Consider the following 62127-nt stretch of genomic DNA (forward strand, 5'->3'; position numbering starts at 1 on the left):
CCCCTCAGTTCGGTTTAGAACGGAGTTTCTGGACTGTGTTCAGTAGGGGGCTCCTTCACCCCTCCCGGTTGTGGCCTTATCTCTCTATAAGTTCCCCATTTTCTCTCTTCTTTTCAATTTCTTCCACAATTCGGGACTGCGCTGGGGGGCTCGGTTTCGGCTCAGCTCCTCAGCTTAAATCTGAATGAGTGGATGCACGCCGCCATCTTATATACCCGTATGTACGGGGGAGTGGCTTGGCATGCAAAATCCACTCGCCAATTTTCATTGGCTTTTTCCAGTATAATTTAGAGGTGATTGGCCTCCCAAGGGAGAACCCAAATACGTCAGTTATGACGTAACGTCGCTGTTCCCTCCTTCAGGGAATGAGGGTTACAGATGTAACCGAGACGTTCTGATTACTTTATTTCAAAATGAGTTACATTACACATTACATTACTTTTTTCTGTACATCCACGAAGTTTACGTATAATATTAAGTTTGTGTGTTGCCAACATCCCAGCATAAACGCTCCTGATTAAATATTTGTTATTAAAGCATCAACAGCGGTGAGTGGATTCTCTGATTGTTCATTGCAACGCTGCAAACACATGTTATAAACAGAAACTCTGCCTATGCTTAAAAAAAATCGTTTTTGTTTTATATTAGTTGATCTTGTTGCTTTTGTGTAATACATGAATAGCAATTCATTTGTTTTAGATATTTTATGTTTAGATATTTCTATTTTGCGGGAGCCCCGCAAATCATTTTATTCGTTTGCTTCCCGCACACACGAGTCTCTACTTGCCCACGCCTGCACTCGCCCATCAAGTCTTGTCCTGCGCCGCTCTCTGTTGTGTCGAGTCTAGTGCCAGTGGATTAGAGACGCAACAGAGAGCGGCGCGGGAAAACGTCTCCGGTTACGTATGTAACCTCGGTTCCCTGAAAGGAGGGAACGAGACACTGTGTTAGTATACGCTTGGGGTTATCCCCCTCCTCCCAAGTACTGAAGCCTGATTGCATCGCGCCGGTAAACTTTACCGGCCAATGACGCTCGAGCGCTCGACCTAGGGGCGGAGCCACCCACTATATATACGTCGGGCTGAGCGTCATTAACTCAGAATCTTTCGACTGTTCAAACAGGTACAAGACTCTGATGATTACAATACAGCAGTGCACGCAGTGTCTCATTCCTGTCTTTCAGGGAACCAAGGTTACATACGTAACCGGAGACGTTCCCTATCAAGTTCGGTCTCTCGACACAGCGTTAGCATACGCTTGGGGAACGTGTACAATCCCGCTGTGTTGTAATCCCATACATGGTGAGAAGAGTCTAATGAGCCAGACCCCATAAAGCCAAGCACGTTAACTGCTTCATAGAACACTCAGAGAAGAACAACGCCCTCCAGCTCTAGCCGAGCGGGACTAAGCACAGTAATACAGCATAACACAACACGTGGACTGGCCACAGCGCTGCTGGAGCCACGTACATATACAGTTTATATATACAGGCCTCATTCCTAGAAGCATACGACAACATGATCGCTTCCACAATCCAATGAGACAGCCGTTGTTTAGACACTGTTTAGACACTGTTGTTTAGACACTGGCAGTCCTTGTATGGCCACCGAAACATATAAACAGCTGTTTCGCCTGTCTGAAGTGACTAGTCCTCTCCAGATAAACCCGCAGGGCACGGACTGGGCATAGTGGGTGCGCCTCTCGCTCCGAATCCTGAGGAGCAAACGCCTGAAGCGTGATGACCTGCGCTTTAAACGATGTAGAAAGCACTTTAGGCACATATCCCCGCTTAGGCTGCAGTCTAACCATACAGTCATCCTTACCGAACTCCATACACACATTATTCGCAGACAGTGTGTGTAAGTCACCCACCCTCTTGCCACATGCCAAAGCAAGCAAGAGCGCCATCTTGAATGAGAGCACCTTCAATTCTGCCGAAAGCAGCGGCTCAAAGGGTGGCACGGCAAGTGCACTAAGCACTAAGGACAGATCCCAAACTGGTACCATATTTGGGCGAAGCGGACGCAACCTCCACGCTCCCCTTAAAAAGCTTGTCACCAGATGATGCCTACCGACTGAACGATCACCGGAGAGCTGAAATAGCAGCCACATACACTTTTAGAGTAGATGGCGTGCACCCATCATCCAAGCAGTCCTGCAAAAATGATAGAATGATAGAATCACGGCTGGCTGGGTCCTCATCTTTCGTAATACACCATGAAGAGAAAACTTTCCATTTCAGACTGTACAGACGTCTGGTAGATGGAGCTCTCGCTTCTGCAATTGTATCCAAAACTCGTTGAGATGCGTTTAGCGTCTGCCCTCTGCGCTCACCTGCCAAACATGCAGGTTCGATAACTCCAGTCTGGGGTGCCACACCGAGCCTTTTGCCTGAGATAAGAGATCTCTCCGTAACGGAATCAGCCACGGGGGAGCCGTTAGGAGCTCTACCAACTCCGGAAACCACGGCTGGTTGGGCCAACTCGGCGCTACCGGAAGCACAGTCCCCTTCTCTTCTCTGATTTTCTGCAGCACTAGCGGCATAATCTTCACTGGGGGAAACGCATATTTGCGCTTCTTGGGCCAGCGACTCAAGAGAGCATCCCCCTGCAGAGGCGCGTTTGTCAGTGAGAAGAACAGCTGACAATGCGTGTTTTCCTCTGAGGCAAACAAGTCAATCTCCGCCTCTCCTAACAGGCTCCAAATCATCTGAATGGTCTGTGGGTGCCGCCTCCACTCTCGATGAACCGGACCCCCTTTGGACAGCATGTCCGCGCCACAGTTCTGACTGCCGGGAACATGAACTGCTCGAATTGACAGAAGGTTTCTGTCCGCCCAAAGGAGGAAGTGCTCCGCCAGCCTTTGAAGTGAGCGTGACTGAATACCTCCCTGATGGTTTATGTAGGATACCACCTCGTGTTGTCTGTCCGAACCAGGACGTGTCGATCCTTTATCAGTGGAAGAAAGCCCTGCAATGCTAAAAATACTGCCTTCAGCTCTAGGCAGTTTATATGCCACTTCGCTTGCGCGCTCATCCACGTGCCATAACGCCGGTCTGCCTTCGCAAAGGGCTCCCCAGCCCGTCAAGGAGGCATCCGTAGTAACGATTTTCCTGCTGACCACTCTGCCCATCGAGACTTCCTGCTCGAACATCCTTGTGTTGAACCAGGGGGCCAGCGTTCGCGAGTCACCAAGACATGCAAATGACCATTCTTCCACGCGTTGCTTGGCACTCTGGATTTTAGCCATAGCTGAAGCGATCTCATATGCAGAAGCCCGAGCTGACACACCACAGCCGCTGCTGCCATACGCCCTAACAGTCTCTGAAAGCATTTCAGAACCACCACTCTCCCCAGTTTGAACGAGGTGAGAGAGCTGATCAAAGACTGGATTCGCTCTTGAGAGAGACACGCTCTCATCGATCGCGAATCCAGATCCATTCCTAAGAATGCGATATTCTGCATGGGGTGAAGCTTGCTCTTCTGCACATTGATCGTCAGCCCTAGACGCTTCAGGTGCTCTAGAAGCTGGCATTTGTGGTTTTCCAGTGTATCCCGCGACTGGGCTATAACAAGCCAGTCGTCCAGATAATTCAGGATGTGAATTCCACTCTGTCTGAGAGGGGAAAGTGCTGCATTGATACACTTCGTAAAAGTCCATGGAGCCAAAGCCAAGCCAAACGGGAGAACTTTGAACTGATAAGCTCTGCCCTCGAACGCGAATCTCAGAAAGCGCCTGTGACGAGGGGCTATTTGGATGTGAAAATATGCGTCCTTTAGGTCCACCGAGATAAACCAGTCCCTGGGCTGAATGTGCGCAAGGATCCGCTTTACTGTTATCATTTTGAACTCGCTTTTCAGCAGTCTCAAATCCAGAATAGGGTGCAAACCCCCCGTCCTTTTTGGGGACTAGGAAGTAGCGTCTGTAAAGGCCACACTCCGTATCTCTGGGGGAACAACTTCCATTGCCTGTTTTGCAAGGAGAGAATAAATTTCTGCCCGCAAAACCGGTGCATCTCTTTCCAGCACATCTGACATCATCACGCCCCTGAAGCGGGGTGGTCTGCGTGCAAACTGAAGCGTATACCCGCTCAAGACCGTGTTTAGCACCCATTCTGACACACCTGGAAGCGCGCGCCACGCGTCCAAATAGTGTGAGAGAGGTTGAAGCGCCCCGTGATTCGTCCGAGACGGCTCGTCGTCTGATGACGGGGAACCGCTCACTACTTGAGGGACATCGTTGAAGCCTTCTGCACCGGCTGGGCCCCCGGCATGAAAAAGCAGCAAAATGAACTTTCTTGCAAAGTGGCTCGTCGTTTGTCTCTCCGGGCGGCTGCTTCCCCCTCAGACCACCGCAGCCAGGAATGCTGCTGTGGATCTTGTACCACACTGGAAGGGCGTGGTCCCATCTTCTTTGGGTAGCGGAACTGCCTCACTTTTGTGGCTCTGAGCGCCCTGAGCGCCAAGTCAGTGGCCAAGCGCCGCTTTATTGAAGGCGGCAGAGTCCGGCCCCTCCTCGTCCAGCGTCTGCAGCATTTTGGCTTGGAAAGCCTGCAGAACGGCCATAGTGTGGATCGCGGATGCTGCTTGGCCGGCTGCCATGTAAGCCTTATCCATGATGTGGCTCGTGGTGCGGCACGGCTTCGATAGAAGCGATGGTGCAGATTTCCACCCACGTGCGGACGGACAAAGATGTGCTGCAACTGCTTCTTCGACGGACGGCGGCTTAGTATAACCCCAGCGGTCGGCTCCGTCGACAGAGGAGAGCATACGTGATCCCGCAGCTTGGGCTCGGGCCGAATAGGGGGAGCGCCAAGACCGCGAGATCTCCTCATGCACCTCAGGAAAAAAGGGAGCGGGTCTCTGGGGGGCGGCAACCAGGCAGCCCGACTGCAGACACCACATGTCCAGCCTGTTCTTGGTTGGTTGCTCAGGGGGCGACCAATCAAGACCCAAATTCTGTACAGCCTCAGACAGGATCTTCACCAGCTCCCCGTCAATCAGGGCTGGGGGCTCGCAAACCTCACTGTGGGAAGCCTCCGACTCCAGGCAGGTGGACCAGTCACCTGAAACAGAGGCTGCAGTCGACATGGCGTCGTCGTCATCCAGGTCGTCCTCTGCAGCACCAAACGAGACCAGATCCCGCGCGTCATCCGAGGGGCGGAGGCTGGCCTTCATGAATGAAACAGGTGGCTCTTTCGAGTGATGAGCATGCAGGAACTGAGTCGACATGCATTCATCAGAAGGGCCTTCTGCACGTGGCTGCCTTCCCTCCCGCGGCTCGACGGCGACGGGGTGCGGAGGCAATGGATTGGCCGGCGTGCAGTTCAGGATTACAGAAACCCTGGCCCGGAGGGTTTTGACTGTCATTACTTCACAGAAAACTCCAGATATGGAGTTTTTCATGGTTGAAAAGGGTTTCTTTCCCTCTAATTGACAACGCACAATAATGTTCTTGAGATAAACTCAAAATAATGATTGTATTTCCAGCTACAGAACACGTACTTTCCTCTCTCCATGCTGACTTTGTTTTCATTGGTAGTATCTGTAGTGTATTAAAAAGTGTTAAATGAAGAGCTACAGCGCCCCCCGGAGGAATGTTTATTTTTAGTATGAGCTGACGTGAAGACGAATAGTGTTTTTCTGTTCAGCCTGTTAATAAATATTTTCTTCTTGATATTACGCTGTTTTTGCGAGTCCTTAAAATTGTCTCTTCCTCATTCCATGATGATGCAGCCGCTCGAACACAACAATTTGACGACGAGGATGGGATGAGAGAGGAAGTAGCTCAAAGTGAGTCGGACATGAAGCTGGTATAATACAAGAAGAAGATGGCGGTATTCAGCTCAGATTCGGGGCTGTGTTTCACTTCAGAAAAGGGGTTAAGTGCGAATGAAAATTCAGCAGAGGTACATGAAGTATCTCCAGGTTCTGTTTATACTAGACCTTTCCGTGTCAGAAGGGCTCCACAGAGAATAAATCTGCAAAACACTGTTGGATATGGTGTAAAGGTGTCGATTTTGATTTTTTGTTTTTGGTTGGAGAGGTGAACAAAGTGTATTTTTCTAAATGGTTGGATCTTTTGTGATTTGGGGGAAGTGTTAATTTTCAGGGGAGGAAAATGTAGTGTATTAAAAAGTGTTAAATGAAGGGCTACAGCGCCCCCCGGAGGAATGTTTATTTTTACTATGAGCTGACGTGAAGACGAGAAGTGTTTTTCTGTTCAGTCTGTTAAAAAATATCGTCTTCTTGATATTACGCTGTTTCCGCGGGTCCTTCAAATTGTCTCTTCCTCATTTCATGATGATGCAGCCACTCGAACACAACAGTATCCCCCTCACAGGCACTTACTAGTCAAAGTAGGTCTCAGGTAGAGGACGTCACGTGTGTTTACTCCGTTACTAAAAAAAAAAAAAAAAAAAAACAATTACAGTAACGCGTTACAAAGTTATGCGTTACTGCCCAACACTGGTTGTGATTAACATGAATCCAAATTTCTATGAGGTCAAGGAGTATTGAGAGACCTCACTGACATTCCAAGAAAGGCACATTGAAGTGAACATGGAAATGGACATGAATCTCTCCTTTAATTGCAGTCCTGCAGGTGAGGCCAGAACACTTCTTCAACAGTGAATCCTTCACAGATATTTTGTTTATACAGTTATATCCAAGTTTGCAAGGTTAAGAAGTAAATATACAATAACAGAAAGCAGCAATAAAATGGTCCAAGCAAAGCAGAAAAATTGTACCTTTGCCATTTATTACACAACTGTGGTACAGCCTTCAGTAAAGTGGAGTGCAAATGAACTAATAAAATATAAAATATCCACATCAGTCATGCCATCATTTTCTAGGGCAGTAGTGATCCAGTGACTCATAACACAATATTTGGTAACACTTTCTATGAAGCCCATATTTATAAAACATTATAAGGGTATTCTTAGGGGATTATAATTAATCCATAATGCATCATAAAAAGACCTTATAATGTGTTGTATCATCTCATAAATAATCATGACAACAATTATAATACGGTATTATTGTCACACGTCATGGTGTAGGCAGAATGAGGAGTGTGACGAGAAAGTCCAATGCATAAACATTTATGAAATAATCCACATAAGGGCAGGAACAGAAGGGAACAGCGGGGAAATCACAACCAACCTTATATACATAGAAACAACCAATCAGGGGAGGACAGGTGAGAACAAAGACACAGTGACGTAATAACAAGGAAAGGAAACGGAAAGTCCAAATATGGGCATACACGAGGGAAACACACAAAATAGTCCACACGGGTCTGACAATTATACTTACACATTTGCAGTTATGGCTTTTAAGAGTATGATTATTTATAACACAAAATGAATACCATATTACATCCACTTCATTTACAATAATTTATTTATATCTCATATCTTAAAATTGTTCATTTAAGATCTGCACAGTATCTTGTGCATGACATGTGAGTGGTTAGACATGGTTGAGTGTTTCCTGTATAGTTAATATTAATTGTTTTTGGACATTACATTACATTTCATTTTGATGGTCCTCTTAGTCTATAAGCAACTTTGCAACTACATATTAACTAACTCTCATTAGTAGACTTATGCTGCATTCACTCCATCTCGTAATTCCGAGATGAAAACACGTGACGTTCTACTCTATCTGAATTCTATCTATTCTGCTCCTGAACTCATAATTACAACTTGTAAACTCTTAAAGTAGACATTACCAGTTATAAGATTTTGTATTTGTCATTTTACAATAATAACACTAAAAATAGCTGCAACCAGCAATTGCGGGGCCAAGCACAAAATAGGCAGAATGTGGAGCTAAGCATGGCAAGGAGCAACAGACAGATTACAACGAGTAATTAAAGCCATTTTAGGATGATATGAGTTGAAATGGCTGAAAAATCACAAATACAACCAATAATAATATAATTTAATAGCTTATCATTTTTGACCAATAGGTGGCGCTGTTTTCAAATTGATGTGGCATGTTCAGTGTGAGTTGACAATGACACACACAAAGTTTGGTTTCATTATGTCAAAGTTTACAGAGATACAGCCTCAGAGTCATTTTGGCATCATGCCTCAAATGTGTAATGGTGCTGTACAAAACCGGTTTTGTCTATCGACACGAAATCCATAACTTTGTGTAAGCACAGTCTAAAGATGATTTGAGTCAAATTTGGTGAAAATCGGACCAACGGTCTAAGAGGAGTTCGAACAAATCGGTTTTGTACGTTAATCAAAATGGTGGAAAGGACGTTTGGCCAACTGTGTTATAATTGGTATGCATGGTGTTGGCATGACCCAAGGAATGTTTTGAGACCACTTTCATTACGATAAGCTAATGCAATCAGAAGTTGTTAGCATTTTTGTAAATTTCATTATTAATGTTTCATTAATGGTGTATTACTTCTGACCAATAGGTGGCATTGTTACCAAACTGATGTGGCATGGTCAGTGTGAAGTGACAATGGCACATATAAAATTTGGTGTCAATTTGTCAAAGCTTTAGAGAGATACAGCCTCAGATGTAGTTTGGCATCTTTCTATCAAATTCATTGAAGCGCTAAACGAAAACGGTTTCGTATATTGACACAAAATCCATAACTTTTTGCCAGCAAGCTCTGAAGATGATCTGAGCCAAATTTGGTGAAAATCAGACCAACGGTCTAGGAGGAGTTTGAAAAACTAGGTTTTCAACATTAAACAAAATGCCGGACAGGATGTTTATCCAATTATGGCATAATTGGTATCAGTGTTCATTACAATAGGCTAATATAAGCAGAATTTATTTAGCATTTTAGCATTTCTGTAAATTTCTTTATAACTTTTGGCCACAAGGTGGCGTTGCCCCCAAACTTTTTGAGTACTGTCAGGGCATGGTTCTGATGACACATGCTGAGTTTCGTAATGATACGTCAATACATTCAAAAAATAGAACATTTATAGCAAAATATAGCATTTTTGTAACGGTCTCTGGAAAGAAGTATCCAAAAGCAGAAAAATGCTTAACTTCAATTTATTGAAGCACAATAATAACAACAATACAAGCCTAATGGCTCTAGACCAGTTCTGGACCAGGAGAATAAGTCAAACTTGAATGTCTAAGTTCGGGGCAGTCTACCAGTAACCAAATCCAGTCCTCAAGGGAAAAGACAGAGTCAGGCAGGCGAGAAGGTCAGGCAAGGTGCAGACAAATAAATCCAGAAATTCCAAAACTTACAGTCAAAACAGGCTGGAGATCATAACAGCAAGGCAATCCAAAAGGCGAACAAAACCCCGGGGAAATCCAAACTCCAGTGTAAATAACAGTCCATTAGGTCAGCAACTTGAAACTATGCAGGATCAGTGGGTTCTGAGGATAAACAGATTATTGCAACACAACTAGACAAAAAGAAAATCCGTTAAGTAAAATAAAACTAACTTAAATTCATAACTGAAAGAAAAAGGAAAATAAACTTGACAGCGGCAAAAAAACAGAACACACTGGCAAAAAGGAGAAAAAAATCATGCAATGAATGAGAACAGGTTCGCGTTAATGCGCTAATTAAGAAACACCATTAGCTGTGCACGAAAGCATGTTGAAGAACTCAAAACCAAAACAAAAACAAACAAGAGGAAGATCAAACCTGCGTCCTGACAATTTTTGGACAAAATTCAAGATGGTCGACACCCAAAATGGCTGACATGGGAAAATTGAGTATGGTTTGGACAGGCCCCTTTTCTAAAGACCCTATTATAGCTAAAGTTCAACATTTTTTGATAGTTATTGACATAGAGAGTCCAGAGAATTGCACTACAGTTTTTTTTTTTTCAGTTTGCTAAAGTCCTTACAGCCACTTGTGGCATGTTGGACCAAGACCGTGCATAGCTACTCAGGTACTGTTCCAACTGTACCCGACAGTTGTGGCAAATATGACCAACTTATGGATATTAATAATGATTAATATTTTAGTAGACTCTTACATTACATGAATTTGGTGAAGATATCTCATTCCGTTCAAATGTTATAACCGTTTAGTAAAGACAGCCCTGCCCCTTTTAAACGGCTCTGTATTATATCAGTAAGTATTATAATACATTAAAACTGTTCTTATGATTATTTATAAAATGATGCAACATATTATAAGGTTTTTTATAATGTATTATTCATTCATGATAATGCCTTAAGAATACCCTGTGGCAAGCCAATGTGGGAAGGAGGAACACCAGACCAAAGGGGCAGGCCCCAGCTAGGAAGAGTCATCAACCATGAGTACTTCTACCTGCTCACCATCCAGACATGGAACCACCCTGTAGCCAGTGATGGCCTAATGAAGGTCATCATAAAGCTAGGATTTCTCCTTCAGTTTGGGGTTGGTGGCCCCAGGACAAGTTGCTGAAACTTTGGATGGCTTAGACCTGACCAGCCGAAAAGTAACCAGAGACAACCAGTGGAAGAGCCAAAGGGTGAATCTCGTCAGGTGTTGCTTAATGACCTGCCTTCCTTCTGCTCTGTCTTCCTTCTTAACCCTTTCACACATGAGTTTAAAATATTCTAACTGAGCCCCCAGGGTGAGTTTTTTATGCGACCGTTATTTTAGAACTTATTGCCTTATTGTTTCCATGGCGACGCGTCATGCTTGTCACATGACACAACGCAGCCACAATAGAGTGTTTTCACATTACATCATCAATCTGGAAGTCGGCCATTGCGGCGGCATTGAGTGTAAACAATGCCATTGAATTGAACGGAACTCGCGTATAGGCTTGGCGAAAAAACAATGAAACAAAGGTAATTCATTATGTCAGCATAAGAAATAGAATGAAGAACTATCGGGTCATCAATCCGCGACAACTGGGGCAGATAATATGGATGTTAATCACCTATTACAGGGCTGGACAATATGGACTGCCCTGTGGCCCGTGCAAGTCGTACATTCACTGCACTGCGTTCGTGTTCCAAAATGTCATTTTGTGTGGAAATATTACGTTATTATCATATTTAGTCTGTAAAAGGCTGTTCACAGCTAAAGATGGACATAAAAAGGAGAAAATGCTGTAGCAGGCAGATCTCACTCTCACTGTTCACGGTGCACGAAATATTGGAAGAAACCCGTAATAATGAATTGGGGGTAAGAATGTTTTTATAAATGTGTCTCTGCAGGGAACTGTCTGTTTTCAGAAAAAGTTTACATGGCATTTCCTTTTCATCTAGCATCTGTATAACATGTGTAATAAGGCAGCATGGCGGCGCAGCTTTGTGTACAGCAGGAACCAAGGAAACACTATCGCCGCTTAGCATTGAGCCCTGTATTGACTTTAGTTTGTCGAAATAAAACGACCTTTCCTGCTTACTAAGTCCTTCTCTATATGATTTAGCAGCTTCCACACATTTTCTGTGGTTTACAGAGGTGCGGTGGCACCTATTGTATCCGTTGGCGTTATTATTATTCCGCTTCTTCTTCTTAGGGGCCAAGCACCAGAGGTGCGGTGGCACCTATTGTATCCGTTGGCGTTATTATTATTCCGCTTCTTCTTCTTCTTCTTCTTCTTCTTCTTCTTCTTCTTCTTCTTCCTCTTCCGCCGCAAGTCTATGGCAGCCCATAGAACCGCTTGCGGGAAAGTTGTATAATTTTGCACACTGATAGAGGACAGTCCCAACATTAACCATAGCAAGTTTGGAGTCTCTAACTCAAACTCTCTAGCGCCACCACTTGTCCAAACTTTCAAAAGATTTATGCTAATAACGTTTGAACCGTAAGTCACACAACAAAAATTCTTTTTTCCTCTGATTCCTTGGCTTATGCCGAGTTGAATGGACACCAAAATTCAAAAATCGTAAGGTTTAGTTTTTTCGCTATTCTCAATTGTTCGTAAAACCTACTTTTTCGAACTCGTCCTAGGCCGTTGCACCGATTGTCACAAAAATTGATCCAGATCATCTTCAGACCACGCTGGCAAAAAGTTATGGAATTCAAGTCGATTCGTCCAGCCGTTCACGAATAACACGCGAAAGAATTCTACGAAAAGCTAGCAAAAATCAATGTGAGGCTATATCTCCGTAACAGTTTGGCATATTGACACCAAACTTGGTGTGTGTTATAACAAGCATGACCTGAGCCTACCTGCAGTGTTTCGGTGCAGTGCCCCTAGTGGTCAGGAGATACGAAAAATGGCTATTTTTCTTTATAACGTCTGAATGATTTGTCCAAAAATCACAAAACTGGTCTCTTTAGATTCGGTGTGTCATACCGAGTCGAACCATATCCAATTTTCCCATGTCAGCCATTTTGGGTGTCGGCCATTTTGAATTTAGCTTTAAAATGCTGTATCTTGAGAACCGATTAGCGTATCGTTTCGACATTAATTACAAAAATGTTCGGCACCATGCCCTGAATGTACATAAAAATTTTGGGGCCAGCGCCACCTTGTGGTCAAAAGTTATAACGAAATTTCAAAAATTGCTAATAACTTTTGCGTACATTAGCCTATTGAAATGAAACTGATTTTGATAGATTCCTTCGGTCGTGCTGAGAACACCGATACCCGATACCAATTTTGCCAATTTTGGCTGAACTTCCTGTCCGCCATTTTGATTCATGTTGAAAACCTACTTTTTCGAACTCCTCCTAGACCGTTAGTCCAATTTTCACCAAATTTGACTCAGATCATCTTCAGACCATGCTGACAAAAAGTTATGGATTTTGTGTCGATACACGAAACCGTTTTCGTTTAGCGCATCAACGAATTTACTGGAAAGATGCCAAATTGCATCCGAGTCTGTATCTCTGCAAAGCTTTGACATATTGACACCAAATTTTATATGTGCTATTGTCACCACACTCTGACCAAGCCACATCAATTTGGTAACAGTGCCACCTATGGGTCAGAAGTAATACGCCATTCACTAAACATTAATAATGAAATTTACAAAAATGCTAATAACTTCTGTTTACATTAGCCTATTGGAATGAAACTGATGCCAATAGATTCCTTGGGTCAAGTCGAGAACATTGATACCCATTATGCCGAAATTGGCCAAACTTCCTGTCCGCCATTTTGATTAATGTACAAAACCTACTTTTTCGAACTCCTCCCAGACTGTTAGTCCGATCTTCACCAAATTTGACTCAGATCATCTTCAGACTATGCTGGCAAAAAGTTATGAATTTCGTGTCGATATACGAAACCGTTTTCGTTTAGCGCATCAACAAATTTGCTGGAAAGATGCCAAACTACATCTGAGGCTGTATCTCTGCAAAGCTTTGACATAATGACGGCAAACTTTGTGTGTGTCATTGTCATTTCACACAGAACACGTCACATCAATTTGAAAACAGCACCACCTGTTGGTCAAAAGTGATAAGCCATTAAATTTTATTACGATTGGTTGTATTTATGATTTTTCAGCCATTTCAACTGATATTATCCTAAAATGGCTTAAGTTACTCACTGTTGTAGTCGGTCTGCTGCTCCTTGCCGTGCTTAACTCCTCATTCTGCCTCTTTTGTGCTTGGCCCCGCAATTGCTGCTTGCAGCTATATTTAGGGGCCAAGCACCGAAGGTGCGATGGCACCTATTGTATCCGTTGCCGTTCTTATTATTCTGCTTCTTCTTCTTCTTCTTCTTCTTCTTCTTTCTTCCGCCGCAAGTCTATGGCAGCCCATAGAACCGCTTGCGGGAAAGTTGTATAATTTTGCACACTGATAGAGGACAGTCCCAACATTAACCATAGCAAGTTTGGAGTCTCTAACTCAAACTCTCTAGCGCCACCACTTGTCCAAACTTTCAAAAGATTTATGCTAATAACGTTTGAACCGTAAGTCACACAACAAAAATTCTTTTTTCCTCTGATTCCTTGGCTTATGCCGAGTTGAATGGACACCAAAATTCAAAAATCGTAAGGTTTAGTTTTTTCGCTATTCTCAATTGTTCGTAAAACCTACTTTTTCGAACTCGTCCTAGGCCGTTGCACCGATTGTCACAAAAATTGATCCAGATCATCTTCAGACCACGCTGGCAAAAAGTTATGGAATTCAAGTCGATTCGTCCAGCCGTTCACGAATAACACGCGAAAGAATTCTACGAAAAGCTAGCAAAAATCAATGTGAGGCTATATCTCCGTAACAGTTTGGCATATTGACACCAAACTTGGTGTGTGTTATAACAAGCATGACCTGAGCCTACCTGCAGTGTTTCGGTGCAGTGCCCCCTAGTGGTCAGAAGATACGAAAAATGGCTATTTTTCTTTATAACGTCTGAATGATTTGTCCAAAAATCACAAAACTGGTCTCTTTAGATTCGGTGTGTCATACCGAGTCGAACCATATCCAATTTTCCCATGTCAGCCATTTTGGGTGTCGGCCATTTTGAATTTAGCTTTAAAATGCTGTATCTTGAGAACCGATTAGCGTATCGTTTCGACATTAATTACAAAAATGTTCGGTACCATGCCCTGAATGTACATAAAAATTTTGGGGCCAGCGCCACCTTGTGGTCAAAAGTTATAACGAAATTTCAAAAATTGCTAATAACTTTTGCGTACATTAGCCTATTGAAATGAAACTGATTTTGATAGATTCCTTCGGTCGTGCTGAGAACACCGATACCAATTTTGCCAATTTTGGCTGAACTTCCTGTCCGCCATTTTGATTCATGTTGAAAACCTACTTTTTCGAACTCCTCCTAGACCGTTAGTCCAATTTTCACCAAATTTGACTCAGATCATCTTCAGACCATGCTGACAAAAAGTTATGGATTTTGTGTCGATACACGAAACCGTTTTCGTTTAGCGCATCAACAAATTTACTGGAAAGATGCCAAATTGCATCCGAGTCTGTATCTCTGCAAAGCTTTGACATATTGACACCAAATTTTATATGTGCTATTGTCACCACACTCTGACCAAGCCACATCAATTTGGTAACAGCGCCACCTATGGGTCAGAAGTAATACGCCATTCACTAAACATTAATAATGAAATTTACAAAAATGCTAATAACTTCTGTTTACATTAGCCTATTGGAATGAAACTGACGCCAATAGATTCCTTGGGTCAAGTCGAGAACATTGATACCCATTATGCCGAAATTGGCCAAACTTCCTGTCCGCCATTTTGATTAATGTACAAAACCTACTTTTTCGAACTCCTCCCAGACTGTTAGTCCGATCTTCACCAAATTTGACTCAGATCATCTTCAGACTATGCTGGCAAAAAGTTATGAATTTCGTGTCGATATACGAAACCGTTTTCGTTTAGCGCATCAACAAATTTGCTGGAAAGATGCCAAACTACATCTGAGGCTGTATCTCTGCAAAGCTTTGACATAATGACGGCAAACTTTGTGTGTGTCATTGTCATTTCACACAGAACACGTCACATCAATTTGAAAACAGCACCACCTGTTGGTCAAAAGTGATAAGCCATTAAATTTTATTACGATTGGTTGTATTTATGATTTTTCAGCCATTTCAACTGATATTATCCTAAAATGGCTTAAGTTACTCACTGTTGTAGTCGGTCTGCTGCTCCTTGCCGTGCTTAACTCCTCATTCTGCCTCTTTTGTGCTTGGCCCCGCAATTGCTGCTTGCAGCTATATTTAGGTTTTATTTTTATAACCTAAAAAGAACCTTCCCAGAACGTTCCCTGCAGGTTACTTTTAGTTGTCATGTTTCATGTCTGAAATAAGCGTTTAATAAAGTGTAGACATCAAAGTGGTCAAATTGCATTATAATGATATAGATGGATAGATGGATTTGAATGCTCCTGTATTTGTGGAATTACAGTAGGAATGCGTGGCACGGCCAAAAAGCTGAGAAAGAGGCTTTTTGGAAGCTCCAGGTGGCGGCTGGCTTGACCGCGTGATTACAGATGACGGCTAACTTGACCGCGGTTTACAGAGGTGTGTGTTTGTTACATAACATTTGTTACAAGTGAGATGCCATCTGGACTCCGCTGCATGTCTATTAGGGGAATTACGGTACGGAGACATAAAGGCGAGACTGAGACGCGAGGGTCTGCGTTCGTCTCTGGCTGCTCTTATGGACTTTGCTTTATTGACTGTGGGCTCATTGTTTACCGTGGGTGTCGCAGAGGAGCAACGCGACATCGCAGTAATGCCGGCCGTGCAACCCGCTCGTCAAATGGCGGCTGCACCGGAGTGCACTCACGTAATGGTGGCCACAACGGAGCCCGTTCTTAAGATGGCGGCCGCGCCGGAGCGTGTTTTTACGGCGACAGCAGAGCCCGTGCACAAAATGGCGGCAACGGCGGAGCCCGTTCACAAAACGGCGGCGAAAACGGAGCTCCGTCATGTCACAGCTGCTACCCCTGAGCCAAGCAAAGCTAAAGCTGTGTTTCCCGAGTCAAGTCAAGTTGCAGCTGTGTTTCCTGAGTCAAGCCAAGTAACAGCTGTTTTTCCCGAGTCCAGTCAAGTTACAGCTGTGATTCCCATGTCAAGTCAAGTTAAAGTTGTGTTTCCTGTGTCAAGTCAAGTAAAGTCACAGCTGCTACTCCAATGTCAAGGAAAGCTACAGCTGTTTCTCCCAAGTCAAGTCAAGATACAGTTGTTGTTCCCAAATCCAGTCAAGATACAGCTGTTGTTCCAAAGTCAAGTCAAGTTACAGCTGTGTTTTCCGAGTCAAGTCAAGCCACAGCTGTTCTCTACGAATCAAGTCAAGTCACAGTTGACCCTCATGAGCCAGGTCAAGTCTCTACTGGTCTCCATGAGCCAAGTCAAGTCTCAGCTGGTCTCCACGAACCAAGTCAAGTCACTGCTGATCTTCATGAGTCAAGTCAAGTCACTGCTGATCTCCACGAGCCAAGTCAAGCCTCAGTTGGTCTCCACGAGCCAAGTCAAGTCTCAGTTGATCTCCACGAATCAAGTCACATCCCGTCTGATCACTCAGAGTCAAGTCACGTCCCGTCTGACTGCCCAGAGTCAAGTGTGTGTGGGCTGCACACTGTGCTCCAGAGGTCTCCAGAGGTCTCGTCTGTTCACAAGTCTGTGTCAACTTTTTTGTCTGTTTCAAGTTTCACAAGATTTTAGTGTAGAATTGTAGAGAAAATGAATGGCAAAGTCTGTCACATAGCACTGACCATTCTTTCACATTTATACAGGCATTATTCAAATTCCTTCAGAATTAACAGGAAAATTTCTATTCATACATTTTCAGAATGCCCATTCTTCAGAATGCCCAGAATGACTCTGTCTGTGTCAAAGTTACCATGAACATTTCAATATTTTTTTTTTCTGAACGAGCATGTCTCTATCTGTGTCAACTATCACAAGGTTTTTGTGTAGAATTTTACAGAAAATGAATGCCAGTCTGTCACACTGCATATAAAAATTCCTTCACAGTTAACACAAGATTTTAGCGTAAAATTGTAGAGGAAATGAATGGCAAAATCTGTCACATACTAACCATTATTTCACATTTAAACAGGCATTATTCAAATTCCTTCACAGTTAACAGCAAGATTTCTATTAATACTTCTTCAGAAAGACTTTGTCTGTTTCAAGTTTCACAAGATTTTAGTGTAGAACTGTAGAGAAAATGAATGGCAAAGTCTGTCGCATACTGACTATTCTTTCACATTTATACAGGCATTATTCAAATTTATTACATTACATTTACTCCAAAGTGACTTACAAATGAGGACAATGGAAGCAATCAAAATTAACAAAAGAGCAATGATATGTAAGTGCTATGACAAGTCTCAGTTAGCCTAACACAGTACATGTAACAAGGTTTTTTAAATTATATAAAAAAATAAATTAAAAGAGATAGAATAGAAAAGGAATAGAGCAGGCTAACAGAGGCATTTTTTTACATTGCTTTTTGTTGTATAATAAATACAAAGAAAACAGATAGAATACCAAAAGAATAGAGAAGATAGTGAGCTAGAGTTTTCTGTAAGAAAACAAACAGTTAGTAAATTATATTTATATACAGTGCTGCTTGAACCCTTTAGTATTTTCTATATTTCTGCATAAATATGACCAAAAAATGTATCAAATTTTCACACAAGTTTTGAACATTGACAAAAGAGAACCCAATCAAACAAATGAGATGAAAATATATATGTTGTCATTTATTTATTATGAAAAATGATCCAGTGTTAAATATTTGTGAATTGCAAAAAGTATGTGAATCTTTAGGATTAGCAGTTAATTTGAAGGTGAAATTAGAGTCTATCTGTTCAGAAGTGTTTTGACAATTAGGTGTCAGGTTATGCCCTGTTTTAAAGAACAGGGATCTATTAAAGTCTGATCATGTTTGTGAAGGTGAATCATGGCACAAACAAAGGAGTTCTCTGATGTAGGGTATCAGAGCGAATCAGACAAATTGAAGATCCGATCAGAACATTTTGGTTGAAACCAAAGAGCCAAATTCCACAAAGAGGCCCAAGCTAACCAGACAATGTCATAAATCTGTCCACGATACCCTGGTGCCAGCAAGCCTGAAGTAAGCCTAACCAACCAACTTTGAACAGCTTTGAACAGCTTGCAACATTAGCACAAAATAACACAATTACTGATAATCCCAACTCAGAAAGGAGATTGTCAATTTTGGGGCAAGAAACCCAAGATCAATGGCCAAAGATACAGCACATCAGGACCATCACATGAGGAATCTTCGTTGGGTGGTGCTCCCCCACCCAAGACAAGAACCAGACTGAAATTCCTTCAGAACTCTTTTGTTCCTCAAAACATGTGCCTAGTTCACAGAATGACAGAGAGACTGTCCTTTTTACCTAAATATGCACCAAAATGATGCTTAAAAGGACTTATGAATGAACATCAGACCACTGCATAACTCCCTACCCGGGTGAAAAAAACAGCATATGCTGGTAGGCATGTTTTGATGCTGGGATGCTGGTTCGGTATGTTTTGGTGCTGGTTTAAGCTGGTCCTTTGCTGGTTTATGTTGGTCCTTTGCTGGTTTATGTTGGTCCTTAGCTGGTTTATGCTGGTCCTTTGCTAGTTGATGCTTGTCCTTGACCAGCAACATGACCAGCATAAACCAGCAAAGGACCAGCATAAACCACTACCAAAACATACCTACCAGCATATGCTGTTTTTTTCAGCAAGATTATGTTACCCACACATTTGTCTATTATGTTCTAATCACTCGTTGTGTATGTCCTTTTAATAACTATCAAATAGCTTAAGGGTTTATATTTGTGTTTTGTATGTATGAGTTTGAAAATTCATGCTTTAAACGTTTCTATCATTCAGTCCTTTGTAAAACGCATTATATTCATGTTATAGAAATCATGGCCAAATTGTACTCTGCAAGAGCTGGAAAATTCTGACCATGTGACTAATAAGATAACATGTTGATTTATGTTTTGGGAGGAGAAACATAGCAATATCCCAAGTTAAGACAACATCTAATTGGTCAAGACACCATTTTGGGATGTGTTCAAAGCTGAGTTTAAAACCAAAGGACACCATAAAATTTAGCTTTTTAGCTGTTGCTTTTAGCTATTGGTCCATGTATTGCTCCTAGCCATGCTTTTAGCTATTGGTCCATCCATCTTTCCTAGCCATGCTTTTAGCTATTGGTTTTAACCATTGCTTTTAGTCATGCTTTTTGCCGCTGCTTTTTGCGTTCTTTGAACGCTTTCCGGCTTGCACGCCAGTCACTCCTCTAAAACCAAACCATGAGCAGATCTTCACATTTCTTTCTTTGACTTTAATCTTTTCTTTCCGTTAAGAGTTTCGTGTTCTAAGTTAGGTTTTGCCACTAAGCCGTGTCTCAGACTTCATGCCCGCCTCAAAACTTCAACCAGCATACACGACTCCATCCTCCAGCCAACGCCCAAGACATCACTTCGAACGACTACGAACTTCCAGCCAATCAGCAACCTTGGGAAACCCCTTTTCTGCAACAATGACATCGAAGGGAATCCCTTAACACAAAGGCAATGCAAATACCTCCAGATTCTAGCTGAACTGGTGCATTTAATATAAATTTAATAACCTCACTGAGAAACTCAATGCGAGGCTTAGCTAAATGATTGATGGTTGTTCGGGTCTAAGCAATTGCATATACGTATGTTATAAACTTGGGATTTCATAGGTTCACTCTTCTAAACTCATTCTTTCCTCATCTACTCTCTTTTTGCAACTCGTATGAATGTGTGAATGTGTGCTATGTGTTAGATTAGCTATGTCTTAGGTTTTTCCAATAAATTCCTATTCATATTGAAAAGAGAAGTATCTTGTGTTTTGTGCTTATAAATTAATGTCTTAAACTGCCGACCTTGTTACCGTGCTAATAAATAGTGTTTTCACTATATTTTGGATATTAGTATCCATTACAGAGTTGGTGTTATATGGCTCGCTCAATGAATCACTGGCCGATTCATTGATCCGCTGTAAAATGTAGATTCTGTTCAATCCTAAATGATTCCCTTTGAGCTAAATTGACCTCTGTAATTCCTTACACTTAGGACCTCAGAAAAAAAGTTGTTGTTGCTCATCAGGCTGGAAAAGGTTACAGAACCATCTCTAAAGAGTGTGGACTTCAACTATTTTGCTGCATCTGGGCCAGGATGAATTGCCATAATTGAAGGAACAATGAATTCTGAATTATACCAGCAAATTCTAAAGGAAAATGTCAGGACATCTGTCCATATACTAAAATCTAATGAGAAAGTGGGTCATGCAGCAAGATGATGACCCCAAGCGCACAAGTCATTCTAACAAAAAAATGGTTAAACAAGAACGAAGTTATTGTTTTGGAATGACTCAAATGAGTCAAAGTTCGGACCTTAATCCAGTTAAAATGTTGTGGAAGGTCCTGAAGCAAGCAGTTCTCAGGAGAAAACCCACAAACATCACAGGGTTCAAGTGCTTCTGTACTAAAAAATTGGCTAAAATTCCTTCAAGCCATTGTACAGGACTGATCAGCAGTTACCAAAAAAAAATTACCTGCAGTTATTGCTTCAAAAGGGGTCACATCTGATACTGAAAGCAACATACTTTTGTAACTTGCAAATCTTTAACACTGGATCATTTTTCTCAATAACTAAATGACGAAGTATATATTTTTGTCTGGTTTGTTTGATTGTATTCTGTATGTCAAATTTAAGGACTTGCGTGAAAATCTATGATGTTTTGCATTATATTTATTCAGAAATATAGAAAATTCTAAAGGGTTCACAAACTTTCAAGCAGCACTGTATATAAATATAATTTACTAACTGCTTGTTTTCTTGCAAAAATCTCTAGTTCATATCTTCTCTATTGTTTTTGTATTCTATGTTTTCTTTTTATTTATTACAGTTAACAAAAAGCAAAGTAAAAAAAAGGACTCTAATGTTAGCCTGCGTTATTCCTTTTGTATTCTATCTCTTTTCATTTATTTTTTTTCTATAATTAAAAAAACTTGCTACATGTACTGTGTTAGGCTAACTGAGACTTGTCATAACACTTACACATCATTGCTTTTTTGTTGATTTTGATTGCTTCCATTGTCCTCATTTGTAAGTAATGAGTAAACGTAAATGTAATGCAATGAATTTAAATAACGCCTGAATAAAATGTGAAAGAATGTTCAGTGCTATATAATACATTTTCCTGTAAACTCTAAAGAAATTTTAATAATGCATGTATAAAATGTGAAGAATTGATCAGTGCTATATAATGCATTGTGACAGACTGCCATTAATTTTCTGTAAAATTCTACACTAAAGTTTTGTGAAATTTGACACAGATAGAGACATGCTTGTTCAGAAAAGGAATTTACTGAAATGTTCATGGTAACTCTGAAGAAATTGTAATAATGCATGTAGAAAAAAGGAGCAAATATTCAGTGTTAAAATGTATTTTAACAGACTTTATTTTGCCAGAAAACTCCACAATATAATATATTCAAATGTAATATAATTGTATCTTCTATAATGTACAATATAAATACATTTTGTAAATACCCGTTTTCGCGCACATTTCATTTTTAACCGCTGAAATATAGATATTCATCAGCTTTTTGGCAGCTTCGTGTCTCTGTACCATAATTCCACTAATAGATGTGCAGCAGAATCCAGATGGTGGCTAGCTTGACCGGGTGTTCGCAGATGGTGGCTCACTTGACCGCGGTCCTTTGTGTGAACAACCATTTTCTGCTCGTTGACGTGGAAAATCTGAAGGTCCTGCACCCATCCATTTGTGAACTATATATGAGCCTCAAGAGATTTATAGTTTCTAAACTGCTCAGATGTATATGCACTGACACCACAAACTAGGCATGAAAATACATCAGGGAAGGTTACGGCCGGTGGCTTGTCAAGATCATCAGACCAATCTGTGTGTTCTTAAGGGTCGAGTTCGTTGATTGTCTTGATTTTTTCTAAGTATCGCGACTTTGCCTCCTTGTTCAGTTTTTCTCGATATGGAATCTTACACTTAATCAACATACGGTCCATTGTTGTTCCTGTTTATTATCGCTATACTAATTATCCTGATGGCTGATGACGAGCGTGTCCTAAAACATGGCGGTGACTACCCAGAATGCAATTCACAGTGAGGTAAACTCCCAAGCTCTATTTCTGATCTACATGAATTTGTAAGTGCTCACGTTATGAATAACGTGTTTGGAAATGTAATTTAATCTGTGATATGACTCGTTACGATCACTGTCATTGTTCATAAAGCAACTCATCTGATTTACTGTAAGAAATTGTGTATTTGTTCAATTTAAGTCCAGTAAAACTTATTGCACTTCATCCCTGTAGCGTTTGGGCCAATCAGACACACAATTGTTCATCTGATTTACTAAATCAATTATTCACTAAATTAACAAATAATTACAGACCCCCTCACCCACTGGCTGCCGGGACGTCTCCAATGGCCCACCAGGCCCCTGGTTACCATGGCATCATTCTGGTTATGGTTTGGAAAGTGAGAAATGCACCGGTAAAACTTTAGTGACACTTTTCTAACTTTGTGTTTGGACTATGCAAATAAATTCCACAGGAGGAAAGAAAGGTGGGCAACCATGAGTCCCCCCACTCTGATGGAACCAGCCAATCACAGCATGGAAATGGAGAAGCGCCAAATTGCAATCTCCTCCTCATCGGAAAGGGATAAAGGTACCCTTCCAAAAGACACTCCTTGTTCTGAGTCTCAGTCCTTTAAGGGAAGAGACAGAAACAGATCACCTTCGTTCTGAGTCTGAGTCCCATAGACACAAACAGAGCAACAAAGTTGTAAGTCTGCGGCCTGCTACAGGGAAGGCAGCAACAGATCAACCTCAGTTCTGAGTCTCCCATCCGGTGAGACGATAGCAGATCAACCTCAGTTCTGAGTCTCCCATCCGGTGAGACGATAGCAGATCAACCTCAGTTCTGAGTCTCAGTCTGTTAAGGAAAGAGACTGTAACAGATCACCCCTGTTCTGAGTCTGCTACCCGTGAGGGAAGGGACTGTAACAAAAACACCCCGTTCTGAGTCCCCGGCACGTCCAAGAGACACTAACAGATCAACCAGTTGAGACCAACCAAGGGTGAGACAACAACAGATACCAAGTCTGCCAAAATCTAAGAGGCAGTTTTTAGCTAAACCCTAGTTAAATATTTATTTGCCTTCACATACGGATTAAGGAATATTTTGACAAATTACACAACCAAGCCGCAATGAGTGGGATCCAAGCTTAACAGAGAAAGAAAGGCCCTTTTCAGTGAAGAAGAGTCTTCTGTATTCACTATCCAAGAGAAAGATTGATGTCCTGTGTTTTTATTTTCTACACTTTTTTTCCAAGGCGAGATCTCTGTAAGCACATCTCTGAATGTATATTCAGCCATTACATACACAGAAAATATTTAAATAAAGTAATTTATACGATTTTCTTTTTACTAGGAAAAATGCCTGCCCACTGCTGTGTGTGTGTGTGCATTTGAAAGGGTGCAATTGGATGAGGTCAAATTGCGAATAAGGGGCATCTCCTTTCTCCTTTGTGACTTAATTTTAAAGTCCTGATAGAATATGCAGTCTTGTGCTTCTTAACATTTGTATATAGAAAGAACAGACTTGATATTCAATCACAAATGGCAATATATATTTTATTTCAAATTCCATTATCTGCAATACCATAATACAACTTAAATGAGTAAACCTTCTTCACACATTTAACATGACAGGTGTGTTCAAAAGACAGCGCAAGCTGTCTTTTGGCGTTAAAATAGTAGCCTGCTGTTACTAAATGCACAGTGAAGAATTGGTGCTAAAAAGGCGTGGTCATGGTAATTTTTGCGCATGACCTTACTGAATATGCATTTTTAGGAGTTTCTCTTTCAGATGCACAATTTATGGGAGGAGTGTATGAAAATTAATCATGCAATTAGATTTACTAGCATTTGCACTCATCAGATTTCTGGTATTTGCGCCAATATTTAACGCCCAAAAAAGCAGGCGCTAATTTGCGCTGATCTTGGTAGATTGCACTGGTCATTATGGAAATGATCTGCCTGCATCTATGTTTTGTAATGTGTGCATTGTCAGTAAATCACGTGCAGAATTTCCCCTCCCATTGGCGCTTTTATGGAATTGCACTTTAACGCTAATTTGCCTGGTTTAGTAAATCTAGCCTCAAATTTCATATTGACACAGCGGTTTTCGATTCTCTCTAAATTCAGTCGTAAATTTAGAACATTTTAATGCAAATTTACTGGTGAATCAAGAGTTCTGTATAGAAATATGTGTACACAAATGAATAAGAATCACTGTAAATTAGACATTTAAAGAAAAGAAATAATAATAAAATAGAAATACATAGCTAGCTACACCAAGCTTAAATTTGAGCTGTTATTTAAAAAATGTAAAATAACAAAAAAAAAAATATATATATATATATATATATACCAAGTTCTGTCATGAAACTCTAAATGTAGCAGGCTGATGGGTTCTTAACGTAACTGATGATATTTACAGCGTTAAATGACTTAGCACAAGCTGATTGGCTCATGTTTCATACACAGCCAATGAGCTTACTGCTTTACATTTAAATGGCTGGTTCACTCAAGTTTTTTGCAGCTGGCTTTCAGAGTTCCTCTGTAACCCTCAACCTTCCACAGCTCCACTTGTATAGATCTGCTAGGGGTTGTTTTATATGCTATTTGTGCAGCAGCAGTATGTCTTAAATACTCACAGCACCATACCGTCGTAAGCATTGGCAGTAGCAAGTTCCTATACAGCAATAAACTCCAACTACACCAATAACCATCATAAACATTAACATTGTCATACACATTACAAAGCTAAAATTTTCCAAAAATTTCCATGATAGAACTTAAATAACCTCTGTCATTTCAAGGTATGGAATGAAAGCCATTAAGTACATTAAGGCCTTTGAACCTGTCAAACTGTTAAAAATTTTAACAGAATTGGAATAGACCTGAGACTGATAAAATACAGTATGATTCTTTTTTTTTTTTTTTTTTTTTTTTTTTAAAAAAAAAAAAAAAAAAAAAAACCTTTTTATGTCTTTCAGTGCAACTTAAAATATTTAGATTAACATTGCCCAGCAATTTAGATAAAAGAAAACCTCTTTAAATGTTTCCTTTTTCTGATTATATTTCTCTTTTTCACATTTTCATATTATTACTGAGAATGAGCTGAAATAATAAAAAAATCAGATGTGATACATCTGCCATAATGCTGCGTACAGTAACAGAGACTTGTTGGGAAAACTTGCTTAAGGGTCATTTAGCATTAATGATAGATAAAAATCATCTTCAAGACAGAAATCATGCATGACAACCAGCATGAATTTGGTTTGAAGAGATGGGAAATAGACCTCAATCTATATTTCTATCCCTTCTTTTGGTAACATACAGAATAGAACATGTGAATGTCAGAGATTAGGTCAACAGGGTGAGAGAGAAGCTTGTAAGTGTGTAAGCTTGTAAGCTCCCCACTGTGTTCTTTTTCCCAAAGGTAGGTCATGCCGTTGTCTGTGGCAGGAGAGCTGCAGTGATCCAGGGACACAAGGAGCCAAGGGTCAAGGGTGAAATTTCCTGAATTCACATTGACCTGCCAAACAACTTTCAACATCACAAGACGCTGATCATTTAAAAGTGCCACACTCTCCACTTTGCCAAAGAACACTAGAAACACACAAAAAAGACAAGATCATTTAGTCAACTTACAAAAAATGTTATTTAGCATTTCAGGTTGCAGAACAAATGTTCAAGAACATCACCTGTTTTATTGCACATTTCAGGGATCAGGTCCATTAGAGGTTTAAGTGCAAGAGGGCTGTCAGGCTTTGGTGTTGGTTTGAGATGTTCAGCACAGCAGCTCCACAGGGATGTGTTGTAGTAGTAATGCCCACAGCAACTGTGGTTTTGCTTGATGTCATAAATTACAGCATTGGTTGAGGAGGAACAACAAGTTTGATTGCTATGTTGCAGCAATAGGTTTCCACAGCACTTTGCATTCCCACTTGAATGTTGGATGTAGAGACGATCAGAACAGCATCTCAAGGATTGGTTGTGGTGGTCATAGACGTCTGAACCACAACAGAAATTGCCATTTATCTTGTTGTGGCTAAACAGAAAAAGTTTGAAAGAAAAGTTATTCAAGTGTTTTTTTTTTTTTTTTAATTATTAAGGGTTCTTATGGGTTTCCTGTATGACTGACAAACTGTTTTAGAACTGTGCCATGTGAATAAGTCTTCTGTGAGTAATGTAGTGCCAGTAAGCATTTGTAAGACTTCAATTTCCAGTTACAGGCAAAGCCTTGTTTGCCAAGACAGTGTGGGTAGAGACAGGCTACAGGCTAAACAATAACTATCTCTTATTTTTTAATGGATTTTTCTCAAGTTGAAGAAATTTTCCGAGATTCAGACAGGAGCTATTTATTCCCTGACCTGAGACATATTTGAGCAGGAACAAGACACTGTATAAAATGTTTTCCTGTAAAGAAATGGTCCATACGCTCGGCAAATGTTATTTTACAGGCAGGTTGACCCCTCATGGTGGGTGTGTTGTTAAGATCAATGGTCCCCTATCTGGATCTATACCATTTTCCCTATTAAAAGTAATTTGAAAGTCATTGTGCAATATGATGAAATTAAAGAGAAAGTTAACCCAAAAATATAATTTATGTCTTTAATTACTCACACTCATGTCATTCCAACCCCGTAAGATTTTCGTTCTTCTTCAGAACACAAATTACAATATTTTTGATGAAATCTGAGACCTTTTTGACCCTGCATAGACAGCAACACTACCATGTCAAGCCCCAGAAAGGTAGTGAGGACATTGTTAAAATAGTGCATGTGACATCACTGGTTTAACTGTAATGTTATGAAGCTATGAGAATACTTCTTGTGTGCAAAGGAAACAAAAATAAGGACTTTATTCAACAAATTTTTCTCATATGTGCCAGTCTTAAACGCGTGTTCACAAGAGTACCGTAAGGTGTAGCGCATCCACAGCTGTTTCTTCCATGGCTCGGTATGCTTTCAACTAGTTTTTTAGTCTAGAGCAAGAGACTATAACTCCGGATAATAATCTATAATGAATGAATGAAACACATTTGTCCGTGGTTCACTCTCTTTCAAATCGTGCTCACAGAAAGCACTTTAGAAACAGCTGTCTCTTCCGCAGCTCTGTAAAAAACACATTTTTTTTTTGTCTCGAGCAAGAGACTATATGACTAATTCTAAAGTTTGGTAATATTTCTATTCAAAATCGCAATTCCTCGATTTCTAAAATTGTGGCAAAACATTAAATTCAAATTAATCGATAAAATCACAGAGGCCTACCATCACATGGACTATTTTAACAATGTCCTTACTACCTTTCTGGGCCTTGAACTTGGTAGTTGCATTGCTGTCTATGCAGGGTCAGAAAGCTTTCGGATTTCATCAAAAACATCTTAATTTGTGTTCCAAAGATGAACGAATCTTACGGATTTGGAACGATGTGGGGGTGAGTAATTAAAAGAGAACTCCACTTCCAGAACAACAATTCACAAATAATTTACTCACCCCCTTGTCATCCAAGATGTTCATGTCTTTCTGTCTTCAGTCATGAAGAAATTATGCTTTTTGAGGAGAGCATTTCAGGATTTTTCTCCATATAATGGACTTCATTGGTCCCCCATTTTGAACTCCTAAAATGTAGTTAAAACAATCCCAGTTGAGGAAGAAGGGTCTTATCTAACAAAACAATCGGTAATTATTTTCGGAAAATAAAAATTTGGTTACTTTTTAGGCAGAAAAATATGTGTAGCACAGGCTCTGGGATGCATGTTCACGTACTACTGAATCACGTCGGAAGGTCACATGGACGTAGGCAGAACTACAGACCCAGTGTTTTCAAAGCAAACGCGCAAAGACTAAGAAAGTGCAAGTAAGTCAAATGCTGTTTACAAACAAAAAGGTACAACGATGTCGGATGATTCTGAAGTTGAGAAAATAACATGGAGTTTTTCGACATACTCTACCTCTTTGAGCCGGAGTACACAGGCGATGAACTTGGTGATAATTCGAAGATGTGATTCGTAGTAATGGGAAGTTCGGATCATTTTACAGACTCTGACCTTTGAGTCTTGTTCAGCAAAATGAACAAATCTTTTTTTGAGTCATTTCGTTCATTTTAGCAAAATTAGCATCACGTGACAGCCCCATAAGATGAACGAACTATTTGAAACCCGAAGACTTGAAACAGGTGAACTAATTCCAGTACAGAACCTAATAGGATGTTGCGCATGCGCTACTGAACGAATCACTCCCCGAGACGACTCGTTCGTCCCGAGTCACATTAAAGATTCATTCAAAATGAACGTATCGTTCAAGAACGCACATCCCAGAGCCTGTGCTACACAAGCTTTTGTGCTTAAAAAGTATACACATTTTTATTCTTTGAAAACAATGACTGTTCGTTTTGCTAGATAAGACCCTTCTTCCTCAGCTGGGATCATTTAGAGTCCTTTGAAGCTGCATTTAAACTGCAATTTTGAAAGTTCAATTTCAGAGCACCAGTGAAGTCCATTATATGCAGAAAAATCCTGAAATGCTTTCCTCAAAAACCATAATTTCTTTACAACTGAAGACAGAAAAACATGAACATCTTGGATGATAAAGGGGTGAGTAAATTATCTGTAAATTGTTGTTCTGGAAGTCAAGTTCTCCTTTAATGACAGAATTTAATTTTTGGATGAACTCTCCCTTAGATAGCCCATGAGGATGTCAAGTGCACAACCAAGTGAATACTACTTACTTTTGGGTTACAAAATCAATCAAAACATAATGCAATTATTTAAAACATGAGCAAAAAAATTACGAAGTGCACTTTTAAATCAAATCTTTGGGGGCCTACCTGTGTCCGTTACAGCAAATATGTGTGCTAGGATTGAAGGTTTGTCCTCCACAGCAGTGTTCACCAAGACGGGGACGGACAGACATTTGGCAAGTAGTGTTTTCTGGAGTATATATAACACCTCCAACACACTCTGACTGCTCAGGCACATCGCGATGAAGGTTTCCATTACAGCACAGCATATTATCATCTGACATAGTGTAAGCATCTTGGCCACAGCACTGAAGGACACAGATACACATAATACTGTACAATAAAGTATTGTATAATAATTTAAAGACACATTTTACTGAAAATCACAGTGTTCTGAGAAATTTCTATTTACTTTAGGTCAAAATGCAATACCATAGTAAGTACTGAAGCCTTCTTATGCCGTTTTCCTGAGCAACAAATGTGATCCTGGTGATTGTATGGGTCATCTCCACACATCAAATCTAGAAAAGAATGATAAGGAATGTGAGATTTTTACTACAATCACCATACAATCACCATAATTTCCAATAATACCTGAAAATGTCAGGTTAGGCAGGTATGAGAAAAGGCTATCAAAGGATACTGAAACTAACTAGATCACTGTCCAACATAAGAGAGATATGTAAAAATATGAATGCACAATGAGGATGCCAAGTGCTTTACCTGAGACTTTGGGGAGTGTGCTTAAGATTTCCAGTCACATAAAATCAAACAAACAAAAACACACACAGAACATTACATTATTAGAATTTTCAAATTATTATTAAACAGACCTCCATTATTAGAATGAATCAGAATTATTTTCTGCAGTAGTCAATATACTACAAATCTTATTAATTACTAATTAGTTTTTTCAGTGCTGTGGACAATTTTTGCAAATCAGTGTAAACTTTAGGTTGCTTATCATTCATTTGCATTTAAGAAAGGTCTATTTAATAATAAGCATCCTTGAGCACTGGAAAGGTGCTATATAATAAAACCTATTATTATTATTATTATTAAAAGGTATTTTTGTCTGTCAGTGTGACTCACCTAGTGGGAGGAGAGCCTTGCTGATTATTACCTACTAAAACAGATGACAGATCTATTACTGTTTGACTTAAAACACATGAAAGATTACAGAGTACATGATGTTCCACTGTTTAGCCACTTGCAGCACATTTCTTTAATTTTTTATCTAATACTTACTAAGAGCTGTATTCACGAATGGTGGTTTTGGACAGCAGGTTTCATTTTTAGACTTCACTTGTAGTGTTGGGAAGTTACAGCAGCATTGGGTTGTTATGTTATATGTTTCATTGCCACAACAAGAAAGATTTTCCTTCCTTTCAAATATGTTCTTGCGACCACAACATAAATGAGTCGCTGTCAAGTACATGACTGTAAATGAGTGTAGGAGAAAACTCATCAGCTAACTGTTTGAAGATCAATCAATCTCAACAAAATTTTAAGCGTGCAAAAATGTATCAAATTTAAACAAAGCGGCCATCAAGGTGTATAAGGCTGATCGGTTACCATTGCCACAGCATTTCGCGCGGCTGTTGAAGCGAGTCTGTATGGTGCCATTACAGCAAATCTCATTTAGTGGATTAAAGGCTACAGAACCGCAGCAGTCAGCCACCAGCTGGCTTAATCCCAGAGTTATTTTGCCTGCAACACATTGAAATATAAAAAAAAAAAAAAAAAAAAAAAAGTTTAATCTTTGTATAATGTCCTAAACTCACTGTGAAACACATCCTCTACTCTTAGCGACTCAGCAACCACAAACTAAAAGCTGCAAAAGGCTCCCCTACCTTTACAGCAGGAACTTCCTGAGATCTCGTAAGACACATTTCCACAACAGTGCAGATGTTGGCTGCCGTCCATCTGTCCACTGAAAGCTGCGTTGCTGCTGACATTGTAAACAAGACAGATCATTCCTATTTTACTCTTACCAAAACATGCTGCTAATTTACATTTAAGTGATTATGATAAAACAATAATGATTAAAAAACAAAATTCTTATGAAACTGTGTTCAGAAGCTCAAACATAAGACTCTGTGTAAGGTCACTCACTGGCTCCCTCCGTCATCATGGCAAATACCTGAGGAACATTGAAATTATGAAAAAAAATATGATTTAAAGTGGTAACTAATCTTCTAAGACAACTCTAAATACTATAAAGATTAAAGTCAACATGACAATGATATTGACCTAATGCAATTTCCTAATCTTATTGTGAATGGTTTAACAGTTTGCAATTTGTAATCTGCCCTTGATCTGACTTGGAACACATGATCTGGCTTCTTCTGGTATGTAACACCCACTTTTCACAATTCCTGACACACATAAACAAACCTCTCCCTACTGTTTTAGTTAAAAAAATAGGGGTTGTAGATTTCATATTGCATTTTTCTTTTCTTTTGCACCCTCAGATTCCAGATTTTCAAATAGTTGTATCTCGGCCAAATATTCTCCTATCCTAACAAACCATACATCACTAGAAGACTTATTTATCTCAGCTTTCAGATGATGTATAAATCTCAGTTTCAACAAAATCACCCTTATTATTGGTTTTGTGGTGCAGGGTCACATACAGTATAAGAAGATATTTTGAAAGTATCTTCTAAATGGAGAAACAATTTGAGCAGTTCTTCACAATACCTGCTTTTGTTTTCCACAGAATTACGCCATGCAGGTTTGTAATGACTTGACAGTGAGTAAATCATTTTTATGTCAACTACACCTTTAATCATTTTCAAGTTCATCAAGTTCATTCATACTCTCCCCTCATGCCCTGTTTTTACAAAAAAATTCTGTAATGTCTTATCATCTTTTATAAGTGTTTATTACTTCACAGAATGTCATTAGATGGCACTGATGCTATTAGACTCTTTAATTCTTCTGAAAAGTGTCCGAATTGTACTAGAATTCTATTAAACTTTCCACCAATCTTGCCCACTGTCACTAAAAAAATGGTCTAATACATAAAGCATGAACAGAACACGGCATGTTATTAATACGATTTTACACTGTTTCTCCTCATTTGTACTTTTTTCCTCATTTTGTACTTACTTTTTTTACTTCATACAGTTTTTTGTACACTTCGAAACAATGTATTAGTTTACTGTTGAGGATTTTCCTGTTGCGCCACACTGTTTTCCGGGTTCCAAAATAATATTGTTTATTTGTGCAAGTTCATTCATACTCTACCCTTATGCCCAGTTGATACAAAAATTGTATGCAATGTCTTATCTTCTTTTATAAGTGTTTATTACTACACAGAATGTCACCGGATGGCACTGATGCTGTTAGACTCCTGAATGTTTCTGAAAAGTGTTTCTATCTGAATTCTACTAAAAAAACACTTACCACCAACCCTGCCCACTGTCACTGCAAGTGTGCCATCAGGTAAAGTGGGCCATTTAAGCTTGATTGTTCTGTGCTCTTTAGGGTTTACTCTTTTAGAGCATAACAATGGTTCTTAATTAAAGGGACACTATTTCTCTAAATGATAAAATAGTTTTGGTTGATGCAATATGACACTGGTGGGTGTGGCCACACATCAAAGGAGAACTGTGCCAGGGTGAAAGGTAGAAAAAATAAGATTTTCATTTCTAACTCATAAGGTTGCTCACTAAAAGTAAACAAACGTTATTGTGAAAGTTCATGTTTTATTTAATACTACCATCAACAGGGAATAAAATGCAAAAAAACTTTTTATTTTTTTTTATTTGTTACTTTTCATGTAAGGTGTTTAAATACTGCTGACCCACTTCGATTGAATGTATAAGAGAAAGTGAGCCAGTGGGATTCAGGTAAAGTGGGCTGACCTGTTACCTTCAGTAATTATATCCAAATTCATTAAAGAAAGTGACATTTATAATTTACTTCTTTAGAAAACAGAAATGAGACTGCAATCAGGAATTCAATTCAAGGAAAGGAAAGAGAAAATAGAAAGGAAGTCAAAGCATGAAGTTCAGTCTGCAACGTGAAGAAAGGATGAGAGGAGAAAACATGTTCTTTCATTTTTTTTAAGATGTGGATTTACACTACACATGATTTATTTTACTTAACCTGTAGGTTATATATTGGGGTTTGTCATACATTGTTAAATATATTTGTCGGATCATATGTGTTAATAAATCAAGTGTTTTTAATTAAGATACAGATTTTATTTTATTTTATTATTTTTTTTTTTTTTTAGACTAAGTGGTCAACTTTACCTGAAAATAATTTTTCCTGGAGTACATGACCTCAAAACATTTATTAATAGGCCTATATCTTGCAAATAACATTTTATATGAACTGTATTCATATTGAAATATTACAGCTGGACCTTACAGTTAACAAAGTAATAAAAAAGGAGGAGGAGAAGAAGAAGAAGAAGAAGAAGAAGAAGAGGAAGAAGACATCTCGGTATCTACATTACACGTTTTACAAAAAGTGGCCCACTTTACCTGAGTTCACCCTACAGTTAAATGCTGTTCCTCCAACAAGCCGTTTTTAAAATCGTAGCCTACATAGTCCATCTCTTTTGATTATCTGATTTTGGATTAGGTTTAGTAAATATAGTATGCAATAAAAAGATATTAAAACGCTATTTGTTCTTTTAGACGTAGCACAGGCGCTTTGAGTACACCAGAAAGAACGATACCTCAGTTTGAGTATGAGAATAAGAATAGGTTCTATTGTCAGGTCGCGTTGCTCGCAGCCGGCGTAGAAACGATAAGAGACACAGTACAGAAAGCAACTGTTTTCCCCCTCGCCCCGCGAAAGATTGATGTCCCTCGTCGCCCAGTCAAAAAGGTATCCAATCTCGGTGGGTGTGTAAAAGTTCTCTGCTCTAATATTTCCTTGTTCAGTGGGTTTCTGTAACTGCTAAGCTTTCAGATAACGCAGTCGACCCATTTTTACTCTTTAGGCTACTCTAAGCGCGCTCCACCCGCAGATATTTCTTCTCTCTAACTATCTGAAATATAGCGTGTATAACTCAGGTCCACACTCAAGATGGACCTCGGGCTCCACCCCCCCCCCCAAAAAAAAAAAAAAAAAAAAAAAAAAAAAAAAAAAAAAACACGCCTACACACACAGTATGATGGTCTAATTCAAATGTAGGCTAAGTATATAACTATAAAAAAAGCAAACTGTTTCATACCCTCACTGACTAAGTTGTTAGCTTTAACGGCAACACTTTTAAATAACAACATTATCTGACAAAATAAAACTAGTAGGTAAATGTCTGAAGTATAATTAATAGTTATAGTGTTTCCTTACCTTGTGCAGAGGATGTGAAAAAAAAGCACAAGACTGTCAATAAACCTGCAATAAAAATACATAAATAAATAAGTAAATAAATAAATAAATAAATAAAATACAATAGTATTAAAAAATCACTTAAAAAGAAAAAAAAAATCTTGAAAACCTAGAATTATAAAATTTTGCTGTCATACGTAAGGCTGATGTGTACATCTCCATTGTGTATCCTTGTTCAGTTCAGTATCCCAAGGAAGACAATTTATGTACCCCAAAATAAAACCTTTGCTCCACCTCTTCAGGCTACATCATAGGAAGAACCAAAAGCCCAAAGGCACACTAAGGAAGTAACAAGTATGGGCATGAGGACAGAATCACTGTGTTAATAAAAAAACTGTGTCTTTTTTTATTTGGCAGATGTTTGAATCTACCAGCATTATTGCTTGCATGGATAATTAGTAAAATGCACAGTCACTGAGAAACATATCATCACACTTAGGTAATAAGCTCTGTAATGTTTTTACTAGTGTACTGTAAGTTGCTTTGGAGAAGTTGTTGTACTGGCATGCATCCATTTAGCATTGTTTAATCATGTTAGATTATAAACTATGGCTCACAGCCAAACACACTCACATGCGCACCAACTCTCAACTCCCAACTCGTCACATATTGACTCTTGGGCAGGAGCCCTTTGGCGTCACTTTTTGACGCTCAGGGTACACCTTTAGCGTCATTTTTCGACATGCAGGGTCCTCCAGTACTTGACATAAGAAACCCTTGGCGTTAATGTGCTGACGAAAGGCACTTGGAATTTTCTCGTCTGTCTGTGCAGTCTGTCTGTGCGTAAATTCAAAAAATGCCGCCAGAAGAAGGGAGCCTAGGTTGTGAAATACTATGGCTCCTGGGTGCCTCGTGACCGACTGCATCATGCTGTTGTGAAACACCATTGGGTCTTATGTTTCTTGTGACCGACTGCGTAATGCAAAAGTTCGGGAGTATTTTTTTTGATTGAGATATGAGCGCATTAACATAGTGGGATCATTTTCAGCAATTAAAACCTTCTGTTATTCGCATAAGGATATCCCATGGCTTCTTCAGAAGCCTCGAATGCAACAGGACTTGTTTGTAATGCTTTAATACTGCTTGTTTATGGTCAGTTTTTGTGATAAATACCTGTGACTGTACTTATATTAGACTGTTGCGTGTTTTATATTGTTCAGAAAAGGGTAGGTTTAGGGTAGGGATGGGGGTAGGTGCTCCAATTAAAGTTTACATTTATGTAAAATAATTTCTATTTTTACAAACGCGTGCAAACCATTAAATAAAGAAAAACAACTGAAAACAATGGAGGACCCTGTGCGTCGAATAATGACGCCAAAGAGTCCTAACCAGTCGTCAATATGTGACGAGATGGTTTCGCTAATAATCATTAGTAATTAAATAAGTATCACTGATAATGGCTATTGGACTGAGGTGATTCAATCACTGCTGGATTTATTTTTAATGAGGTGGCACAGAGGGGACCAAGAACCAGTGGTCCAGGGAAACAGAAATAAATACTGGCTATATAAGAAGATGTATGGTGCTAAATATTTCCCCCAAATTCTGAATCATTTATCACCTGTAGTACCATAGTGTAACCACTAAATGGCTGTATATCTCTATACTTAAACATTGTGCCTGTGTCAAATCTGGACACAGACAATGCATTTTGTCACTCATACTAGCTACTTGTAGTAGCTTGATCAGTCACACAAAAGTAATGAGAATATTTACTTTACTTCTTAATTTAGAATATTTAGTGCATCCAGTGCTATATTTCAATATAATTAGGTGCTTACATAACATGAACAGAGATCTGGTCTGTGGTCTCTTCTCTCTCTCTCCTTCGGCTTGCTCCCTTTATCAGGTGTCGCCACAGCGGAGTGATCCGCACAGCTGATTTGACACAAGTTTTACACCAGATGGTCTGTGGTCTCTCCTACCTTTTGAAAAACTCTCCAAACAGTAATTTAAAAATATATAGTTTTAAAAGATTAGTTCACAATTTCCTAAAAAATTACTTTACAAAGTGAAAGTCAAAGACAGTCAAACACCCTTTACAGTGGGGGTAATGTTACACTGCTCAGAAAAAAATAAAGGGAACACTAAAATAACACATCCTAGATCTGAATGAATGCAATATTCTTATTAAATACTTTGTTCTTTACATAGTTGAATGTGCTGACAACAAAATCACACAAAAACTATCAATGAAAGTCAAATTTATTAATCCATGGAGGTCTGGATTTGGAATCACACTCAAAATTGAAGTGGAAAAACACACTACAGGCTGATCCAACTTTGATGTAATCTCCTTAAAACAAGTCAAAATGAGTCTCAGTAGTGTGTGTGGCCTCCACGTGCCTGTATGACCTCCCTACAACACCTGGGCATGCTCCTGATGAGGTGGCGGATGGTCTCCTGAGGGATCCCCTCCCAGACCTGGACTAAAGCATCCGCCAACTCCTGGACAGTCTGTGGTGCAACGTGGCGTTGGTGGATGGAGCGAGACATGATGTCCCAGATGTGCTTAATTGGATTCAGGTCTGGGGAACGGGCGGGCCAGTCCATAGCATCAATGCCTTCGTCTTGCAGGAACTGCTGACACACTCCAGCCACATAAGGTCTAGCATTGTCTTGCATTATGAGGAACCCAGGGCCAACCGCACCGGCATATGGTCTCTCAAGGGGTCTGAGGATCTCATCTCGGTACCTAATGGCAGTCAGGCTACCTCTGGTGAGCACATGGAGGGCTGTGCGGCTCTCCAAAGAAATGCCACCCCACACTATTACTGACCCACTGCCAAACCGGTCATGCTGGAGGATGTTGCAGGCAGCAGAACGTTCTCCACGGCGTCTCCAGACTCTATCACGTCTGTCACATGTGCTCAGTGTGAACCTACTTTCATCTGTGAAGAGCACCGGGCGCCAGTGGCGAATTTGCCAATCTTGGTTTTCTCTGGCAAATGCCAAACGTCCTGCACGGTGTTGGGCTGTAAGCACAACCCCCACCTGTGGACGTTGGGCCCTCATACCACCCTCATGGAGTCCGTTTCTGACCGCTTGAGCAGACACATGCACATTTGTGGCCTGCTGGAGGTCTTTTTGCAGGGCTCTGGCAGTGCTCCTCCTGTTCCTCCTTGCACAAAGGCGGAGGTAGCGGTCCTGCTGCTGGGTTGTTGCCCACCTACGGCCTCCTCCACGTCTCCTGATGTACTGGCCTGTCTCCTGGTAGCGCCTCCATGCTCTGGACACTACGCTGACAGACACAGCAAACCTTCTTGCCACAGCTCGCATTGATGTGCCATCCTGGATGAGCTGCACTACCTGAGCCACTTGTGTGGGTTGTAGACTCCGTATCATGCTACCACTAGAGTGAAAGCACCGCCAGCATTCAAAAGTGACATCAGCCAGAAAGCATAGGAACTGAGAAGTGGTCTGTGGTCACCACCTGCAGAACCACTCCTTTATTGGGGGTGTCTTGCTAATTGCCTATCATTTCCACCTGTTGTCTATTCCATTTGCACAACAGCTTGTGAAATTGATTGTCAATCAGTGTTGCTTCCTAAGTGGGCAGTTTGATTTCACAGAAGTGTGACTGACTTGGAGTTACATTGTGTTGTTTAAGTGTTCCCTTTATTTTTTTGAGCAGTGTATTAGATCCCCTGCTGATTTTGTACATTTGCCCACTGACAAAGAAATGATCAGTCAATAATTTTAATGTTTGGTTTATTTGAACAGTGAAAGACAGAATAACAACAAAAAATCCAGAAAAAAAACACATTTCAAAAATGTTAGAAATTGATTTGCATTTTAATGAGTGAAATAAGTATTTGACCCCTTCGTAAAACATGACTAAGCACTTGGTGGCAAAACCCTATTGGCAATCTCAGATATATATATATATATGTGTGTGTGTGTGTGTGTGTGTATATATATATATATATATATATATATATTTCAACCACAGAAAGACATCAATATACACAAATTTTCAAGTTTAAGATTTTCAAGATTTCAAGATTTTCTTTTTTTCCGAAAATACTAGTTAATGTTATCACATTGGAATCAAAATTACTGACTTTGTTCACACAGGGTATAAGTACTTCTCAGAATTTTTTTTTTCATTTTTGTAATTTTTTATAGTCACACTTGTGGTGTTCCCAGTCAAAAATGACCAGACTCCAAACAACTGCTTCTAAATCTCTTATTATGCTATATTATCACTAAAGATTGGATTCATTATTTTTGTCAACTTGTTTTCTTTCATTTAGGACTGAATTTGTGTTTCTGTTTGCATCTGATTAATCGTAGGCCTCATTTTTCTGAGAGAGGGTACCTCGTTTTTTGAGTGAAAAAATCATTTTTTATGAATAATTTTCACAATATGAGATAAAAAATGATGAAAATTTGCACTGTGTATCACACTAGTGTAGTTAATGTTTAATAAGGAAGTTTGCTTTTAAATGCTTTTATTTTGTACAAAACTGCAAGAAGTCACTTGTGGTGTTCCTGGTCAAAAATGACCGGACTCTAAAACAACTGCTTATAAATCTGTCATTATGTTATATTTTCACAAAATATTGGATTTAATCTTTTTGTAAACTTGTTTTCTTTCATTTAGGACTGGTTTTGTGTTTCTATTTTCATCTGATTAATCGTAGGCCTCTGAAAAATTTATCTGAAAGTAGGCAAAACTGTACAAAATTGCACAAAGTCACACTTGTGTTCCCGGTCAAAAATGAGCGGACTCCAAACGAGGTACCTACTCTCAGATAAATGAGGCCTACGGTTAATTGGATGCAAATAGAAACACAAAACCAGTCCTAAATGAAAGAAAGCAGGTTGACAAAAATAATGAATCCAACATTTGGTGATAATATAGCATAATGACAGATTTATAAGCAATAGTTTGGAGTCCGGTCATTTTTGACCGGGAACACCACAAGTGTGACAGAAATCTGAACACAACCAGAAGGGTCAAGTCCACCAAAGTTAATCTACTTTCCTGTCTGACTTGCTTGTCGGACAGAATGGCAGATTTGGCATTATGATTGATCAGATTTGCGAAGTTTGCGAAGAGTCAGTTGGCTGTTCAGATTAGTGAACCTTAACCACTTAACCTCAGTTTGGTGTGTCTTTGCAAGTCTGTGCAAGCAATAAGCTTCTGACGTAAAAAAGTCATTGCAGAATCTTGCATCAGCTGCCTTAATGACTGTTGGAAAACGTGTCTGTCATGGTAAGAAAAAAATTAAATCTTGGCTCAGCCACTGATGGTTTCAAAACACTTAAATCTTGTGTTTTTTTTAAAAAAGGGATACATCACCCAGAATGTTTTTAATTTATATATATATATATATATATATATATATATACATACATAAATACTACCATGACACACAGCTCTGATCACCGCATCCCCCATTCTCCAGTTTTTGACGTTGTTATTATGTCACTGTAGGTCGGTTAATGACGCTTCTAACTTACTACTGGCAATGCTTCAAGGAAAATCCCCTAATGACAATTCACCAGTGAAACACACAAACTCCTCCAAGGCCTGCAAGCTTAGCTGGGACTTGATCCAGGGTGAATTCTTTTGCTGTGAGGCAATGATCTATCAATAATCCTCATCAGTCATCAGGCTGACTTCTACAGCAGTGGTTGCTAACTGCTTTCCTGGAGACCCCTAAGCGCTGCACATTTTGTATATCTCTCTATCTAACATGCCTGATCCAACTCAAAAGCACATTAGCAGACATAGCAAGACTTGAATTGGGTGTGACTGACAAAGGAGACATACAAAATGTGCAGGGCTGGATGACCTCCAGGAACGTGGTTGGGAACCACTGTTCTGCATGTTTTCCAGGAGCCCAGTGTATGCTCAGAAATTCCTTAGTTATAAATTGAGTACCCTTAGTGAAACTTGGGTTGCAAGAAAAAAACCTAAGGGTCAACTTAAGGAACCGTAAGGTTGTCATTAAGTATCCCCCTTAATTATCTAAATGTTCCCTTAAGCATTGCTACAAAGATCTTAGCAACCATTTCACCTTAATAAATTTAAGAGACCAAAACAGCTCCCTTAAGTCATCTTAAACTCAAATGTGATGGCTGATTTTATGTTAACTGTGTTTTTAATGATCAAAATAATCCTTTGGAAACAATGAATAATACACAATTATTAAGAGAGTAAAGATTTGTCAAACCTTCGTCTCACTGTGACACTTGAGCCTGACAGTGAGCACCAAACTTGGCAAAGTTAATGCACTTCCAGCACTGCTCTCGGAAAGCTCTCAAATTTCATCAAAAATATCTTAATTTGGAAAAAAGGTCTTATGGGTTTGGAACGACATGAGGGTGAGTAATTATTGACAGAATATTTATTTTTGGGTGAACTAAAAATTTACATTTTTGTACCTTATTTATCCCTAAAAGGTTCACAGTAGTACATTAAGGGTAAACATTTCTACTCTAAGGCACTAATATCCACCTTTTATGGGTATAAAAGGTACAAAGATGTCACTTTAAGACAGGTCCAAACCTTCGGCAACGCACTTGTCTGTTTGATTAGGGTTGGTGCTAAACTCTATAAGATATATTAGGCCTCCAGGGGTAGCGTTGACTAAATCCCTGCTTTAAGTGTACTGTCCCCCTGACAAACTGTTGTATCTCAACTTTTTTTTTCTGACAGTGTGTTGGAATGTCAGTTTACAGTTGTTGTTTTTTTTTAAATGAGAACTCAACAACAATTTACAAATAATTTACTCACCCCCTTGTCATCCACAATGTTCATGTCTTTCTTTCTTCAGTCATAAAGAAATTATGTTTTTTGAGGAAAACATTTCAGCATTTTTCCCCATATAATGGACTGATATGGTGCCCCGATTTTGAACTTCCAAAATGCAGTTTAAATGCAGCTTCAAACGATCCCAAATCCAGTTGTAAACAGCCGAGGAAGATTTTAATAAAAATAATACAATTTGTATACTTTTTAATGCCAGACGCTCAACTTGTCTTACTCTGCCTGGACTGTTTTTGTTCCTGTTCATGACAGTTAGGGTATGTCGAAAACTCCCATCTCATGTTCTCCCTCAATGATTTTTGAAGTTTAGTAAGAAAATACGAGTTTTTCTCTACCCTAACTATCTTGAGCAAGAGTACACAGAGTTCAAGGACTGCAAGGCAAGACGAGCGTTTGAGAATAAAACGTATTTAAATGTTTTTTTTTCTTTTTTTGATTATCTTTTTATTAGATTTTCAAAAGAACAACATACAAAATAAAACCAGTGAACAAAACAGTGAACACAATGAATACTTACATGACATAGTAATACCCTAGATATGAGTACTTCACAATTCTAAAGATATACATCTTACTACCCAATGAACCGGTCACAAATAGACTCTACAACTCTTTGCCAGGCCTGCACTGTTCTTGGTTTGGCTTTATTAAGTTTAGCTAAAGAGCATTCCATATTAATTATATGTTGCATATTCGATAACCACAGTCTAGAAGTGTCTGCCTTGGTGTCCCACCAAAGTGCAACTGAAGAGTTCAGATGCAAAACCAGCTAAATCCATCTGACGTCTTTCTTTAAAAAATGCATTTTTATCAGGCTCAGATGTATAGGTTTCTATGTAAGTACTGGTCTTTCTGATTGGACTGAGGCTGGTATTTCAGCGAATTTGAAGAAAAGTATTTGATCGATGTATAATATGTGTCAAGAGCATTCACTCAGTATCATTATCTCATTTTTGACCGACATGGCTTTTAGCCGGTTTTGCATCTGAACTCTTCAATTATTGTTTTCTTTGCTGCAGTGAAACCTGAAAAAATAATCCTTTTGGCCATTGTGCCAAGGTTCGAAGAAGAGTCGTAATTCAGCAAGCACAGGCAAGGATCCGGAGTTAATCTGTCCCGACAAACTTGAATCCAAAAATGATTGATTACTGAACATTCCCAAAACATATGATACATTGTACCAACAACAGAGTTCGACATACAGTGCAGTTAGGATCAGACGTTAATCCCATTCTGTATCGTCTATATGGCGTCGACTAAGCCCTATGGATGGTTTTAAAATGAATAAATTGGTGACTCCAATTTCGAGATGTTTCACTCATATTTGATCATACCATAAGCCAATCAGGACGAAGTCCAGCCTATTCTAAATCCCTTTTTACACTGTGTTTTTAAAAGAGTGTTATAAATTTGTGAAACCAGACGTCTAGACTCTTTTGCAGGATCAAACAATCTTGCCATTGGGTGTGAATGTAGTGATGTGTTCCATGGAACTCCATAAGCCTTCATGCCTGATCTCAATCTCAAATAAAGAAAACAAGAGTAACCAGGTATGTCAAAAAAAGTCTGTAAATTATGAAATGCATATAAACCCAGTGTGCAAATTCCCTTAGAGGCCCAAAGTGGCCATGTGAAAGGTTTTTTTTTTCCTGTCAGTATATTAATATTATTCCATAGGGCGGAAAGTTCATAAAATTTAGGTACTGTTTCAAACATCTTCTCTGCTTTTTTCCATACTGCCAGACAATTTGCAATTATAGTGCCAAATTTAACTTTAAGTTTTTTACCTTTTAAATCTGTATATGGAAGATCTTGAAGCCTATTAGGCTGTGCCAGTGCAGTCTCCATGGCACCTTACAATTCTTGTCCATCCAGACCCTCAAAGCTCTTAATTGGAATGCCCAATAATATAGTTTTAAGTTAGGGATAGACAACCCTCCCGTCAGTTTAGGATGCTGCAATGTGGAAGACTTAATTATAGCTCATTTATTGCTCCATATGAATTTGGAGATCAAAGATTGGGTTTCCTCAAGAAACTTAGGTGGAGGAGACATTGGAATCATGAAAAACAAGAAATTGACATGAGGAAGAATGTTCATCTTAACAATGGAAATTCTTCCTTGTAAAGACATTGGGAGAGTATTCCAATGCTGTAAATCTTCTGTCACCTTTTTAGAGATTTCTCTATAATTTTTATGAATAATTTCTGATAACTTTGCATATATTTTAATTCCTAAATAAGAAATAACATTACTTATGGGAATGGAGGGAGGATATTTAAATGGTATTTTTTTAAATGTAAATAACCAATTGTTTCGCTAGATAAGACCCTTCTTCCTCCGCTGGGATAGTTTACAACCGCATTTGGGATCGTTTGAAGTTGCATTTAAACTGCCTTTTGGAAGTTCAAATTTGGGGCAACATAGCAATCTATTAAATGGGGAAAAATGTTGAAATGTTTTCCTCAAAAAACATAATTTCCATAAGACTGAAGAAAGAAAGACATGAACATTGTGGATGACAAGGGGGTGAGTAAATTATTTGTAAATTGGTGGTCTGGAAGTGGAGTTTTCTTTTAGGTACAGATTCAAGTTTGAGTACAACAAAGCAGTTCTTAGGTGAAACATAGTCTCACACTGGTCTACCCCAATGAACAAAATGAACTGTGCTTGAACTGTGCTAGATTATTTTTGTATGTCTCATTGCCTTCAATGATTCATCATCTCATCATTGTTCAAGTATTTGTATGTGTGACATTAGCCTGCCTCTGAACTTTAGCTTTAGGGCAGCCCAGAAAGCACATGATACTGCGTCAGCACCAGCACCGTAGTTTGTATTCACTTAGTGGTCTAAGGGCCCCTGGGCTTAAAGGAGAAGTTTACTTCCAGAACACTGATAATTTACTCACCCCCTTTTCATCCAAGATGTTCATGTCTTTCTTTCTTCAGTTGTAAAGAAATTATGTTTCTTGAGGAAAACATTTCAGGATTTTTCTCCATATAATGGAATAATTGTCTAGCTCTGTGATGTGCATGGGTATTCTGTGTAATCCGGGTCAATACAGTTAGGGTATGTCAAAAAACTTCGATGTCATTTTCTCGGTTTTACCTTTTTTGTAAATGGCATTTGTTCTTCACTGCATGTTCACTTTGTAAACACTGGGTCAATACTTCTACAGTGATGTAGAGGGATTTTGAAGTTGGAGGAGAAAATGAGATGGGAATTTTTCTGTATTGACCCGGATTACACAGACTAAGTAACCATTAGTCTGTGTCATTTCGGTAGATAAGACGAAGGGTCTTGCTTGTTTACCAAGAGCGTTTTGGTGTTTAGATCACAAGAATGCTATGTTAGTTTTAGGGAATTTCCAAGCTGTAACTGGCTGTCTATAATGTTGAAAGCCTGTGATTGGCTGTTGAACATGCATGGGGTAGAGAGCTGATACAATCTCGTTGCACTTTAGGATTACAAGTTTAATGCGGGTTATAGTTCTAAAGCAAACCTTTTTATTTTTCCACCATTTGTTCCTGTGCCGTGTTTCAGTAAAACCTCTAAACAAACCATGACTGCCTCTGGACAGCACAGTAATTTTGGGGATGAAGATGAGATGTTTTACTGTACAGAAACGTTATGAGTATGAGTAACTCTGAGGCCTGTGAACAGAAAGGGTAACAACAAGAAGGCCCTTGTACAATGGCTTTTGGAAAGCCTGAGGATTTCCACTTCAATGAAAGTGAGGAACAATTTGATGCCTATCTGGAAAGGAACAAACAATATTTTGAAGCAAATGGTTTAAAGGACACAGATGAGTAAATGAAAGTGGTGTTTCTGACAGTTATTGAAAAAAGTATTCATAGTTTGTTAATGGATTTATGCACACCTGAAATTGAGCTAATTGAGCAGCTGAAAATGCATTATGTGCCCAGATGAATTTCATTGTCAGTTACTTGCAAGTTTGGACAGTTCTTAGATGAACCCTTACATGGAGAAGTAAAAACCACTGAGTTATAAGTCTCCCAAGTCCAGATGGTACTGGATTTGTGTATTTGTCAATAATATTTGCCTTTCTTTTTAGATAGTGCTGTATCAACAGACGCTGGGCCTGAACTACATCCAGTGACTGGGGCCAAGTCTTCAAAACGCACTCCAGTTAAGTTATTCATCCCTAGAAAGGAATAACAAGTTAGGGTCAATATTTATTGTATTTAACTAAACGCATAGAGTAAAAGTGCATTTACCAGGAATAAATTAACTTGTGTGTGTTTATGACCAGATTCCAGGTAAAAATAAAATAATGAATGAGTTCTTAAGAAATTTGCATGTGTTGTATTGGTATATATTTTGCCCTGACCTGTACTGTTATGACTGTCATGTTGTAGTGTAGTGGATACAGGAGTGTTAGAAAATTTGCTAGAATAATGGCTAAAGTAAATTGTCTATATTTCTATAGTAGCAAATTTATATTTATAAGTTACTACAATTTAATACTACAAGGTACTGTAGTACCTTGGTATGGTTCAAAAACACTAGAACAACATTTTTTATGGTATATTTACTATAAATTACTACAATTTATTATAGACTAGTATACTGTAAAAAGCAATTTGTTGAGTCAACTTAAAATAATTTGTAACCTGGCTGCCTTAAAAATTTAAGTTCAGTAACTTGAAATGTTGAATCAACTTAAAATTTTAGGGCAGCTGTGTTACTTACCCATCTGTTAAGTTTAGCAAACACAAATATCTAAGTTGTTACTTAGTACAACTTAACATTTCAAGTTGACTAAACTTATTTTAGTTGACTGAACTTAAAATTTTAAGGAAGCAGGGTAACAAATTATTTTAAGCTGACTCAACAAATTGTGTTTTTTATTTTTTTACAGTTTACTATAATATTGTTCAAAAACAGTATAATATTTAATAGTATAAATTAATAAATTAATATTATTTTTTCATGTGGGTATACATTAATAAAATGTAGTAAATACTATAACATACTACAGTATTACTACATTTTACTATAGTAAAAACTTTTTATCACAGTTATACATTTCATTACAGTTACGAATAAAATACAAATGTTAATACTAGAGTATGCTGTAGTATAAATTCACAAAGTGTAGTAAACAGTGTACTACAATTTACTACAGTTTACTTCAGTAAATGCTAAAGTTTACTACAGTATTTTCCACAGTTTATGAACTTACCATACCATGCTACCATGCACTCTAGTATAGGTTAACAAAGTGTAGTAAATACTATAATATACAACAGTATAGTATAAATTACTGGAATTTACTTTAGTGGTAACACTTTAGCATAGGGAACAATTTACACCATTAACTAGTTACTTATCAGCATGCCTATAATTAACATATTGCTGTTTATTAGTATGTATATATCAACTGTTCTGCATGACCACATTCTACATCCCTAATCCTACCCAATACCTGAACTTAACAACTACCTTACTAACTAGTTTATTGAGGCAAAAGCCGTAGTTAATGGTTTGTTAATAGCAAGAAATGGACCTTAAAATAAAGCGTGACCACTATGGTAAATACTACAGTTTACTATATGGGAAATCAGAGACTGTCGAGAGAAGTTATGAACAACGAATGCCATGCAATGAGTATTAGCACACACTAGTGTCAACGCAGGCAACAGCCACAGACAGATCCCGATACAACGGCAGAGCAACCAGACAGCATGGTCTGCAGTATGAGTTCCATAAAAGTGACAGAATTGTTTTCCATTCATTCCAAGGTATTGTGTGTACATCAGGATAAATGGTATGCATGTGAAAATGCAGGTAGATATGGGAGAAGCTTTTTCCATGATTTCAGAAAGATTGTATCATCGCAGATTTTACAAGATAAAGTTATTTCCTGCCAGCTGTGTTTTGAAAATGTACAGTATAGAAGGTTAAGCTGAAAATTATAAAGCATAAAGATGAAACCCAAATGCTAGAGTTGATGGTTGTAAAAAGGAATGGGCCTTTTCTAATGGGAAGAGACTGAATTAGTCAACTAAACCTAGAATGGTTTCATGTAAACAAACTGACTGGTGAAACAGTGGAGCAGATGTGTAATAGACACTACTCTGTTTTTTCAGTCTGAATTAAGGATGCTGAAGGGCCTCAAGGCAAATCTTCGTGTAGTAAAGGACGTTGTGCCAAAATTTTGTGAGCTACATCCTGTACCTTATGCTTTGAGAGATACGGTCAACAGGGAACTGTTTAAGTTAGAAGCTGAAGGTGTGATCTCCCCAGTCAATTATAGTGAGTGGGCAGCTCATATTGTCTGTAAAGAGAGAAAGAAAACACGTGTATCAGTGTTGAATCCATGTATTCGATCTTGTAAGAAAAGCCCAAGGTGCTGTTCACATGTAGCATCTTTTGCGCGGTCAAGCTCTTATTTATAATGTAGATGTGCGGCAAGTGCGATCATAATATAAGCTTTTTCATGAAATATACACATGCTACAGGTCAGCATGAATGTCTTGCTGTGGCGCGTGAGGAGTGGGGTTCGCCAAATGAAGTGCCAGACTGGATTTCAGAGGTGCTGATAGTAATCCCTGAAAAATTACAGGAAAGGTTATTGGCAGAGCTTCATGACAGTCACTGAGGTATGGTCAAAATTAATGTTTTTTTGGTGACCTTCCCAAGAAATAGTTAATAATTAATTCTAGTAGCTCCATTTCAGGGAATTAAATTAGCTCCTACTTCAGAATAGGGTCTAAAATAGTTCTATAGGAGCTACCAGTGACATAAGTATTGGCTGATTAGCCAAACACATACAAAACATTGGCTACCTGGCATTTTTAAAAAAGCTGTGTAAACATATTTACTCCATGAACATGGAAAACACGGATAACGGGATTTAGCTACCTATTGTCGCAGCGTTGTATTCTTTCTCAACTTGTTATGCAAGTTGTCACAGGAGATTTAGTATGATTTTCATGCTCTTTTGAACATGTGAATTGTGTGTTTACATTCCATCTCCATTTTAACACGAAACCCACAAAACACGGTTGTTGATGTTTGTAAATACCTCAAATAAAAGTCAGCCACCTCAGAGTTCCCGTTGCTAAATGCAATCAGGAAAATGGCATGAGGGTGAAATTGGTTCTCTAGGTACTCCCATGCTGGCTAGGTCCTAGAACTAAGTTCTTAGAACTACACGGTGTGAAAATGTCTGTAGAAGTGTTGAGGAACTTGTTTGCATCCTATGGTCTTCCAGAGGATGTTGTAACAAATAATGGACCATAATTTACATCTAGAGAATTTGAATATTTCCTAAAGCTTAATGGGGTGAAGCACCCTACCTCACCAGACTATCTCCAGCATCTAATGGATTCACTTAGTGCAGAATCGGAAGAAAGCACTTGCAAAGAACAGGACTGTGGAGCACAGACTGATTTGTCACTTCTAATTTTTTGTTCAGTTATCATAACACCCCTCATAGTACTATACTGGCAAGACACCAACAGAACTTTTTATCAAAAGATCAGTCCATGTCAGCACCTAACAGTTGGTGTTTTGGCTGTCCTGAGTTCAAATCCTCCTCGAGGCCTTTCGTGATCACACCCGCTCTCTCTCCCACTCACTTCCTGTCATATCTCCAGTGTCCCATCTAGAAAAATGTTGAAATGCCAAAAGAAAGATCATCTGCTTGTCTCTTATCAAGCCAAGGTTTTCAACACTTCTGAAGTTTGATTACTTTAAGTTTGACAGACCCCGTAAAGTCAGGATCTTTGCTAGTCACCTGGTTCTGGTAAAAAAAAAAAATATATATATATATAGAAATGGAGGAGTACCACTATTTCGAAAGTGTCTAGTCCAGTAACGTATCTGGTTGAGTAAAGAGATATGTGAGTCAGATGTTGACTCATCTATAACAGCAATGCAAATCAAGGTGTTCTATACAAGAGAGGAAACTTGACTGTGATCCAGATCCTGACACACAGAGCTGAGACTTAGGCAGAGCACATGTTATTACTCTTTATTTATTTATTTATTTTTTGTATATTTTGAAATTATGCAAAGCAAAGTTAGGGTTAAAATTTGGTAGGAAGGAGCTGCTTTGTTTGTTCACCAAGAGAGTCTTTGTTTTGATTACTAAAATACTATGTTAGGTTTAGGGAATTTCCAAATTCAGCTGATACTAATCTATAATTGGCTGTTTAACATTAAAAGCCGGTAATGAGCTGTAAAATGAGCTGCTAGTGTAGCCACCTGTTGAACATGCAGGGGGTAGAAAGCTGATGCAATGTTCTGGAAACACATAGTGTTTTTAGAAATTAATTTTCACCCAGTTACATTTCCAAGTCAGGATCTTGCAGCTTAAGGGCTTTAACGTTGTTCTAAATCTCACTTAAACCCTGAGTAAAGGTACATTTTACACTAGTAATCTAGAAGCTGGGTTAACACAACTTTATAACTAATGGAAATGTTAAAATAATAATAATAATAATAATAATAATAATTGATCAAAAAACACTGAAATCTGAAAACTGAAAAACTGATCTTGGATGGTCTTAGGATAAGTAATGAATACTTTTAATTCATACTTTCATTTTTTGGGTGAATTACCACTTCAGTCTCACTCTTGAGCAGACTGCTATATGCCAAAGTTTTTTAAGCTAAAATGAAATCTGATATAATTTAAACTGATTTTATCTACAACCTAGTGATTTCATAGTGTATTTACTTAATTGACAAAATGTTTATATTTGGCTCTGAGAAACACTGCATGCTTCTTTTGTAAAACACATGGGAAATGCAAGAAAACCCCCAATGATATCAAACACAATGTATGACCTCATGCTAGGAATGTGACTGCACAAATGATGTGCAATGCAAAATTCCCTGTGAGCTCAGCTGTGATGATATAAGCAATAACAGGCTGTGAGAATTGTGAAAAAAGAGAAATAAGACGTTTTCACTTTAGCACTTTGTTTTGATGTTTTGTTGTACACAACTGAATTACAATGATGAACTGAGAAGGACTGTTTAATTTAAAAAGTAAAAAAAAAAAAAAAAAAAGGCTAAATACAGAACATCTGTCTGCAGTTCATACTCTGTGAGTCTCGAAATGTTCAGTTCACACAGTTTAGGCCAGACTATTGAACAAACTACCAAAGTCAAGATTTATTTTTGGCATTTTATGCCTTTTATTAGATAGGACAGTGTAGTTGGACAGGAAGCAAAGTGGGAGAGAGAAGGGGTGGGATTGGGAAAGGTCCATAAGCCGGGATTCAAACTCGGGATGCCACACTATATGTCGGCGTGCTAACCACAAGGCTATTGGCGCCGACCCAAAGTCAAGTCTTATTCTAGTTGGTAATATCAATTAGAACTATAGTGACAGTGACTAAATATCATGTATGGCAATGTCCATAAAACTGGAAATTCCTATTGTTATGTATCTGTTCAGATATTTTGATTTTACTTTGAGCACTAGATTTTTATTATATTTTGAACAAAATCTGAGGTTATATGTAATCTAAATTGTGTAATCAGATTAAAGTAACAAAGTACTTGTAATTAGATTATATTACATTTTAAAGCAATCATATCAGATTACAGTTACTTTTTATTGATTACATGATTACATATTACTGATTTAAAATAACAATAACAAAATATAATAGAGATATGAAGTTTGGATAATTTTCCATAGCACACCTGAAAGGGCTAGGGTATGGTAATTGCCGTACATAAACGCCGCCCCTGCTACACAGCATAGCGAGAGCACATGTCACAGGAGCACATTTCTCCGAACTACTAGACTCAGGGCCGGAAATGTCCAATGGGCATTATGACCACGGGCCCAGGGGCCCATGCGCACTTGGGGCCCAAGCGAGGTGAAGAAAAAATTCAGAATGTCTTTACTTTAAGTCCGAAATTTTTGCACGTTAAAAAATTAATACGACCTCATGATGTGTCAATCACGGTTACACACTGCCTCTGAAACTTTCGTCCATCATAAAAAATTTGGATCAGTTTCGATTTTCTGCGTTTTCGCATCTGTAGCAAGCATTTTGATAGCAAAGGATGACAAATACGAAAAAACAAAAGAGCAAAAAGAAAACTAAAAACACATGAAAATTTTGGACTCATTGTGCAATGACCTTAAGTCAGCTGCTTTCAATTTATGATGTTAATACTATCTCCAACCAGGAGAGGTCACTAGTTTCCAGCCGCTCTCCATTTTAATTACATCGTAGTACATGCACTTAACGTAAACTTTCACTCACATTAGCAAATAATAAATGGAAAACTGACCATGAAAACAGTATTTTCCAGTCAAGATGGTAAAGAGATGATCTTTTTACCAAGTTCAAGGGGATACCTATATGTTTGGATTGTTTGGAAATCTGTATTTTTCTTTACATCGCCATCACGCCAGTGCGCACAGACAACAGGGACACCAGAGTTGCACTTGCCTAAAGTCTTCAGTTTAACTGTTTAAATTGAAAGGCATGAAAAGTCTTAAATAATACAAAAAGTCTTATAAGAGGTCCTAAATTTAAAAGACAAGAATTGCTATAAAGATTAATATGATGATTAAACTTAAAAAGGCTACGATTTCACTGAATAAACATGAGCGCTGCATGTTTCAAAGTCAGGAGCTGGGGAAAATGCTATATTCTGTCGTTCCGAAAGCGGAATATATTTTTAAATGTAAACAGGTGGATCGACAAGAAGCTAATGCATTATAAAAATCTAAACAAATAAATCATTATGATATGCTATTTAATATTACAATTGATTGATAATAATTGTTTACATTAAAATCAGAATTGATACTTCTGACTCATCCCTTTTCTTAAAATTGGTTGAAATGTAAAGTGCAGGTCTTAAAAAGGTCTTAAATTTAATTTTTAAAACCCTGCTGATACCCGGTTATATGATGGTGCCATTTTGAATTTATTGATTTATTTTTTCAATTAGCCTTTTTTATATTGCCCTCAGTTGTTTTGCCACTACTAAAAAATAGGACCCCTTGTACTTTTGTTTGTTGCAAATTTACAGACAGTGCAACTGAGATGTTTACATTGGGCTTGTTGGGGTAATATTGCTGTCATCTGACAACAAAGTTTTCCTTCTGCACAAATTTTATAGTTAATAAAATCTTTAAAAACAAATTACATTAATTATACTTTAATTTCCTTCAATAAAAAAGGAAATTGAGTAAAACTGTGTAAAAGGTGTGTAGATGTAAATTAGTAATCTGACCCCTTTGGTATAATGGAGAAAAAAATGCTGGCTCCCGACAAGACATTGTGCCCAGGGGCCTCTGAATTCTTAGTCTGGGCCTGACTACAACAACAATAGATAGTGATCTTAAGTGATAGCTCTTATTTCCTTCTCCCGCAACATTGTCATTGATATGACTGCGATAAGCGTGTGTTCCTGACACTGCGTGCAGCTAAAATCAACCACACACTCATCACAGAGTGATTACGTGCTCTGAACTGCGTTTGCTCCAGTTGTATAAACACAGATACTAAATGCTGCTGCATACAATACAAACTGCTAACATGAAACGTAATTTTAACTTGTTTTAACTTTTTTTAACTTGTTTTAACTGGTTGCTCATTTTAGAATTCAGTTAGGCAGACCACGCACTACACAGTGATATGAGTTAAAGGGGTCATCAGATGCGCATTTTCTCCGAGGTGTTATGATTCTTTAGTGTCTTAATGAGAAGTCTATAACATACTTTGGTTGAAATTTCTCAGTGGTAGTGTAAAAAAACACCCTTTTTACCTTGTCAAAATCAGCCCTGTTCAGAGCAAGCTGTTCTATTGCATGTTCCTTTAAATGCTAATGAGCACTGCTCACCCCGCCTCTCTCTTCTCTAGGGTGACGAGCCAAACTGTGTACTTTAGTGGCATTTAGCCATGTTTATCCGCAAAACTTGCTAACTAGCACATTATTAAGAAAGGCGATTTGCAATAAAAACTGTTGTTCTCACTTCTGTGTAAGTGAAGCTGGATCACAAATGATTCACATGAACATAGATGCATTTATGTAGATCGCCGGGCGCATTTCCTTCTAAAATGAAAGTAACGTTAGTCCTCTGCATCTTTAGTGGCTCAGAGGTTGGGGTTAAATGATGACTGCTATGATCATCATTACATCCAACAACAGAACACCTCAATCGTTCAATCTGAGACATTCTTGTCTTCCCCTGCACCGGAGTCAAAACAATGGCGGTCGGAGTTCGGTTCACAGCTTAATCAGGGCGGGTCTAAGGTAAGACAGTCATGTCAATTAACTATCGTGGGAGCGGCATTTGTAAGAGAATGGCTTGATTTGAAAAAGGGGATATTTCTTATAAAGATTACAAAAATACCACAAGATTTTTATCATAATAGGGTGGCTGTGGTCACACACTGCCAACACACATTTTACTTTAAAGAGCATTCACTTATCTTAAGCACTTATCCAAAGCCGGGCTCACACTACAGGATTTTTAGCCCGGTTTCCCCCAATTTTCCTCTCTCGAGAATCGGTGCAAAAATCTTGAACAGTCCCGATGTTCGGCACAGATTATCTGGTAATGTGAGGTGTTTACAGATTGAATCTTGCACCTCCCCATCTGCTCGCACACAAATTGGGGCCACCGATTCTAATATCAAACATGTTTGATATTTTGAATTTTAAAATCGGGATGACGGATATATGATTGCATCACTACTTTGACAAAAGTCAATGCGCTGTCACAAAAAGCAGCTGCTGTACGGTCTGTTGGATAGTGGAGATGGAGGAAACTGCTTTTTGAGTTTTTGTAATAACACTGTCTGTATAATGTGTTGAAAATGTACCACAACTGCAAGGAGTAAGAGAAGCTCTGGGGTGAAATCGTCCCAGTTTTAAACACACTGGGTGAGTGCAGAAAGCTGCTAGCATGCTAGCTAACATATGTAAACATTAGTTGCTGAAATGACGATCTGTTGAGATCACATGATCCCTCCGGCATGATAATCTTAATAATATCTTGTAGTGTGTAATGCGCCGGGATTTTCAAATCTTGTAGTGTGTGCATGTTTAAGATTTCAGGGAAGATAATCTGCAAAGATTCCTTATGTATGCACTGCACCCAGATTTTATGATCGGTTAATATTTTAAAAATCCTGCAGTGTGAGCCCGGCTTAAAGCATGCTGCAAAACTGCTACAACTGCTGAAGTGTCTTGTCAGAACACTATATTTATCATATTTACATTTAAAATGTAATTGTGCAAAAGATTACATTTAAAAAATTGAATGCACTGAATCGTTTAACCATGTATGACATATTTGAAAGGCTTCTGTCTATCAAACACATTAAATTGCCCAAATTCAGCATGGCAGGGAGCAACAGGCTAACCTACAAATGAATAATTAAAATAATTTTGATGATTTTAAGCAAAGTACAATAAAACACAAATACTATAACTTTTTACCAGTAGGTCAAAACAAGGTCACACCACTCCCAATATGATGTGGTGTGGTCAGTGTGGGAAGACACACATGAAGTTTGGCATCAGAATGCCAGCGTTGTAAATATTAACAAAATTCACAAAAGCTGTGTTATTTATAATTGTGTTATATTTGTCATCACTAGGTTCAATCTTTTTACAAACATGAAATTATCCCATGCATCTCATTCCATATTCCAAGTGTTCTGAAGACATACGGTAGGGTTTGCCATTAAACAAATTGAAAATGTAATCTATTATTAAGCGAAAATCTCCAGTCATCACATTCTTGCATTTATACCAGTGCATTTATATGTGCATTTTATACGAGTGTGCGGCAGTTCAAGCCGACATGCCAAGGAAAAGCAAACAAGAGAGTCGTTTGAAACATCAATGTGTGCAAAGAGTGCTTCCTCATATAATCACTAAAAGCTGTCACTCACTTCAGTTCATTGCGATCTCACAACATTCCATTAATAAGCTCTCTGCACTGCACATTGTATACTTTTTAAGCACAAAAGCTTGTGTAACACTAGCTCTGGGATGAGCGTCCACAACGCTACGGAATACAGAATCACGTCGAAAGGTCACGTAGGCGGAACTACAGACCCAGTGTTTACAAAGCGAACATGCAAGGACTAATTAAGTGCAAGTAAGTCAAACGCTGTTTACAAACAAAAAGGTACAACAATGTCTGACAACACTGAAGTTGTAGGAGAAAATGAGATGGATTTTTTTTTTTTTTTTTTGCCATACCCTACCTTTTTGAGCTGGAGTACACAGATGATGAACTTAGACGATGAACTTAGTCTCTCAAGCCTTGGGCAGACCAAGTTCACACGAGACATGGTGGTGCACATGTGAAAAATGACAACCGTTGCCAACAGAGCAGGAATCTCAATGCTGTCAAGAATGGACCATATCTACTGCACTGTCGGAAAGAATCAGCAAATCAGGTGGTGAGTCGCATGTGACCTTCGACGTGATTCTTTAGTACGTAGCGTTGTGGACGCGCATTCCAGAGCTGGTGCTACTCAAGTACTCTTGTGCTTAAAAAGTATACAAATTGTAATTTTTCGAAATAAAATTACTGATCATTTCGCTGGATAAGACCCTTCTTCCTCGGCTAAAGCCTTTAGAGCCTTTGAAGCTGAATTTAAACTGCATTTTGGAAGTTTTCTTAACTTTTTGCCTGCACAATTTTGGTGAAAATCAGGCAAACAAGTTTGAAAAAGTATTTATTTATTTTTTTTGAAAATGGCGAGTAATATTGAAAATGGTCAATGTTTTATGAGAATACGAACATAAAATGTGAACTTACTGTGCACATGTGACGGTGCTGTTTCACACAATGACTCTACTTTTGACAGAATAAAGTTGTGTGCTGTTTGGAATGAAAATATGAGCTAATAACCTGAGGCAGTAAGGCACACCCAATTTATGAGCTAATGCATTTAAGTGATCTTACATATTTCCCATCTTACGTACAATCTGAATAAATAAGACAAATCATGTCATGCTGGTTCCAGGACAAAAATATCCGAGGAATTCATCAGCAGCCAATCAGAAGTATGATGGCCATATTTTGCCTCTCTATTTCCCAGAATGCAGGCACTCAAAGCCAAAATACCATACCCTCAGGATTCCAAAGGTATGTGAACAGTGGCGTACCTTACATCTTAGAGCTTGGTTTGCCAAGCATTAATAAATCTAAACTGATAAATAACAGATTGGAGATTAAAATAATAAATAATAGCAGATCTCATTTTGAATGAATACTAAAAACTGAGATGAAAAACTTACTTCAGCCAGAAATGTACTTTCTTCAAAAGGCTTCTGAATTTTGGCGCACTATTTTCTCTGTATAGTGTTGCTATGGCAACTAGTAAACATCGTAAATTTGGTTACGCTAATGTGTGTGGAAATATTTAAACCACGCGTGTTACAACTAACCCCACTTTAGGTTGTGGCCCGCTCACCCCTAAGCGCTTTGGCAGAATTCAGTTCAAATAGTCGTCATTAGCAGCCATTAGTTCGGTAAAATTAAGCATCAGAATGAACAAATTTGTTATTAAGGGAGAAAAATGAAATGTGGAAAATGCCAACAAAGGAATACATACAAACAAATAAAAATCACAGTTTCAACAGGACTTTAGGCATAAACTTTCGGTTTGCCCCGCCACTCACTTAACCCTCTGGTGCTCTTCGTTTCGGAGTCACACTTGTGCTCTTTGCGGTCAGAAGTGACCGGACACCTGTAACGCATCTTGTAATTTTTTTCAGTAAAACCATTCCAATTCATTTTTGTTTAATATAATTTTTAATAAAATTATTTTTTATTTTGCATTTTGAGAGGGTTTTGTGGTAATAATTAATATTTATGCTGTAATTAATATCCATTTTTTTGCCATTGAGAATAATTAAAATTAATTCTCAAAACTCTGCTCTGTTTATAGACACCGTAGTTCATAGGTGTGTTTGTGTGTGTGTGTGTGTGTGTGCACGTCTGTGTGTGAGTGGATGTGTCTACATCAGTGTCACCCCTTCACTTTTTTTCAGCGTTGCAGCTGATTTGTAGATTGTATACATACACTCTAAAAAATGTTGGGTTGTTTTTTTAACGCAACTGCTGGGTTAAGCCTCAGATAGCTTTTTGTTTTTTCCAGGGCAATATTGATTCAATATTCAATATTCAACATTTCACTTAATTTTTAAATGCTATAAAACATGTTTTGTTTCCTGAAAATTTGCATTGATTAATGTGAAATTTTGCTTTAAAAAAATATTAAAATAAGTGTGGGTTTGTTTATCATTGGAGATTATAATTATACCTAAAAAAAAAAAAAAAACATTTTAAAAGGTATGCTTTAAACACATTTGCATCATTACTCAATTACAATTACATGCGCATTCCTGCCGACTTACCAAGAAGCCATCCATCACGCACAGCTCCTGTTTGCAGTCTGTTCCCTACACTGCTGTTGGACAAAATGTAGGAATCATGAGTTGACCCAGGCCATCTCGCAACTACATTTGTCAGAGACATATGCGCATCACATATGATCTGCACGTTCAAAGAATGAAAATGTTTTCGGTTAATAAAAGCAAATTCATTCTCAGATGGTGCCTTTATTGCAACATGAGTGCGGTCAATAGCACCGATTACATTGGGAAAACCGGCGATTGTTGCAAATTGCATTTTGATGTTGGCCTGTTCAGCTTGCGTATAAGCAAAACGGATGTATCGGGGGGGCCTTCCCCACTATGGCATCCCATACATATGGCATGACACGGCTCAGGGATGACTGCGACATACCCGATCGGTCTGCCAACTCTCGCTGGAAAGTACCAGTGGCCAAGTGGCCTAATGTGGTCAATACTTGTACAGGAATACACAGCGCGTGGTTTCTCCGCGAGGGTCTTTCCAATACTGGCCGTAATTCAGAACACAATTCCAAGAGGATGGCTCTTGGGAATCGAAACCGGTTCATGAGCCAATCATCATCATGAGCAAGGAAATCTTCACGGTCTCTGAAAACACCCTCCCTCCGTAGAGCGTCATTAGCAAGGTCTTCTAACAGCGCTAGAGCATCCATTATGATGATATACGCACATACCTTTTTATAGCCCATTGATTAAAAAAAAAAAAATGGTAATTCAAAGTGTTTGCACCTGGTTAAGAATGCTGATAATGATAATTCAGGTTGACGCAATTTGATTTATTGGGTGATGTAACAGGATAATTTAGAAGTTTTTCATTTTAAATAGTAGTGCTATTTGGGCCAGTTTGTGTCGCCAAAACACATACTCTTCTAAAAGAGTGCGTACGCACGGTCAAGAGCATCCTTACCGTGCGCACTTATTTACGCCAAGTTTATTTTTTATAAATCCCGATATGTGCGTGGAAAAATGCGTACGCATATTTCTATGCCCATTTTGTGCGTACGCAACGTTTATACATCAGGCCCCAGGAACTCTGACAACAACAAATGCCATGCAACAAAACAATAAAACTAATCTAGAAAAGAGATCTTCAAAGAGGACAAAAAACACCACCGCCCTTGCTCAACCCCCTTCTCCCCTCTGCCTCTCTCACACTTTTCCCGCAAATGATTCCACTAAAAGTCACTAAGAATGTCCATATACTACATGTGTTACATCTTGTGAATATGTTGTTTTTCCCCTTCATGTTTGGTATCATTCTAAAGGTCTCCGTTTCAATTTCACAGCAGTCACTTATATTATAAGGAAGACTGAAAACTTTTTTAGAATTGTGTTTTGCTGCTGAGGGGTGTGTTTTCCCCTTAGGGTTGGGTGAGAATCTCCAGCCAGGTGTGACCCTGGGTCGTGAGATCTCCTGATAAACCAAAAGGTCTTTATGTTTTTACAACTGATTAGAAGTTTTGTTTGTTCTGGTCTGGGTAAGTGACAAAACACTACTTTGGGTTTTTCTGTAACCAGAATCCCTCACATAGCGTATGTGTATCTCTGGAGTTCTGCACTAGAACTCACATGCTGCTGTGTGTCTCCCTTTAGTCAGGTATGCATCTCTTACTCTTAGATTAATCTTTGAGCAACTGATGTTAGGTATTTATCTGAATTGGAACTAAATTTAATTCTGAATTGGATTTTCATTGTTTAATTACTAATTTAATTAAATAAATAATAATTAATTACAATAATTAAAAGTATGGGATTTCCAGAATAATGAAATATCTAAATTGACACATAATCTGTATTTGTGATCAGTTTAAATTAGAGAAACCGCCTAAATTTATGATCACATGGAATTGGAGTCAGATTAAATATGGAGTTAGATTAAAATTGAAACTAAATCCTGATGAATTAAGTGGATTTTGCAGAAGCACTATTAAAAGACTGAACATGCATTAAACCTTCAACCAAGTCGCTGGACTTGGACAACAAATGGATCCTTACAAACTGTTATACAATGTGCTGCGCTCTCTCCTCTCACTGACTATTTCTTTGGTACTTTACTTTTTGGTGCTTTTATTGGTAGTTGGGCATAACTATAAGATAGTAGAATCACAAAGACAACACATGTAAATATTGTCATGAATAATCCAGCAACATAAGAGACAATGACCTGGGATAGAAATGCTGATATAAATGTACAATTTCTTAATGACTCTTAGGCATTTTTATGCTTCTAATATTTAGCAAGGTTTTAGTTGGTCAGTCATGAAAATGTGTTGCACAAACATCTGCAGTGTTGAAACAAGTGTGTAAAATGAGTTGATGTACATTAAAGAGAATCCAAAGGGCTAAGCCTCAAAGAAAAAAAAAGACTTTTAGCCGAACAGAATGTGTTGGTGGTGGAGTGGAAGGGTTTTTGTATTACACAAGCTTACTTCATTATCTCATTATTTAACCGAAATGTACACTTGAATTTCTGTATATATATATATATTTCTTTTCTTTTTTTTTTTTTTTTTTTTTTCTTGTGGGGGAATTTGATTTATGTGGGGTCTTAGCTGTAAGCTTTGGAAAGCTTGGAGTTCTTACAGAAAAACATACATTGTTCATGCAGCATTAATCTGACTTAAACAGGTGCCAGCCAAGTGGGAAATAATGAAAATTATGCTGTTGCTAAATAACACAGCACAAGGGCTTTAAAGACAAAGTGTAACACCCAAACAAGAAATGCATTCTGCTAGACTTACTTGATTAAAGCATGGTGTCTTCTTAAGAAAATCTCTGAAACGCAGGATCAGACTTGGAATGACTGCCTTGCAGTACGCAGATCTTATCCAGCAGTTATACAGTCTGTAAATATTGTCGAAAATAATCAAGAAAAGCTAGGAGGAGAGGGGAGGGAATATGGAAAAAGACTGTAAGAGAGCTAAGGAGCAGTACAAGCCCTGCCCAAGCCCAGTATGTGAATGGCTGTTTCTGCAAATCACATGAGAAGGAAATCTTTTAAATTTCCAATAATAATGATGATACCTTATTCTTACTTTTTAATTATTTGTGCTCTTGATTTTATACAACTCATGCTTACTCAAAAATTGGCATTGCTTGTTATGTTCCATATTTGTCCCTTGGGATAAATGCTTCTGCTCATGGCTAAATGTAAATGAAATTTTTGGGTGTGTTTACAGAATGCTTTATGTATAAATGCATGCAATAAGAGAGAAAAGGAAAAATAAGGGAATGATAGTGTCAAAAACAATAAACAAAAAAGTGAAAGTTAATTATTTTTACATTTTTAATCATTCAATACTTTCATATCTTTCAATTAACTATCACAGTGAAAACACAATGCAAATAAGAGACTCGCTGAGCAGTGTAAATTGTGACACATTTCTAAACAGTTGCCAGCGAACAGATATTGCTGTTAGCTGGTTAGCCAGAGACACACCACACAACTAAATACATATTTTTTTATGCTACATCCACTGCCCATTACATCCAAACCCTTTTTGACAAATCACCATTGACATTGTGGCGCCATTTGAGATGAGCAGTGCGGGACATCGACGTATTGGTCATCTGTGACTATGCAACAAGATACCCAGATGTCTTTCCACTTCGTACTATCCTGGCAGATCAGGGGATGAACTTCACCTCCTGCCTGAAGCAGCAGCTCCGGCGGAGAGCTTTAACCAGACTCTGAAAGCCATTCTGCGGAAGTTGTCGCAGACACAGGATGTGACTAGAAGGATTGGCTACCCTTTGTCTTGTTTGCATACAGAGAAGTACCTCAAGTCCTGACGGGTTTCTCCCCCTTTGATTTCCTGTATGGATGGCAAGTTCAAGGCCTGCTGGACCAGTGACCTATCAGATTCATCAGCCAGATAAGAGGAAATCTCACCAGACATACCATGTAAACCTGCTGAGAGAATGCAAGGAAGCACCCAGTAATACACCAGAGGTCAGACTCAAGGAAACCCTGCAATGGTGAAATTCGACCAACTGAATGAACCCTGAATGGCTGAGATGCAAAACCTCCTGGACCACTTTCCATCGCTGCTCCGTCAGGGGCCTGGGTGGACAGAACTGGTACACCACACCATTCACCTTACATGTACAACCCCCTTGCAACAGCCTTGTTTACTAACAGTCTCTATTTTCCAAATACCTGAAAAACTTGTCAAGCCTTTGAAGGAGGAAATTGAGATGAGGAAGCAGCTGGGAGTAATAGAAGCCTCCAACAGTGAATGCATTAGCCCCATCTTCATTGTCCCAAAAAAGGATGGATCTTTACATGTTTGTGTCAACTTTTGCAAGTTTAATGCCCAGTCAAAGTTTGAT

General features: G+C 38.7%; 1 protein-coding gene and 1 long non-coding RNA gene across 9 annotated transcripts; both read right to left on the bottom strand.

Moving 5' to 3' along the window:
- Nucleotides 1-25424: 25424 nt before the first annotated feature.
- Nucleotides 25425-34839, bottom strand: si:ch211-195m9.3 (galaxin). 8 transcript variants are annotated; one of them, XM_051135373.1, is made up of 12 exons: nt 34739-34839; nt 34563-34607; nt 31362-31389; nt 31100-31194; nt 30822-30956; nt 30495-30686; nt 30339-30372; nt 29970-29989; nt 29679-29767; nt 29334-29554; nt 26207-26553; nt 25425-26111 (listed from the first exon to the last, which is right to left on the bottom strand). In XM_051135373.1, exons 1-12 carry the CDS (start codon nt 34761-34763, stop codon nt 25816-25818), a joined length of 1527 nt encoding a protein of 508 aa, XP_050991330.1. In that variant the 5' UTR covers nt 34764-34839; the 3' UTR covers nt 25425-25815. The 8 variants fall into 8 exon arrangements, with proteins under 8 accessions (XP_050991330.1, XP_050991329.1, XP_050991328.1 ...); XM_051135372.1 differs by having other exon boundaries at nt 30339-30369; nt 31100-31197; XM_051135371.1 differs by having other exon boundaries at nt 31100-31197.
- A 6666-nt stretch (nt 34840-41505) lies between these two features.
- On the bottom strand, nt 41506-60672 carry LOC127180959 (uncharacterized). Its single transcript, XR_007829713.1, has 4 exons — nt 60537-60672; nt 57778-57830; nt 47584-47683; nt 41506-45547 (listed from the first exon to the last, which is right to left on the bottom strand). It is a non-coding gene; the product is annotated as an uncharacterized LOC127180959 (long non-coding RNA).
- Between the last annotated feature and the right edge of the window lie 1455 nt (nt 60673-62127).

This window comes from Labeo rohita, chromosome 18 (genome assembly GCF_022985175.1).
Source record: "Labeo rohita strain BAU-BD-2019 chromosome 18, IGBB_LRoh.1.0, whole genome shotgun sequence".
Lineage (NCBI taxonomy): Eukaryota > Metazoa > Chordata > Actinopteri > Cypriniformes > Cyprinidae > Labeo > Labeo rohita.

Bases quoted from the DNA above. Each gene is read 5' to 3' on its own strand.
- si:ch211-195m9.3 (XM_051135371.1), bottom strand. From the start codon at position 34,763: ATGGAGATGTACACATCAGCCTTAC. The intron at 31,390-34,562 runs GTAAGGAAACAC...AATGTTCCTCAG, and splicing joins TTTCACATCCTCTGCACAAG to GTATTTGCCATGATGACGGA. The intron at 29,990-30,338 runs GTGAGTCACACT...GGAAATCTTAAG, and splicing joins CAAGGCTCTCCTCCCACTAG to CACACTCCCCAAAGTCTCAG.